Below are 54,278 nucleotides of genomic sequence, written 5' to 3'. Positions count from 1 at the left end.
TGTATGAAGTTTTAATTTTACTAAAACGCATGCACCAAAATGTGGGTCGTTTTACAATGTATTTTGTTTATCTTGGAAACTTCCTTTTAAATAAAATCAGAGAATATTAAAGTTACTTTGATTTTAAATTTTGGTGCTTATAATTCAAATATATGTATCTTTGAATGTATATTACATTTAAGTTTTCTGAAAATATAAAATGAATAAAATTTCGTTTATCAAGGAAAGATAGAAATAATCTCATTCAAATGTCGTCGGCCATTCGTCAATTTGATTTCCTATAGAAGCCAAAAACTGCCCAGAGCCAATATACTAAAGAGAGAATTCACTTAGATCTGTTAAAAGTTTCACCACACCAGGCGGCGGTTAGACTTCATTTTTGACAAGGCGAATTTATTACAGGTGACAGCAAACACATATAAGTAAAACCCTACATGTATTTGTTGTTGCGTTTGGTGCAAGCATCGTGTCAAAATCAGCAAGCAAATGTAAACATACGAATGTAAACATACCAATACATACAAACAAATCATATCATTTTGACGCAAGCCATACCTACGGCGAAAAATTCAGCTGGGTGAATGCTGTCACCTTATTAAATACACCTTGATTTTTGACCATTCACATACATTAACGTTCTCTGCAATGTCGTGGTCTGGTGCTACCACATTTGTTTACAAACAAGCTACACAAGCAAGGCGAATTAAATATATTTTGTGATGTCAGGCTGTTTAACATTACAAAACAAACAAAAATAAGAGAACTTGCATGTTCGAACTTGCATATTCAGTGATTATATTGTGATTTGAAAATTTGTGACTTTATATGTGATTTTGTACTGATAGCGTTAAGATAAATAGCAAAGACGCGGATGATGGCTAATGGCGAAAAAATATGTACCTATATATACCACACTTTTCACTACATTCTTAAATTGGTAACGCCTGCAATTGTTAATGCGAGACAATTATTGCTAGAGGTTATCCGCAACGTCAAGATTCCTTGTCTCAGGACAAAGCTACGAAGACTTCAAATTCTTGACAAATATTTCACCCTAGCTTAATAGTAGTAGGAACATGTTCAGGAATTATTTATGCACTAAAGCCATTTAAACCTATCCCATTCTTGTTTTTTTTTTGTTCAACTTTTTCTTTATACTTTTCATTTTGTATTCTCCACAATTCTAGATCGTTTTTTTCGTAATTACCCTTTTTTGTTTGTACCTATATTTTCGGAGCCTGACGCCACAACGAATTCAGAAGGCGCAATCTCTTATACTATCATTCTTACTGCACAAGCGGATTGATCAAATTTCAACTAGCTGTCAGAAAATCCAAAAATTTTAATTTTACTTCAAACGAGCGTCACTCGATTAGTCAAACACGAAAATACCCCCATGTACTACTCCAATTTTGAGCAATTCTGTATTTGTCTGTTGTGGAAACGCGCTTGAGTAGTGTATCCCAGCTTAACATTTTTATCGACGATTTGTTTACAATTGTGTTTGTTTATTTTCTGCTGTCAAAACAAGGTAGTTTGCCTTAAGGAACCATTATTTATTCCAAATTTTCAATGAAATGCAATACAATGGCACTTGGAATTGAACATGAAAGAGTTGCATATGAGGATTTGAAAAGATGTGGCGAAATTACCACACTGATGTCGATTGGAAAGAAAGAGTTTTTCTTGAACTGCGAGTTTTGCGACTCCTCATTTTTAAAATTGTACGACTTCATACAACACATTTCCGAAGAGCATTTGAGCAAATTTATGGGACTAAATTTGAAGCAGAATTTAACATCGTGCTCACTTCAATCTGAAGAAGAAATAGGAGACGTGGAAATATGCATGCAATCAGAAAGCTTTTCTGAGGTAAATTGAAATTTGTTGAAAACAACCGATTTTCAATTTAAACCTTACAGGAAAATGATGACACACAATATGATTTGAGAGCTTTTGAAAAAATTGAAATCGAATTAGACTCAAATGGAATTAATAATTCATTAGATTCCGAAAGTGCAGCTTTAGAAGAGATAACGGATACAGAAAGCCTAGTAAGAATGAACTTTTTTAATTTGAATTACCCAATACATTTTTTAATCAATTAATTTTTTACAGCAATCCTTAGTAGCAAACGACTTAGGTGAGTTCTCAGAAGAAATAAATGAAACTCATGGTAATGCAGATTTGATCCCTTATGATCTCTGTGTCGCACAACTTGATTTGACGGAACATTGCAAAAATAAAGATGAAAAGGACGATAAAAAAAAATTCATCATCGAATTCATTGAGGTATACCGCTCGTTGCAATCATTATGGAACACAAATTTAAAGGCCTATCAAAACCGAGTACTAAAAAATGAACAGTATGAAATTTTGCTTAAAAAATATAAAGAGGAATATCCAGAAGCTACGATGGAGGACGTTAAGCAAAAAATACAGCGCCTTCGCTCAAATTTTAGGCGGGAATTGAGACGAATCGCCCCATCTGGTATAACCACTCTCTACTATTTCGACGCAATGAATTTTCTACGAAACATTATACCACTTTCTGAATCACGTAAAAATATTCATGGATATGATGAGTCACAGGTAAATTCAGGTAAACTCATTTTGTTTTGAAAATTCGCATATTAAGGAATCGTGGGCTTGTATTCCAAAGTATGCAAATTATTCCTTAATGCAATTAGCAACAATGAAACTTATTCTAAAGCGTAATGAGGTGTCTTGGGCAGACCTGTCTAGTACATTCCATACGTTTTATCAGAAAGCGTAAGTTTGATATGGCGATAAATTGAAAAAATGTTTGTAAAAGTTTTTGTAGGCAAAGCAAAATGTGTTACATTGGACACCCTTCTCATTTGGACACACACACTAAATATTTTGCTTCAAAATAAATTATTATAAAGTGGCCGTTAATCTCACAGTCGGTTATAAGTTACTGGAATGACCCTGACTTATATTCGACCAAGGGCTGTCACTTCGACAGCATGTCCCAAAAATGCAACAAATATAATTTTCAAAAGTCTACGGTTTTACAGTACAGAATAAAAAAAAATAGTAGGTGTGTCGCATTGACAGTTGACTCTGAAAAGGGTTGACTGAATAAGATAACCACCATCTAATAGATGTGCATCTATAACGATGATGTGGCCAATACCAAGTCTCGTGTAAGGAGCTTTGGTAGTAAACGATATTTGACTAAATGAGTAAAATATAGGCAAAAATGCGGCATATTTACACATTTTCCAATACCAATGAAATCATAACAAAAAAGATGCAAAAAATTTGGAATTTTTTTTAACCAGCACGGCAATGGCAAGCGTATTTTGTAAAAAAAATGTCATATTTTTTTTAATTTTATTCGTCTGGACTGGACGTTTTGGTGGCGTAATTATTTGTACAGTTGCATTTTAGAAATGATGTGTTTCTGAAATTTCGCTTCCTTCAATGCAGCTACAACAGCTGTCGTATTGGTCTGTGAGCTGTTGTTATATGTTATTTATGCAGAAAAGGTATAGAAACTTCTGCTGATATCTGCACATCTTTTAAAATTTTTCACAATTTGTATAGTCGTAAGGTCGAAATTGTTTTACACGTCATTAGCTAATCGCTCTAATTCGGAATTTAAAGCAAAGTCATGTAAAAATATGTACACTAGACAGGGCTAGTTTACTGGGGCGGCAGCCCTTGGTCGGGAAAAACCCGAGTCATTCCGGTAACGTAGAACCGGCTGCCATGGGAATGTTCCAGCAAGCAGTTCCTGCTGCCTCCCAGGCACGTCAGGAGACACCTCTCAAACTACGCTGACGAAATCCAGGATAAAACTGACCGAAATCTACTGGACCTGGCAGTGTTTAGACAGTCAATAAACGACATTCACCGGGAGACCGTCACCACCTTCTTAAGCTCCCGTCCTGTGAATGCCGTAATCGGAGTCCAACCACCACCTATAGCAGATGAAGAGCTCCAGGTTAAGCTCCTACTTATCCAGAATCGACCCCGACATACCAAACATATGTCCTGCATGTGAAGGCACCCCGCACGCTGCTAACCTCCTTTTCACATGCCCCAACAAACCTACTCACCTAACTCCCCTTTCCCTCTGAACCCATCCCGTCGAAACAGCACGTTTCCTAGGCCTAGCTCTAGATGAGCTAGATACTATTACTGTTAACAAACAAACAGATATGTACACGGTGGCCGCCGTAGCCGAATAGGTTGGTGCGTGACTACCATTTGGAATTCGGAGTACGTAGGTTCATATCTCCGTGAAGCACCAAAATAAAGGAAATTTTTCTTTTCTAATAGCGATTGCAAACCTCCGAGTGTATTTTTGTCATGAAAAGCTCCTCATAAAAAATATCTGCCGTTCGGAGTCTGCTTAAGACTGTAGGTCTCTCCATTTATGGAACATCATCAAGGCGCAAGCTACAAATAGAAGGAAGAGCTCGGCTAAACACCCAAAAAGGTTGTAAGCGGCAATTATATATTGTATATATATGCTTGTGGTAAATCCGAAAATTCCGAGATAGACTGCAAACGACTGCGGAAAATCGTGACAGTCGTTTTTCGTAACAAAACATAATATTAATTAATTAATTCCACCGTAATACATATTTTTTTTCTTATTTACTTCCACTTTAAGAATATAGATGATACGTGATGCTTATTTAAAAAAATCTTATGTATTTTACAGGATGCTTTGGAACCAATTCTCAAAAAATTTACTGTATCGGAGAGCCTTTTAGACGATGCACAATTCATTCAATTAGCTAAAATATACAAGAAGTATCCTTGCCTCTGGGATGAAAAGGACATTGCGTATAGATTCGCTAATAGGCGTCGTGAAGCGTTGAATAACGTACTTAAAGAGTTGAATGAAAAATGTAAGCTGAACCTAATGAAAAATGATTTGGAAAAAGAAACTGCGCGACTACGGAAAATATGTTCGAACGAGAAGAAACAAAAAATAGCATGTAAACGTAATAACTTAATGTTTAAACCAAGATGCCCTTATTATGACCACATTTCATTCCTTGAAGTCGATGTAACCCCTTATGAGTGTTTAATATGTGGTCTAGTAGTTTCTGGTCCATGTCAGTTCAAAATCCATTTATCGACTCACGATGGTTCACTTCCATTCAAATGTCATGTTTGTGGGCATGGCTTTAGGTTGGTCACAAATTTAACAGTTCATTTACGGAGACATGTACATGACTACATGTATAATTGTGAGGTATGCAACAAGCCTTGTGCAACGACCACAGAATTAAAAACGCATTTACGTTTGCATACCGGTGAGAGACCGTATGTTTGCGATATTTGTGGCAAATCAATGCGATCATGGGCTGAATTCAGTAGGCATATGGAACGTCACGCAAAACTACCGCGACATAAGTGTGAAATTTGCTCCAAGTCATTCTATGAAAAACGAAAATTAAAGGAACACATGAATGTTCACTTAAAAGTCCGGAACGATATATGTGATGTGTGTAACAAAGGATTTACAAGTACTAAACTCTTACGACAGCATAAACTAATTCATGACATAGAAAAAAAATTTTTATGTAAGCTTTGTGGAAAACGATTCGCGCAATGTGCGGGTCTTAATTCACATATGAAATCTCATGGTACAAAGTTATCTGCGGTGCCATTGAGAAACTTTAATTTAGAGCAAGAATAATTGTATAAATATACAAATGTAAGTTACATAAGCAATTCAATACGTTTGAATGAAATAAAGTGCTGGCCGAATTCGGCAAAATAATCTTCTTCTTGTGTACCAGTTATTTCTTTCTCCATAAGGTACCGCATCAAAAACTTTCAAGGCTGAGGGGTTTGCTCCATCGGATCTTTATTCGCTGTACTATGTCTATATCGTTCGTCGTCTGTGAAATTCGGCATGCAAAATTCCATAAACACTCCTTAGAAACTCTCCCGATTTCTTTAAGGGTTGCTTTATTAAATGGTGGTCGCCCTTCAATAAGACCGGTAAGACTGTAGGAGACATAAGGTATGATGTTTATTTACCCAGAAAAGGAATTTTTCCTTTCAAAATGCTAGCTGCAGCAACCAAAGTGTGCATCACTTCTTCTATTCTTTTTTTTTTTCAGTCCAAGCAACAGTAAAGTTCCAAAGTAGTGCTTGGGCCGTACTACTTTCGTACCAAAGTCAAAGCAAGAACAAAGGCATAGCTCCCGAAAATATACTAGTAATTTTAACTCCTGAAAAAAAAAACTTTGGATATTGTAAAAAAAAAAGGATTTCCTGTCGGCCTCTTCAAAACGGAAAAGTATATGTATATATGTACATAAATATATGTGTATATATAAAAAGAAAAATATATATATATAAGAAATATATAATATATATATATATGTATACATATATTTTTTTTAATTGGCGCGCACACCCTTTTTGGGTGTTTGGCCGATCTCCTCCTCCTAATTGTGGCGTGCGTCTTGATGTTGGTCCATAAATAGAGTGGCCTACAGTTTTAAGCCGACTCCGACCATCAGACATTTTTTATGAGGAGAGGTTTATTATTGCCTGCCAAGGGGCAACCGCTATTAGAAAAGACTTTTTCTTCATTTCACCGAGATTCGAACCTACGCTCTCTCTAGATTCCGAATGGTAGTCATGCAACAACCCATTCGGCTAGTTTAAATGAAATACCCGCCTGAATAACAGACCTGTCACAATGGGATCGTTCCGTCCGATGCGGCAACGCATTTGACTAACGTGACGTCGTTTCCACGACAGTCAATTCTACGTTACCGAAACGACCCGGATTTATATCCGGCCAAGGACTGTCACTCCAGCAGCATTCACCGTAGATAAGTATGGGGAATGTTTACGCTGCTACAATAACAACAACAACTAACTAACTGCCACATGAAAGTATTGCCGCATATATACACAGAAAAAAAAGGTTGTGTATAAAGAGGTTGTAGTTGGTTGTGAAATATATCATAAAATTAATATTTATTGAAGCAAAAGAGGGTTTTAATAGAATTTATGCTTGTTATAGACGGTGGGTGCGACCATAGCTTCGACCACAATGTACATTAATTTTTGGGGACAACTTAGTTAAGCTTAGCCCCTCTCTATTTTTTCTTTCTTTTAGAAGGGTCAGTTCCAATGACTCAATTAATTTAAATTCCATGTATTTACTGCATTTAATTTGATATAATAAAAAACATAGATCCCAATTTGAGCGATACAAAATTGTTCTTCTTTAAACAGTTTTCATTTTCGCCGCACTTCCCGTACTGGAAAAGTAGAAAGTTGCAAGTTTTTGTACGTTCCGGCAAGTATTTGGCGCCTTCGTCTCCAATCAAGAATGATAGAATACAGATTACGCCTTTCGAATTCGCCGTGTCGTAAGACCCCATGAATAAACAAGCAAAAGGAAAGGGAATTACTTGTTTGTGAATGAGAAGAATAGAAACAAATTACGCCTGCCGAATTCGCCGTGTCGTAAGACCCCATCAATAATCAAGCAAAAGGAAGGGGAATTACTTGTTTGAGAAGAATAAGAGTAGGCGAAAGCAATGGAAAAAACAAACCCTAGAAATTATACGCACACACATATACTTTCTTTTCGCAGTGTCTTCCGCCTAAAAAGGCAAAAAATGCATTTGAAGGCCTTATATTCATTTGTGCTTTAACAATTAAACACGCGGCAATTTGTTTGCATTACTTTGTATAGTTTTAATTTCACAAAGCACAATACTACCAAGCCAATCACGGAATTTTCACAAACATCTGAATTCTCCTACTTTTGTTTGTTTTGTATTGCGAAGGGAACTGACGTCAGACTTGTCAAAGTCGTGAAAAATAAGGTAGCTGCTCTTCAATGGCGTCACCTTAGATACTCAATTCGCATTGAACTCCAATTAAATAACCTGTTTTACTGCCAGTCAAATTCGTTACAGCAATGGAGGAAACCGACCCATTGAGACGGGCCAATAAGAAGCCGGCCGATTAAAGCCAAACTATAAGACAGTTTATTAGCAATTGATTTCAGATTAAATTTGGATTACCAACAAGGCGAATTGATTATCTTAGGTGACGCCATTAAACATCAGCTCCCTTAGAAATACAAAACAAACAAAAGTAGAAGAAATTACATGTTTGTGTAAATTCAGTGAATGGCTTGGTGATATTGGGTTTTGTGAGATTAAAACTAAATACGCTAATGCAAACGAAATGCCGTGTGTTAAATTGTTAAAGCACAAATGAATATATGCAAATGCACTTTTTTTGCGTTTTTATACGGAAGCCAACGTGGCTAGAATGTATGTGTGCGGCGAATTCAGAAGGTGCAATTTCTTTCTCTATCATTCTTGGGTGTATCGTTAAATCAGTTGTTTTTTTTTTCTTTCCCCTGCCCATGCGACTGTCAGCACAGATTCCTTCACATTATTTTCTATTTTGCTGTGACAATCAAACGTGCAAAACATTGTTTTTGGTTTAATACCACCACATTTACTGAACGCGCCTGGATTATGCCACACCAGAAGAAATATTAACTGGGTATTTCTGTAAATAAAAATTGAACATTTTGCAGTTTCAACACCATTGGCGTATGCAAGCGGCGCGTTACAGATGTATATATTCAGTGCTATAATGAGATATTGCATATACATATTATGTAATTTCGTTTAGCTCCGGTTGGAGCAAGGCGAATCTATTAAATGTGGTATCTGTAAATCAGCTGATTTATTTTTTTCTTTCGCCGTGTCCATGTGGCTGTCAGCCTAGAACGAAACAAGGCAAATTCATACTTTGTTTTTTACTTTGCCAATACTTTATTTTGACAATCAAACGTACAAAGCATTGTTGTTGGTCTATTGCCACCACCTTTATTGAATGCGCCTGGAGCTTACAATCAACTTGACTTTGAAAAACAAATTTGTAAATTCAGTGACAAAATACGTCGATGTATTTATGTGGCATATTTATAACAATAAGTGAGTATATTTATAACAATAAGAAGCTCATTTTCTGTTTTATTATATATCGCAAGAGCAGCCACCACAAACTAAATACGCACGTGAAATTGTATAGTGTCGGAAAAGAAAGTTGAATTTTTCCAACTTCTCCAATGGATTTCTTCAAATTAGGTGTTTCACATAATTGTTCGCAACTCCTTTCTTCAATATTATGAGGTTAATGGATTAACTTTGTATAGCACAAGTTTCTCTTGGTTTCCCCAAAAGTCATAATTTTCTATTGCAAAATCTTAACTTTTGAAAATCAATTACACGCAATAGCTACAAGCAAAATAAACGAAAAACTGATGATGAATCAAGGCGAATTTATTACAGGTGACAGCAAACACATATAAGTAAAACCCTACATGTATTTGTTGTTGCGTTTGGTGCAAGCATCATGTCAAAATCAGCAAGCAAATGTAAACATACGAATGTAAACATACCAATACATACAAACAAAGCATATCATTTTGACGTAAGCCATACCTACGGCGAAAAATTCAGCTGGGTGAATGCTGTCACCTTATTAAATCCACCTTGTGATGAATGAATGCATTATGACTGATAGTTACAGCGTTGCCATATGCAAATATTGCAAAAAAGTATCGACACTAAGTACCACACTCGAAATGGCTCGAGTAAAAGCAAACATGCTTCAGGAAAAAAGTATCGAGTATTTATTTTCAAGTACAAGTATTGAGGAATCACTAAGTAGTAATTAAGCGGCTTAAAAAGAAATTCAATTTCATATTTCACTATTCTAAGCTTAAAATGGCTTTAGGATTCGATAAGCAAGTTTTGGAATGCAGTTCTTTAAAAAAATGTGGCGAAATTACCACAATTTTGTCAGTGGGAAAGAAAGAATTTTACCTGAACTGCGAATTTTGCGACTATTCATTTTTAGATTTAGATAATTTTATGCAACACATGTACACGGACCATTTTTCCGAAATAAGTGAGCCTAATTTGGAGGAAGAAGACACAAAGGAAGGTCTTCGAGATTTAGTCAACAATGAAATAGAAGACCGGGAGTCTAACCTGCATTCAGAAAGAGCAGTGGAGGTAAGATGAAAATTGTTTGGAGATTGCGATAAAAAAAACCTTTACAGGGAATCGATGGCTCCGAATATGTTTTAAGAGGCTTTGAAAGAGTTGAAATTGAATTGGATGCAAACGAAATGGATAGCTCCCCAAATAAAAAAGAATATATGAGTGAAGACAGCGATGCAAGTGTAAATTTTAATTAAATTTTTATTTGTCTGTCAGACTTAATAGTTTTTATATGTAGGAAACTTTAGCACCCCCAGAAGAGCCCCAGGTAACAGAAGAAGTTTTTATAAGCGATAGCGAATCGGACTTGGAAGAGGACGCACTAGACGTGGAAGATGAAACAGAAAATAAAAAAGAGATTAGAAAAAATAGTGCCAAACGGAAATTTGTCATCGAACTTATCGAAACCTATGGTTCATTAACGGCACTGTGGGACCCAAAATGTCCCGATTATACTGATAGGTTGACAAGAGACCAACAGTATGAAACTTTACTTGCCAAGTATAGAGAAAAGTATCCAAGTGCCACAAAAGATGACGTGAGGCAAAAAATATATAGACTACGAACTACTTTTCGAAGAGAATCAAAACGAATATCGGCATTTGAAAAATCGACTCTGTACTATTTTGATGCAATGAGTTTCTTATTGGATAATGAAAAGCGAAAGGAAATACGTAGCGCAAAGCGACACTTAAAGCAAATACCGGTAAGCTAGTTGAAATTATATATTTCCTGGTTATCAAAATTTAGTTGTGGATGTTAAAAAATGTATTCATGAGCTCACACAAGCCCTTGAAAAAATTTCATAAACATTTTCTGTATTTCTATTTCCGATATGTTTAAAAAAAGACGTTCCGATCAATTGTAGACGGAGAGCTGGCTACATAGATAGTGCCCGCATCAGGTACATGGCTAATTTATATTGAAAATAATAGTATTAGTGTAGGTGAATATAAAAATGAATGTCTGCCATTGCAAAACTGGGGCACAAAGGGGGGATACGCAGTGAAAGGCGTGAATTTTGGGTGGGAAAAAATGTATAAGGTACAGGGATTCTATGTACGGGAAAAGTTTGGTTATATATTTGAGAAAGTATAAAAAAATTGGCAGACATTTTGCGAGGGGCTAACTCGCCGACAGACTGCGCTGAAGATTGCAAAAATGAATTTAAAAAAATCATAAGGTACATGAATTCCAATTATTGTACTTTAAAGTTAAACATTCCAAAAGCCATTTACAAAATGACAGACAAAAAAGTGAGGGCTAAGGCCGCGGCAGACGACGTTAAAAAGTGCGCTACACATCAACATTTTTAGTCACATTCGCAATGGCAGACATTCATTTTTATATTCGTCTACACTAATACTATTATTTTAAAAATAAATTAGCCATGTACCTGATGCGGGCACTTTCATGTGGCCAGCTCTTGGACTATTGCTCAAGGCAATTTTGGGACTCTAAATCATAATTGTGGATTAATGTTTTCATAAATCTGTCGCAATTTCAGATATAGTTCTTGTTATCTCTTAATAGAATTATCTTGTTCATTATGACAAACATTTGTGTTCAAAGCATTGTGCACATTGATTGATCAATACTATATATTTATATTTTATTTAGACCATTCGGAAAGGAAAGTAATAGTTGGGGTGTTTTCTCTTTTTCTACAGGAAGATTCCAGATTTATTTATAAGAAGACGCCACCGCCCGAAGCCCTTTTAAATGATGAGCAGTTTATCATTCTTGCCAATATATACCAGAGATATCCCAGCCTTTGGGATGAAACAGATATTGCCTATCGGTTCAGTAATAGGCGTCGGGAGGCATTAAAATCTGTATGTGAAGAATTTAACAACGAATCTGGATTAAATTTAGAGCAACAGGATTTGGAAAGAGAAATTTTACGGTTGCGAAAATCGTGCTCTATTGAAAAGAAAGAAAAAATTATGTGTAAGCAAAAAAAAATCGCGTATAAGCCAACTTGCCCTTATTACAAACACATAACATTCCTCGAAGTCGATGTTAACCCGTTTGAATGTACGGTATGTAGAAAAGTAATAACTGGTTCAGGACTCTACAAAATTCATTTAGCATCTCATGATGGTTCGCTGCCATTTAAATGTCATATATGTGGGCATGGCTTTAAGTTAGCGACTAATTTAACAGTGCATTTACGAAGACATGTACATGATTATACGTACAGTTGTAAGGTGTGTAATAAGCCCTGCGCAACGACAACCGAATTAAAAGTCCATATGCGTTATCATACAGGAGAAAGACCATACGTTTGTGATATATGTGGTAACAAATTTCAAACTGCGTCTAAATTCAATACCCATATGCGACGTCATGAAAATCGGCCGCGACATAAATGCGAAGTGTGCGCTAAAGGTTTCTATACTAAAGGATTATATAGAGAACACATGAGTGTTCACCGAATTATCAGAGACCAGATATGCGAAATATGCAATAAAGGATTCAAAAGTCCAATGCAATTAAGGCAGCACAAACGTATCCATGACGTAGAAAAAAAATACTTGTGTAAGATTTGTGGGAAACGCTTTGCACAATATGCGGGTCTTAGCGGACATATGAAGTCACATGGCACAAAATTAACTGCAAAGAAAACTTCCTCTGAGGCGGACAGCTTGGCTGAAATTTTCTTAAGCGATAACTCAGCGATTGATAAAGGGCGAAAAAAACTATGATGCAGTATTTATTGTACAAAATCAGAAGCTTTCAGTTCTTAGAAGGTCTGTTAACTGAGTAACTACAATCGAAACTCAAATCTGATCTTAAGTTCTGCATTCGAAAGCTTTATATTAATATAATAATATTACAAGTTCAAATAAAAAAAGGCTTTTTACATTTATTTACAAAATTCTCACTAAACTAGTAAATTGTTTTGGATATGTTAACTTCTTTTCGACTATTTTCAGCAAAAGTTGACTACAACATGCGTGCATTATGTAAATTATGTAACTATTTTCAAAATTTGGAAAGCTTCTGCTACAAAAATAAACCTATATTTTGAATAAGTTTAAAAATTAATAAATTATTTTTACAACTTCGGGTAAGTACAAATATATTTAAAAATAAGAGGAACATTTTTTTAATTTATTGGTTCATTTATTTGTTGGAAAGACTTCTACTTCTTAATTGGCGCGATAACCGGTTACGCTATTTCTTCAGTCGTTTCTTTCTCGTGCTAACCGGCGCCAATTGGACACACCAAGTGAGCCCAAGTCCTTCTCCACCTGATCTTTTCAACGCAGTGGAGACCTTCTCAGTGGCGGGTCCCAAACCCAGCGCACAACCAGCTATCCTGGAATGTTTCGCCTTCTCACGTTAGCTCACTCCCGAACGGGTGTTCGGAAGCTACCCAGAGGATACTTGGACTAATCCCGGGAGGTGTGGGCTGCTTGAACCATATGCAGAAGAATCGTCCTGGCCACTCCCAAGTGAATGGCGATCAGTAACTTTCCACACTCGCATGGACTTCTACATATGGACTACACCTTGATTGTGCAATAGAAATAAAATGTTTGATTATATGATATATCAACGATATATTGATATCTCAAATCAGAGATACGCTAATATCAAACCCTGAAAAAATAAAGTTGTTTTGGATCCCTAGCCATGTTGAAATACGTGAAAACACCTTAGCAGACGCAGCAGCAAAACTTGCCATTAAGTCGCCGTTACACACAATATAAAGTTTTAACAAAAAATAAATAAATAATTGGCGCGTACACTTCTGTTAGGTGTTTGGCCGAGCTCCTCCTCCTATTTGTGGTGTGCGTCTTGATGTTGTTCCACAAATGGAGGGACCTACAGTTTCAAGCCGACTCCGAACGGCAGATATTTTTATGAGGAGCTTTTTCATGGCAGAAATACACTCGGAGGTTTGCCTTTGCCTGCCGAGGGGCGACCGCTATTAGAAAAATGTTTTTCATTAATTTTGCTTTCACCGAGATTCGAACCAACGACCTCTCTGTGAATTCCGAATGGTAATCACGCACCAACCCATTCGGCTACGGCGGGTAAACAAGGTCTACCTAAAAAACGCAACTAACAAAGCAAATCGATAACAAATGTTACAACGATGGCAAAACATAAACCATTATTATAAATGCGTTAATCCAAGCTTCAATCCTCCAATCTTCCCAGCAACAACCACAAGGCGAAACACGATTATTTATACCCGTTTTCAGCTTGGACATACACGCCTGTCCCACAGCAACCTCTTTCAAAACAACAACCCACAAAACCACGTTTGTCAATTCTGCACCGAAGAGACACTTTCTGTCCAACACATCGTTACAAATTGTGAAGCATTACATTCAATAAGACAATCAATATCAAGCCACACAATAGAAGAACTTCTGTCCGAAGTAAACGCAGAAAACATTAAAAGTTTTATACACTTTATTTACAAAATTAATTTGTATTTTGAAATCTAAATTATACACGAATGTTATTATATAAATACTTATGTTAGGTAAAGCTGATGGCCTAACCGCTAATGCTTTTTAATTCATTGTGATTGTAATTCATTACTTTTCCAATTTTTTTTTAAATATATGAAAGAAATATATTTTTCGCTGCTTCAGCCGAAAAGTTATCGTTTTTGTTTTTTTTGTTTGTTTTTTAATTAAAAAGGGTTTAGTTTAGTTTTGAAATCAAAATTATTTTATTATTAATCAATACATTTTAAATTCATTAAATTTTGTATTTTGATTTAGTCGCAAAAATTGTTCTTGCCTGTATATGTACAAAATCAAAACAACTATTAAACTTATTTTTCAACGCAATAAATTTGCATTCATTTGTCAAATCACGAAATTCGTCCATAAACAAGTGCTATCTATGCTCTAGACAGGGCTAGTTTACTGGGGAGACATCCAGGATAAAACGAACTGACAACTACTGGACCAATCAGGGCTTAGACATACGCTCAATGGCATTCATCGAGAGACACTCATCATCTTCCTCTTCCAATTACCATTCACAGCAGCTGAAGAGCACCAGCCACCACGGGATACCCGCGTAACTTTGGCACAATTACGTTCATACCAAAAAAACATTTGTCCAGTATGTGAAGCACCCCGCACTAACTACATTTTCACCTGTTCACCTAACATCCCTCTCCAGTTTCCTGGGCCTGCCGTTAGATCAACTAGACGAAGACGACCGGAAACTACATTGCTCTTGCAGGATTTTGCAAGCTGCTACAACAACAAAAACAACTAGCTATGATCGGAGAAAGTCAAGGTTTTATGTAGTACGTTTATAAGCAATTTATTTCTTACGACTTAATAAGAAAAGTGCCTTATCGACACTTTGCCTAATATGAATAAGCTATGATAAACTTATTAAATTTATTTATTGTACACATAAATTGAGTTGAGCATTCAAAAATACTTCAGAGTGTATGCAACCCTTATCTTCAGTAGGAATTTTACTTTTACTTGTGCTTTAGGTGCTTTACGTAGACTACTTGGGACCGTGTGATCTCATGTGTCCGCAAAGGCCGGCGGATTGCGCAAAACGTTTTCCACATATTTTGCATACATATTTTTTGTCTGCATCATGGATAAGTTTGTGTTGTCCCAGTTGCTTTTTACTTTTAAATCCTTTGCCGCAAACATTGCAGATATTGTCTCGCAATTTGTTGTGTACCAAAAGGTGTTCTTTTAATGTGCCTGTTTCATAGAACGTTTTCGAACAAAATTTACACTTATGACGGGTTCGTTTTTCATGTCGCATTGTGTGTAATAACAAATGAGATGATGTCAAAAGCTTTTTACCACACATATAACAAACAAAAGGTTTTTCGCCTGTGTGTGAACGCATATGGATTTTTCTCTCAGTTGATGTAGCGCAAGGTTTATTACACACTTCGCAATTATACATGTAGTCTTGAGCGTGCCTTCGTAGATGAACTGTTAAATTGGACCCTATCTGGAATCCATGTCCACAGATAGGGCACTTAAATGGTAGCGAACCATCGTGAGAAGCTAAATGCACTTTAAGTTGACCTAAACCAGGTAACAATTTTTCACATATTGAGCACTCAAAAGGCGGAACGTCGACCTCGAGGAATGCAATGTCATCGTAATAAGTACAAGCTGTATTATAAACTAATTTATTCAGTTTGCACGCGATTTTCATTTTCTTCTCATTTGAACAGATTTTTCGCAAACGAAAAACTTCCTTCTCCAAATCAAGATGTGCCAGGTTTAATCCAGTTTTGGCATTGAATTCCGTGTAAACAGCTTCTAATGCTTCGTTGCGTCTATTTCCGAACCTATAAGCGATGTCATTTTCATTCCAAAGGCAAGGATGCGACTTATAAATTTCAGCCAAAATTATGCATTGCCTATCATCCAACAGACTGTCCGTTGTTGTGACTTTCTTGTTTTCCGGTTTGGATTTGCCCTGCGAGAAAAAAATAATAATTTGTTATTCAATTGCCTATCTTAGATTAGGTCCGTTAACTTAAGGGGTTACAAGGGTTTCGTCGGGTAAAAAAAGGCCTTTTTTCAATATTTTTTTTTCTATGTAAAAAATTATTTATTTAATTCAAACTTTTTTCTGTCTTATAGATATGTACATATTGAAAGAATACTTTCTGAAATTTTCAAAAAAAAAAAAAATTAAAACTCCTCCATTGTGACGTCATTTCCGGTGACCCCTCGAAAAAAAGGTGCGTCCGCGTTGTCAGCATAACTCCTGACAGGCTCATCAAAAATGGAAAAACAAAAATAAGTGTTTTAGTTAAGACCATAAACTCGTGCTTGAGCGAAGGAAAGAAAAAAGACAAAAATTGGAATTTTGGCAGACATTTTTCCAAAAAACAGAAAATTGCGGTCAAATTTGCTTGACATTTTGTTTTTTTTAAATAGTTGTAATTGAAAAAAAATCCTTCGTTCAAGCCCGAGTAAATTGTATTTCGAACACCTGTGTAAAATTTCATCAAGATCGGTTGAGTAGTTTCCGAGAACATTTGACAACCGACTTTGAAAACACAGTTCCGAGAAAAACGCGTTTAAAGTTTTGAGTAACAATAAAAGTGGCTTGGAGCGCACACATTCCAAAGGCTGTAACTCCGAATTTATTGTGCGGATCAACTTGAAAATTTAGGATAATATTCCTGAGATGTAGAAATTAATAAGCAAAAAAAAAAAAAAAAATCGATGTTTTGAACCAACGAAACCCATGTAACCCCTTAATTTCTGCGAATTCTCTCTCAAAAAGGAAAATATCAAAAAAAAAGTACATGAACTCAAAATCAGTAACAACTTGCGAACAGCTTATTAAATTGTTGGCACGAAAAATCACAAAAATTAAAATTTATTCACTTGTATTAAAATTATTAAATCGTATTAAATTGAAAACAAAAATTAAGCCAATAAAAGCAAAATAACGAGCTTCGGTATCATATGATTTCATCATCATAGCTGTCAGATGAAGAACATTCCATTAGGAATTGCAATTCGCGAATTTTAATTCGTGTTGGTTTTTACTTTGCGAACAGCAGTTTTTCCCACTTGCGAATTCTTGCAAGTAAAAGTTTATACAGTAAAAACTGGCAAATTTCCCTCAAAATGAAATTTCATTTTGCTCTCTCCCTTTCTCCTACTTGGCAAGTTTTTTGGGTACATAAACATCAAAATGTGATAATTTGTAACAATTGTTACTAACTACTTTTCAATGTTAGCCTTTACTGAATTTTTAATGATTTTTTAGCATTATATTGATACAAAAAAAAAGCTTACTTGAGTCTTATTACGAGCAGCAAATTCGGGGGCACTTTCGGTTTCAAGAACTTCTTTTCTCACATCATCGGCATTAGGTCCCTCAAAATTGTTGGTCTGCTGTCAACACAAAAATACAACAATTTATTTGAAATTAAGACTATGAAACTAATAAAATGAGTACTAAGCATACATTAAATTGTTATTATATCCAAACTTACTTGCTTCTCATTGAACTCATTTGAATTCCTATGAGGTGGATGTGGCACAATGCGACCGATTCCTGAGATCATTTCTGTCTCACCAGCTTCTTTTAGACCCTTACGATTACTGTTAGTGCGCTGTCAATAAAAAGATAATACTATAGAACTTAAGCCATTTTGTATGATGTAACGCTTGTAAAAAAAACTGTGGCACGTTCATAAATTCTACTAAACTCTACAATTATGGATTAACGTTTTTAATAAGCTATATAATATGGGCCAAGTATCTGAATGTTTCGAAACAAGTCTGATATATCCGCTCTTTAAAAAAGGCGATAGGAAATCTCCCTCCAATTATAGAGGTATCTCATTCATGAATTGTGTTGCAAAGATAATGATGGGCATTTTAAATGAGCGACTCACAAGCTGGGTAGAAAATACAAATATTATAACAGAATTTCAAGCAGGTTTCAGAAAGCGACATTCAACCGTAGATAACATATATAACCTAGCAGCAATAGTCCATATTAAGTTTAGGGAGAAGAAAAAAGTGTACGCGTTTTTTGTGGACTTTAAAGCCGCTTTTGATACTGTCCCTAGACAACTATTGCTATACAAGCTTCATGAAATAGGAATCTCCACCAAAATGGCAAACTTTATTGTAAGTTATTACAGAAATACATGTTCGATAGTTCACCTTTGCTCTTTGCTCTTTACTTGAATGACCTGCACGACTGCTTGGAGGGAGGACTCTTTGTAGATGAGTTAAATATCCGTTTGCTATTATATGCTGACGATATCGTCATATTGGCAGATGAGGTTAGTGCTCTTCAAAAAATGATAAGCAACTTAGAAAAATACTGCGATAAGTGGAATATGCAAGTAAACTTATCTAAGTCAGCTATAATGATTTTTCGGAGAGGCGGTAGAATAGTAGAAAAAGAAAAGTGGTTTTTTCACGGCGAAGTAATACCAATAACGAAAGAATATACTTACTTGGGTGTAAAGCTAACATCAAAACTCAGTTTCAAGCAACATATAGAAAATAGAAATGTTCTAGCAAAAAATAGCATAAATGCAACTTGGCGCACATTTCTTAGTAAAAATAAAATTAAGTTGTCGGCAAAATGGAAACTGTTTTTAGCGGTGATTAGAGCAATCCAGAGTTATGCTGCACAGGTATGGGGAAACTCATTGTTTGAAGAAGTAGACAAAATTCAACTTTATTTTTTAAAAAGGGTACTTCATCTCCCGAGTAATACGCCATCTTATTGCATTCTCTTGGAGACAAATGTTCCAAGTTTTCATTTGTATACACTGTAGCTTCATTTAAAATATATATTCAAAACGTTATTTAAATATGATGATAATAGATTGCCTCATGTACTATCAAAAAAGATTTTAGAAAAATAGATATTTTGGGTTGAAGAAATTAGTAATCTGGCACAAATAAAAGAGAGTGGGATAGAAATATAATTTCAATACCAGAAAATCTTCATGATTCGAATATTCGAACTTTATGGGAAAGGGCACACCAAAGCACCCGATTATATAAGGAATTAGACCATAACAACGCCAGAAGCTATTTAAACGATAATACTGGAAACTATAAAATTATGTGTATTATGAAAGCCAGATGTGATTTAATATACTTGGGAAGTCAAAGGGATTTAAATGGCACTTTATGTAACTTAAATGAATTAAAAGACATCACACATTTCTTAGGAAAATGCCCGATACTTCAAAGAATTCGTCAAATTTTTTTTGGAAAATATAGTTTAAACCGAGATGAAATCATAGAAATTTTAAATGGTATTGGCCCTTCTGGATATAATAACTTATTTAAGTTCATCACTGGTGCTATAGAATATAGAAAATTAATTTTAAACGAATTCAATACATAGTACCATAGTAACATATGTAAAATGTAAGATTTTTTTTTTTTTGTTTCTTTTTTCTTCCGACAAACGACCTAGTGTCACTGTCGTACGTTCTAATGTTAATGATTAAAAATGAAATGTAATGTTTATTTTAAGAAAGTCGAACAATACATAATAAATAATAAATAAATAATAATAATAAAATTATGGATTAAATTGAACAATGTAATGTCATCTGATTATGAAGATTGGCACACATGATTGGATTACTACCTTGAAGCAAGATTGGTGCATATTCTGCTGATCGGGGAATGCATCAAGTTCAATAAGTGACAAGAATGCTATTGCATCATTCGAATTGCCCAGCGGTTAGGTACAATCATTTCAGCTTTAGCGAATTGTGCTTATTATTTCCTATAGCTGCAAGCATACAAGTCTCAGTCTCTTGACGATTATCACATGTCGGCGCAGCTTAACGTACATATATTGAATTGCACAGCATAACGTTTTCCCTCTAAAGACCTGATTTTTATAGTATGATTTTTGCATGACTATCCTTTATTTAAAAATTTCGTTGTGCTTATGAAACGAAAAGTGACTTGGTGTGTTGACCACGCCTTAAGGGTTCTCCTTAGAGCTCTGTGAGTGTCAAAAACTTTCTAATGTACTGTTATTTCATGAGTGTCCCCTTGCGGATGATATCACAGTCCTACATAGCGTTCGTTCCGATATTAGTCGGTCAAGTATTTAATGTACTGCTATTTTCACTTTCGCAGTATTATGCAAAAATTGTAGTCAAATGTTTTATCCGCTCACAACTACAGCAGTGGTAATCTATACAGAGTTCAGAAATGCCTCCAAAATAACAACTGAGAAAATGTCTTCGTTCATTAAGTCTCTCGAAAGATATATACAATAGTACGTAGGGAACTATCCTTTTCGCTCGTAAACTCTTTTAAATCACCATAGACTTCGACGTCCTGTAAATATTTACAAATCTACAGGATGCATACGCTATTTGAGCACATGCATATATGTATGTGGCAATAACTTTCAGAATCCATTATTTTTGAAATAAAACATGGAGGACCACAATTTAATTCCCGAAATGAAGAGACATGCAGTTATCGTCGCTATATGTACAAATCAAACCGAATTAGAAATCTCTAATTTTCTTAAGTGCGCCCTTTCACTCGTTCATAAGGTTCGCCGTGAATTGAAATCATCGGGAGCGTTCTAACACTGTCCGATTCGCGGAATGTATTCAACAAGTGCAACCGATCATTGACGAGGATCCTGCAAAATAAATAAAGGCTCTTGTGAGGGAGCTTTATGTTTCTGAGAGTCTTAGCCGTCGAATTGTCCATGAAGATTTCCGGTATAAATTCTACGATATGCGTAGAAGACAGTTTATGGCGGAGCAAACACGAGAACAACTTGCTACCCGATCAAAACAGCTTCTAAGCAAAATTAAAAACCCTGAAGCGCCTGAGATGCTCTGACAAAAAAAATTTTGACCAAAACCAAAAGCCGACAAAACAGACATACTCAATGCCACTGGAAAGTATTCAACGACTCGCTGCTCTGTGCATAACAGGAGCGATGAAAACCACTCCAACGGCGGCGCTGGAAATGATACTCAGCATGCCACCTATTGACCTCATGGCGGAAAACCTGGCAGCGAAATCCGCGAGGAGGCTAATGGCTGCGGGGGTATTCACCTGCAGACCCTTCGGTCACAGCTCAATGAGAAAGTGGAGCTCAGGTGGCACGGACTACTTGACTCCGTACTTTAATTGGGAGAGAAGGTTTTGCACTACAATTGAAGAGGAGGGATGGCACAAAGGCATGAAGCCTGACCATAGAACTTTTCACATCTATACAGATGGCTCTAAAACTCTAGTGAGAGCGGGTATTTACTGCTCAAAATTAGGAATAAGGCAGCCTATCAAGCTGCCAGACCACAGCAGAATTTTCCAAGCGGAAGTTTTTGCCGTGGGGAAAGCCGCGGAGCTAGCCTACACTAGAACAAGAAAGAACTCAACAATTAATATATACATATGTACGTGGATAGTCAAGCAGCAATAAGAGCAATAAGCTCATATTGTATTAAGCCCAAAAATGTTCGACGGAGCAGGGAGGCCATAGAAAGGCTAGCCGGAAACAGTTGGCTGCATATTTTCTGGGTACCTGGTCACAAAGGCATTATGGGGAACGAAATAGTAGATGAGATAGCAAAAGTGCTGTTAGACTACCTTTTGAGCAAGAGAATGACATACCAAAACCGCTAAACACAATATACAACGAAATGGACGACCACATGAAAAGGCAAGTGGAAGCTAGGTGGACTGGCCTGACCACATGCAAAACAGCAAAAGTCATGTGTAGAACTAACGACAAAAAACTGACTCAATTCGTACTTACGCTCTCGCGAAAGGAATGCAGAACTATTATAGGCATGCTAACAGGTCATAATCTATTGGCTGCATATGCGTACAAGATAGGGATTGCTAACACGGACAATGCAGAGAGGATGTTGAGGAAACTTTAGAACCCCTTCTGTGCGTTTGTCCGGCATTATCAAAAACGCGACTAAGATGCCTGGGAGCCACACTGTTTGAGGGTCTGGAAGACGTCTCAAAAGCGGAACTCCCAGCCCTACTTAGATTCGCCAAAAGCGCTGACATCCTACATGATGTCTACTTTAGGTATTCTCCATCTGGTATCGCTAGGGACCAAAAGGTCTATGCTTGGCTTATTGCCAACCAGGCTAACCTAACCTAAAAGCCGAGCACAGAAATGTTAGATGGCTATGTTAAGTTTTTACATGCTAAGTTTTCACCCACTGTTATGGTTTTAGGTGCAGTGAGCAACAAAGGACATGCCACACCACACCTGCTTCACGCGAGGATTTCGAGTGAATTCTGCTATATACACATCGCGAGTTTCTAGAGACAGTAGTAAAAGCCTGTGTTAATAGTGTACGCGGTGACAGCCCATGCATCTTTCAGCAAGACTCTGCTCCTTCACATAAACTTATGGCGACACAAGTTTGGATGGCTGAAAATTTTTGGGGTATAGTGCAGCGCGAAACTAATGAATATCTCCATTCTCATTCTCTGAAGGCTGCAATTAATACCAAGATGGTCAATATGAATCAGGAGCATAAAATTGATATGTTAAACTACGAAATGACAATACGAAAGATATATTTTAACTTGTTGACCGGGATCGTTGAGGTTAATGTTGACGATTTGTCTTCGTTACATTTACAATCAAACTGTAAATATATTATTGAAAAAGTCTCAGATTATAAGCGAACGTGGTAAGATCAAGTTGTTTTACATTTTTGCAGTTAGGAGGCGATGTATAAATCGTTATTCTTAAATTTTTAGAAATGGTTCATTGCGAACTTTTTGAAGAAAAATTTTGTGAAGATAATTTGTCGGACTGTCGACGTCTATGCTAGTGATTCATAAAATGCTAGTTTTTCAGAACATAGTTCTGATTCAGATGATAGAAATATCAGACCAACAAAAGGACGGAAAACCGTAATTATTGAGAGTCACTCTGAAAATTAAGATAACGGTTATGATGTTGGAGAGAATTCCTCTATTTCTTCAGAAGAATGTGCCTGGTGTAACTGCTGAATGTAGTAACCCACAAAGCATTAGTGAAGTGACAAAGTTAAACTTCGGTAAGGACTTTTTCGATTTGCTTGCGGAAATATTATCTGAAAGTTGTGGTAAATGTTTAAAATGGACTGACATGAAACCGTTGCTGGAATTAATAATTATAATGGGACAAACACGAAAGTCACACTGGAGGGAATGTAGGTCAACCGATCCGTTACTAGAAGCCCCTATATTTTCAAAGATTATGTCAAGAAAGTACTTCGAAGAAATATTTACGTTTCTCCATTTTAAAGACAATTTGCAAAATCCAGTTTCTAGCAACAGAATTTCAAAACTGAAACCCCTTTTGGATTATTTTTTACCAAAATTTCAATCGATTTATACACCCAGACAGCAGTTGTCCCGTGATCAGGCAATGATTCCTTGGAGAAGATGTCTAAAATTCAGAACGTATAATTCTCAAAGACTTACAAAGTATGGAATTTCAGTCAGAATGGTTAGCTAAAGTGAAACTGACTTTATATGCTACCTTAAAATTTATTCCGGTGAGGAGAAAAAATTACACGTAACAATCCTGTCAATTTTGCAGCCTTGTGTACATACTTTGGTTCGTGGTACCACATTTATGAAGATAATTACTACAATAGTGTCTACGGCTGAAATATTGTTGAAAAATAAAATAAGAATCTGTGGAACAAAAAGGGAACAATTGGGGTTACGGAAGGAAGAGGTCAATCCTCTTATTTGGAAGGGCTGGCTTGTCTGAATGGTGTCAACTATTAAAGACGCCTCCATGGCAAAAATAAGGGGGAAAAAACAGGAAGACTAGTCATGATATAATTAAGCCAACTTGTGTATTAGTGTATAACAAATATATGAAAGGAGTTGACCTCTCAGATCAATATTTGCACTAACTCGATATATTGCGATTCAATATAAAACCCGAAAATGGTATAAGAAGTGGGTTTCTACCTGATTAACTGCCGATTAGAAATGTGTTTAAAATTGTACCTTCAATCCACAGAATAAAAAAAGATATGAAAAATGTTTGTTAGGAGTTGCTAGAGAATGACTAAAAGACTATTCTGCTGAATGTAGTCACTTAACTGATTCATCTTCTTCTGCTAGCCTCTCAGCATAATCTTCGTTGCCGACTAAGCAGTAAAATAAGTGAACATAACCTGGAGAAAATAATTGCGAAAGGAGCAAAAAAGAGCCTAAATGAGGCGCAAGCTTTGCTGCTCGAAAGGATTAAGCAGTGAAATCAGTGCCACGTTCCCCTCAACCCAGATGCTTGCTCCACAGCTTACCCTACTCTTAAAAAATATTAAAACATGTACTTTAATAACATATGCGCAAATTTCCTAGTTATGTAATATAAAAAAAAGTTTCTAATAAATAAACGCTAGATAGCCCTATAAAATCATCGTGTGGGGCTTATTTTTATTTTTAGTAGCTTGTTAGGGATTTCAATCCCGGAATCTCAGTCATTTAAAGTTCCAAAAACCTCGAAAACAACAGATCTTAATCATAGGATTGCTGGGAATATTTTTAAGCGTTTGCAACGTCTTTCTTTTATAAAACAGATGAGTTTGGCGGAAAATTTTGTTTTTCGGATGCGAAGAATAACAGCTAAAAATTCAGTAATTCAGTCACTCACAGCAGCCCTTCAAGCCAAGTACAAATTGCATAGGGCCTTAAATAGCAGCTCGAAAACTTCATTGAATAGAAATGCGTATCTGTCAGTGGTTTTAATTTTGAAATTGATATTTTTTCAATGGTGGTGATAAAAGGCGGTCGAAAAAAATCTCAATTTCTATCAACTATCCAGCCACAAAGTGTTAAAGTAGAACGGTAATTCTGCTAGCTTTGGTGCAATCAATTTGGTTCACGTTTAGGTCAATGCTTTATTTCATTTATGATCACATTTTAATCAAAACAGATAAAATTGAATCTCAAAAAGTAATTCGCTGATCTACATATTTTATATAACGGGTGGACCATATAGCGTTTGCTTTTTGAACCACCTTTTTTTTTTTTGAGAATAGTAACACAAATGACATGGCAAATGTGTTCATAATTTACTTAAAGGTTTGACATTTACGAAATGGGACGCTATACGCTTGAACAAAATTGGGTAATATTGAAAACCTATTTCCAAAGTGGTGAGTCTTCTTCTTCTTCCGCGGTTACAGTAAATGGCGAGCGTTACCGTGACATGCTCAACGAGTTTTTGTTTCCAAAAATTGAAGAGGATGACATGGACGACATTTGGTTTCAACAGGACGGGGCAACTTGTCACACTGCCAAAGTTACACTCGAACTTTTGGCTACCGTTTTTGAAAACCGAATAATCAGCCGAAATTCCGATATCAATTGACCGCCTCGGAGCTGTGATTAAAGCCCGTTGGACTATTTTTTGTGAAGAGCCGTTAAGGACAAATGCTATGCGAACCATCCAGAGACGATTGATGCCTTAAAACACGAAATCGAAGTTGCCATTCATGAAATTGGAGCCCAAAAAATCGAAAATGTGCTTAAAAATGGGGTTGATCGAATGGCCTACTATAAAGCCAGTCGTGGCAGTTATTTGAACGATATTATTTTTCATTCATAAATCGTCCCCTTAGTATAATAATATAATATATGTGCTCATAGGCTATTATTTTTTATTGAATTTTTGGATTCTCCATCGTCGATTTTATATGTGGTCAAAATTTTGTCAAATTCTAGTTCCACAAAGTGGGTCAAAACGTCAGTCAAAAAATAATAAATATTTACAGACATAACGAGATTTGAGAGCTACTTTCGACAAAAAGTTTGAAATTCATTTTCTCAAAACATCAAAAAATTTATAGTCTATTTTAATACTAAGGGGACGAAGTGACAATGTTCAATCTTCAAAATAAAAAGAAAAGTTTGAAAAAATATTCATTAGTTTTTTTTTTTTATAGCCGATTCAGAAGACAAATTTTACATGGCCCACCCTATATTATAAACTCCACACTTGGTTTAATTTCGGCCGGGAACATAAATGAGTCATACTTTTGATAAACTGTGATATATGATAACAATATTTAAATCATTCGGTTGAAACCTCTGATTTTCCATCCACGCGTTCACTTCCTTTTATTAAAATTTATTAATATCAACCAAAAACACCGATTTGAAATAATTTTATACAGAGAGTTGCTCAAAAACCTATTAATTTCAGGACATGCCCGGGATCTGGGGACTTGGCCAACATAAGATCCCGAAAACCAGGAATCTATTAAGGGGGAAGCCTGGTTTATGAGGTCTAAAAATGGCATCTCTTTGCGATTTTTTTTTTAAGGAAAAAATTAATTTAGCACTGCGAAGTTTTTTCTATCTTTTAATGAACATTTAAAAAGTATAAAAAATTTTTGAACTGGTTAAAATAAGTTGAAAAAAAATGTTTAACATAGAAATTAGTAGAGCGCTGCAACGCTGGAGTTCCCAACTGGCGTACAAGATACAGCTCGTAATTATTATCTAAAGCAAAAAATTCAAATGGATTTCTAATTATCATGATTTTTTATTCTAGATGAACTAAGAAAACTGAGAGAAATTCCAAAATTTCAACTTTTTGGAGGTTTGAAAGAAAAAAATGCCTTTCTATAAAAAAAAATTCACTTCAACTTGGTATAAAAATCTTGAAAAATTTTTTTTTATCTATTTTGTTAGTTCAAATAGAAGAGAATTTAATACTGAAGGGTACAAACTATGATTTCAAAAGGTTCATTAGTTTCTTTTTATTCATGTACGCCAATTCAAAGAAATCATAAAAATGAAAAGTCGAGAAAAGAAGATAAAGTTTGTACTATAGCTGTCCGGTCACAGCGTAACTACCTAACGCTCGCCTTCCTTTGGCTTTGTATCTACGGAAATATTGAGAATTAGGTTCTGTAACTTTGTGTGAATATTCTGAAATAAATTAGGAATCACTTAAAACGAAAAAAAAAATTGATTTTTTTGACCTTATAAACAAAGATCCAAAAAAATTACATCCCTAGTTCTTATGCTTATGTTTTTGTGTAGTTCTGAAACTGAATGTTTTTACAGTTTTATTTCGACTCCCGGGGAAAATATGGTTTTTATGAGATGATTTCGGTGTACTCGGAGGCTTAAAATTCCTGTGCAGGGCAGTAAAACCAAAAGGCTTCTGTCAAACTCAAACAAACATAAGCACAAAAATTCTACGACAAAACAAAAATAACGAAACTGATTTTTTCAATGTTCTTTCTTTTATTTTCAAATTCATTAAAATGATAATTATCAAGACAATTCATTTTTACTTACAAGGATATAAAAATAAAGTAATACTTATTTTTATTGGAAACGAAGTAGTGCTCTTTATTCTGAATTCGTATTTGCGGAGGCGTTCGCAGACAACTTTGTACCGTGCGACTTCATGTGCCCACTAAGGCCGGCGAATTGCGCAAACCGCTTTCCGCAAAGTTTGCATACATATTTCTTTTCGGCGCTATGGATAAGTTGATGTTGGCGCAATTGCTTATTACTTGTAAAACCTTTGTTGCATACATCGCATATTTTGTCTCGCACATTCCTGTGAACGCTCATGTGTTCGTTCAACGTTCCTGTTTCATAGAACATTTTCGAACAAAGCTTACACTTGTGTCGAGGTCTTTTCTGGTGACGCAATGTGTGTACCAAAAGGTGAGATGATGTTCGAGATTTCTGGCCACAAATGGAACAAACAAATGGCTTTTCGCCTGTGTGCGAACGCATATGGATTTTTATTTCTGTAGTTGTTGCGCAGGGCTTATTGCACACCTCACATCTGTAGGTGTAGTCATGTACGTGCCTTCGCAAATGTACTGTTAAATTGGATGCCAACTGAAAGCCATGGCCGCAAACATGACATTTAAATGGCAGCGAACCATCATGAGATGCTAAATGCACTTTGTACTGACCTAAACCAGGTAACAATTTTTCACATACTGAACACTCAAAGGGGGGAACATCTACCTCGAGAAATGCAATGTAATCGTAATATGAACAGTTTGGCCGATGTCGTATTTTGTTTCTTTTGCATGTTATTTTTTCTTTCTTTTCGATAGAACACGATTTTCGCAGTCGTAAAATTACACTTTCCAATTCAAGTCGTGACAAGTGTAATGCAGATTTGTTATTAAATTCCTCCTGTAAAGATTTTAAAGCTTCTTCACGTCTATTCCTAAACCTATACGCGATGTCCTTTTCATCCCAAAGACAAGTGTACGTCTTATAAAGTTCAGCCAAAACTATGCATTCCGAGTCAGTTAAAAATATATTTGGTGTGGTTGTCTCTTTCTGAATTGTTGACTTTAATTTAGTCTGAAAAAATATAAAAACACAATATGTACTATATTTCATTCAGTATCGAGAATGTTATCAAAAATGAAATAAAAAAACGCATGTAGTTGCAATCTCTAAAGAAACAAAAGCTTTGGATCTTGTGACCTCTTAAAGAGAATACTTCACTCCAGTATTTAATACGGCGGAGTAACTGTAATACCACCCGGGCTGAGTCTGGTAAACATGGGTATTAAAATTATGGTTGAGTCACAAGCTAATCTCGATATCTCAATTTTTTGTGCTAAAAAAGTTAATATCTGTATCCTTGAGCAAAGTTGGCAACGCGAATGCTGCGTTGTGCAAATTGTGCGTTTATTAAAAAGAAGCGCAGACCTATCTACTGTACCTAACTTTGAGCAAAAAGTTCGTGAGATTGGCCTAATAGTGAATAACTCGCGACAACAACAATGTGGCTACTGCGTCCAAGTGTACAACTGAGTCAAGGAATATAAACTCGCTAGCCTACGCAACAAATCAAGATTTAATACATCAAACACGTTTAGAAGCCATTATAGACGCAGTAATTAAAGACAATCGATCGTTTGCTATTGCAATGGTGGAATAATTTAATTTCTCGTCCAAATGGGTTTTATCAAGGGCAATCATAAAACCTAACCTAACCCCTTTGTTAACGCTCCTCAGTGTGAATTTTAAAAAACTGGCACGTGATTGTTGAGAAAATGTAGCTGAATACGCAATTTTTGATTAACGGTGGAGGACACTGATCCATTTAGAATGATGCGCTTTCATCTCATTTGCCCTTCTGATGTTTCCTGTTCGATATCCATTAATGCGGTACCATCTGAATGGTAGTCTCGCACAAACAATTCGGTCGTCAACTTATTTCACATAAAATAAAAAAATAAATAAAAAGTTTGTTTTAATGAAACATATCTAATAAAGAAGTCCGCTTGGCTTTTCCATTCATCTGCACATTCAAACGATAATTACAAAGTAGTTGTTATTATAAAGCTCCAAATGGGACAAAAAGTGCGCCATTTTCCATATAACGGTAATTTTTTAAAAGGAAACGAAAATTAATCGAGGGTATAGGAAGAAGGCGACCGCCCCAGCCGAGTGGATTGGTGCACGACTACCATTCGAAATTCGGAATATGTAGGTTCGAATCTCTGTGAAACACCAAAATGAAAAAAATAGTGGCCGCCCCTCGGCAGGCAATGGCAAACCTCCGAGAGTATTGAATGAAATATGAAATATCTGCCGTTCGGAGGGGGGAAAAAACACTATCGTGCATTTTAAAGTCGTCAATTTTTTGTTAATATTACCGCTTTTTTAATATTTTAAGTAACGATTTACAAAAAAAAAAAAACTTACGTAGGTACATACATTATAAAACTTATTTTAATTAGAGTCAATCTTAAATTAATTTTAAATATAGTGATTTTTATTCTGAATTAACTATTTTGGAGATATTCGCGGATAACTTTGTACCGTGCGTCTTCATATGCCCACTAAGGCCTGCAGCTTGGGCGAAACGTTTTCCACAAATTTTACACGAATATTTCTTTTCTGCGTTATGAATAAGTTTATGCTGGTGTAGATGTTTTGTACTCTTAAATCCTTTGCCGCATACATTACAAATTTTGTCTCGCACCTTTGAGTGAACTTTCATGTGTACGTTCAATGTTCCCCTTTCAAAGAAGCTTTTCGAACAAATTTTACACTTGTAACGACGTTGATTGTCGTGGCGCATAGTGTGCACTAAAAGTGACGATGACGTTCGTGTCTTCTTACCACAAATATAACAAACAAACGGTTTTTCGCCTGTGTGTGAACGCATATGGACTTTCCTTTCAGTTGTCGTAGCGCATGGCTTATTACACACTTCGCAATTATAGGTGTAGTCTTGAACATGTCTTCGTAAATGGACGGTTAAATTAGCCGCCACTTGAAAGCCATGACCGCAGACGTGACACTTAAATGGCAACGAACCATCATGAGATGCTAAATGCACTTTGTACTGACCTATCTGGTTTAGTAATTTTTGGCATACGGAGCATTCAAAAGGAGGAACGTCGATCTCGAGGTATGCAATGTACGGGTAATATGAGCAGGTTGGTTGATATGGCAAATTGTTTCGTTTACATGTTATTTTTTGTTTCTTTGCGAATGAACAAATTTTTCGAAGTCGTATGATTTCACTTTCCAAATCCAGTTGTGTCAAGCTGCATCCAGATTTGGCATTAAATTCCTCCAGCATGGATTTTAGCGCTTCTTCACGCCTATTCTTGAACCTATACGCAATATCCTCTTCATTCCAAAGGCAAGGGTACGTCTTGTATATTTTAGCCAACATTTTACATTGTGCATCATCTAAAATGATATCTGGTGTTGTTGTCACTTCTTTAGTCTTCAAATTTGATTTTGCCTGAAAAAAACCATTTCAATTGTTACTAAAATTTGCACGCCGCCCGCGAATGAATAATATAATAAAAAAATAGTTTTCAATTGTGAACGTGACTGGAGTAAATTTTACCCATCATTCATCAGTCATGAAGTTTAGATTGGAATACTTCGTATAATTTAATACAGCTTCGATTTCAAATGTACGCCTAATATCGGCCGTTAAAAAAACGAACACTTCTTGGGTTAGATGATCATTTTTTGAAATGGCGGCCGCTACAGTCGAACGGTTTTGAGCGTAATTACCATTCGGTGGATCTCGTTTCGCCGCTTACTTGAAACCTCAAATTATATAAATGGTTTATTTGTAATATCGGGCCCGCTTGGCAGGCAATAGCAAACCGCCGAATGCATATTTCTGCTATGGAAAAGCTTCTCATAAAAACCATCTACTGTTCGAAGAAAGCAAAAAACCGCCCAAAAAATTTAAACAGAACATTTTGATAATTTTTCGTTATAAAAAAACATATAAAAATTCTGTGAAAAAAATATCGGGAATTGTTCATTTAAAAAGCGCGCATTACACATATGTTTAAATTTTTTTATGGAATGTTGGTACAACTGTCCTCTGTAGTGTCGCAGAGTTTGAGCGTGATCTGTTAGCTTGTTTTTGGCATTTAATCATATCAGGCAAACGCAGGTGTGCTCTGCGATTTTCGCTATGGATAAAAATATCGAACAAAGAATTTGTCGTCTTAAATTTTGTGTTTTGAACGTGATTTAGTGTGCCGAATCATTGAAAATGTTGCATAAAGCCTATGGCGAGTGTGCTTTATCAAAAACACGGGTCTACGGGTGGTATAAGACTTTTGCAGAGGTTCGAAAAGTTGTGGACGATTTTCCCCGATCTGTTCGAACTGTTAGACGAATGGTTGTGCGTGACTACTGTTCAGGAAAGCGTATGTTCGAATCTCCGTGCATAAAACACCAAAATAGAAACAGTTTTTTCTAAAAGTGCTCGCCCTTCGGCAGGAATAGCAAACCTCCGAGTGTATTTCTGCCGTTCGGAGTCGGCTTAAAGCGGTAGGTTCCTCCATTTGTGGCACAACAAGAAGTCGCACGCCACAAAAGAGGAGGAGGATGCCGGCCAAACATCTGAAAGAAGTGCACACGCCAATTATATATTTTTTTATTTTTAAGAGGATTAATTCGCCTTCAAACTGGTTTCGAAGGTTCTTCTAAGCCCATATGAAAAAATTTAAAACTTGTTTACTGATCTCATAAAATTGCTATTTTTGGTATGCAAATTTTATTCTTGAATTGAATTCCAAATGATGCCGCCAGACCAAAAAACCGCACCAAACAGTGACTCGTTGTGGATGCATTTGCTTCTCTGCAGTAACGTGTGGATTTTCTGAGCCCCAGACGTAGCCACCGATGTGAAAATGAGCTTCATCAGAAAAGAAGAAGAAGACTCACCACTTTGGAAATAGGTTTTCAATATTTCCCAATTTTGTTTAAGCGTATAGCGTCCCATTTCGTAAATCTCAAACCTTTAAGAAAATTATTAACACATTTGACATGACATTTGTGTTACCATTCTCAAAAAAATAGGTGGTTCAAAAAGCAAACGCTATATGGTCCACCCTGTAGCTGAAACTTGATGTGTGTTCCTCCAAGAAATGCTACTAACTAAACAACACTGTATGCGCCAATAGTCGCCAATAGTCGCATACAGTGTACGACAAAACTAAAGCACAAAACCTCCCATACCACCACAACCAGAAAATAAACCTTCCAACAAATAATAATGGCAAATCTTTTTATTGGATTTAGAAGAGGGCACATTGGTTGTTGTGTAAAAAAAAAATTATACAATAAAGTTCATTCTAAACTTAAATATTAATTCAAACATAAAAGTAGTATTAAATATTCCGCGACAAAACTAAAGCACATTGGTATATAAAGCGTTTTTCAGTAAGAGCGCTTAAACTTTTTTTTTTGAATAAAACACAAACGGTTTGACTTTTTTAACTAATTTTTTTTTTATTATCGAGTTTGAACATATACATTTAAGTATGAAATTCGATACTTTTGCATGACCACCGCGTGCACGTTTTACGAAGTCCAATCGTTGAACCCAATTTTCGACCACTCTTTTGCATAAATCGGCCGAAATTCCAGCAATTTCGCGTTCAATATTGGCTCTGAGCTCACAAATCGTCGCCGGCTTGTTACTGTAGACCAATGACTTCACATAACCCCAAAACGGGACGGCTTGTTAAGGGGGGCATCTACTGTAAAACTTAAAAAAAATCGATTTTTTACTTTTTGTTGAAACATACTCAGAAACAACTCCAGAATGTTCCATGAAAATCTTAAAAAGAAATCTTGAATAGTTTTGAAGTTATAAAAGTTTTAGCAAAGCAGGTATAAACTGAGCGCTCGAGCGGTTTACGGTCATATGCTGTAAGTATGAAAAATTGTTTAAGCGTGTTTTTCTCGAAACCACGTTTTCAAAATTGCCCACATCACAGCTCCGTGAAAAATTAACATATCAAGCTCAAACTTTGATAGTATATTTTTAACAATATTTACTAGTTTTTAAAGCTATGGTGGGAAAAAATTTATTATTTATAACCCCTTTTTTAATAACAAAATGACAACAAAAAAATGTCGATTTTTTAAAAAACTTCAAAAATTTTACAAAAAAATTTTTTTTTGCAAGTAATAGGCTTAACAACTAAAAATAATGATATATAATAAAAAAAATTTGGTTTTTTTCATTTCAGATTTTTTTTAAATGCGCGACAGTGTGGGCAGATTTCAAAAGGTGTTTCGGGGGAGCGGCTGTACAGCTGCCATTTTGAAATGAAAATAAATTTAAAAAATTTTTTTGTACACTCAAGACCTGTGTTTATGTAACCCTAAACTTTTTTTTACTAATTAAATTAATACAAGTATGAAAACAAAATCCATGAAAATTTGATTTTTACAGTAGAATCCCCCCTTAAATGGACCGTAAAATGGCCGTAATTCTCTTAAAGTAGCAGCAACAGAACGATTATTTTCATAAAAAATTTGCACGATTTGCAATCATTGCTCAAGTGTGTAGCGTTCCATGATGAAATGTATACTAATGAAGTTTACAAATGACAAGCGAAAAATAAAAAATATTGCGTCGTTCGCCCTCCCTATCGAAAAAAAGTTGAAGCGCACCTATTGAAAAACGCTATACTTGTAAAGAAAAGTTGGTTCTTCTAATGTTTCGTAGCGAAGCCCTTGCTTTTCAATACCGCTGCTCATTTTCGTGGCATAGACTCAATCAAATTATTTAAAACATCTATGGAAATGCTTTCCCAAGCTCGTTCTACCTGAACAAACAGGGAGTCCTTGTGTTTGCAGTTTTCGCGTTCTATTTTCCGATCTACAATCTCTCATAGATTCTCTATGGGGTTGAGAGCGGGTGATTGTGCAGGCCACTGCAATACTCAATTTTATTGGCAACAAACCATTCTTTCGCACATTAAGCAGTATGCTTCGGATCATTGTCCTGCTGGCATATCCAACTTAGCGTTGGGAAGCCGCCTTCGACAGTTCTTCGCTGAATGGTTCTAAGGCTAACGGGCAATGATAATTCACTTCTCAGGGATCTCGCCGATATAAAGGGGTCTTTCTGGACCTTTCGGATAATTAGTTTATTCTCACGAGTAGTTGTTTTTCGGAGCCTCCCACCTGAATGTTTGGTTTCAAAGGAGCCGGATGACCGAAAACGACTTATTGTGCGGGAAATTACGCTGTGATGAATCTTGAATTTTCGAGAAATATTGATAACCGATTCACCGCCATTAAATTCTTCTATAATTTTTTCACGTAATACCGTATTATACTTGTTTCGGGCCATTTTTAACGTTTTTTTTATTTCTTTAGCTCGAAAATGTAGTAAATGCCGGTAAAACCACGCTATAACACTGATAATGCTTTGTTGATGCTTGACGTATAATATTTTATATCCTAACGGTTCTGATTAATAACTCACTGCCACCTATGGATAGAAAGAGGGAGTTGTGCTTTAGTTTTGTCGCAGCAAGTTTTTGCACATAATAGTACTATTTTTCCGATAAGAAACTGCAAGATTGTATTTTTTTATCATATATATTTGTTATTATCAGATTAAGAAATAACAATTGAAGGATATAACCATTTGTTGTCTTTTTTAACTTAACGAGTTTAAGAGGGACTTTGCGCTTTAGTTTTGTCGTACACTGTATCTCTGAATTTACACAGACTTCTCCAAAAATCATCGGCTTAGGCCGAATTTCATTCTGCAGACTTAGACTATGTATAGGGTGATCGAAATAGTAATATATTACTTTAAATTAAATTAAATTAATTAAAAAAGAAGGCAGTAAAAAATAAAAAATCTAAGCCGTTATCTTCCTCCGCGATCGTAAACCAATTTATATATGAAAATCATATTTTATAAACACTTTTTGTCAATTTTCAATGAATTTCTTTTACATATTTTCCGATTATTAATCGCACTCAATAACAGCACTTTTCTTGTTTTCATTCTTTGTAACATTTCACAACAACAAACTTGGTGTCAAAAGCGCGACTGTTTTCTTTCTAATCTGAATACGTGATCTTATTCAATTGGTTTATATCTGAAAACCACTGGCAGAATTGAAAACTTAAACTACCAAATAAGAGCAAATTATCAAATTGTAAATAAATAAACCACAAGAACAGACGTTTGAAGAGTTTGAAAATTTGTTGAATAGGCAGTTGTGTGTGGCTGTCTTAAGTCTTTCGATAGTTTGCAGTTTTATATTAACGGATGTAGAAGTCAGGTTCACTTAACCGGCAATGAAAGAGTGTTCACAATAAATATTTTTCTCTGAAGTACAATAATAAATCCTCGACCACCTTCAGTGAAAACCATAAAGTAATCTTAATTTGGGCCCCGGACACTGGTACATAGAAGGTAACGAAAAAGCCGATGAACTGGCAAGAGGGAGATCTGCCATGAATAGCGTTCTTGCAGTACCGGTATTCGCACCTTAGGTGCGGTCAAGAATGCAATTTCCATAAAATACCTCCGAATCGCAGATTGTAGATGAAGAGACCAGACGAAATGGAAAATCAGCAGGACGTTATGGCCCACCTACAACCTCAAGCAAACGAAGGCATTGATAAACATGAAACGACATACTGTCATAGTTGTGAACAACCGGAGAAAAAGGAAACAATCTTCAAATTCCTCTGTGAATGCCCTGCCCTATGGAAGGACAGAATGTTAACCCTGGGCAAACCGCTGTCCAAGTGCCTCGAAAAACTGTCTGGCATAGATGTCAACAACCTACGAAGGTTCCTAAACCGCACAGACTGGATATAGTCTTGCTTAAATAACTGTTACAACAAGTTGGTAACGAGGATGTGGCAACAAAATGGTGCAGAAGCGCTAGTTGGATTCTGGATGAATCACCACTCTAACCAACCAACAATAATAAATGCAAGGCGCTAAATGTATGCAACTTAGGTCCATAATTTCTAAATGCAGTTCGAATTTTTGATTTACCAATGTACGGTGCTTGATCAATGCACATCCTAACTGGGTCCGAGCGATACTTTTTCCATTCATATACCCTCAATGGAAGAGTCAGCGGGGAGCAGTATTTGGAGACAGGGCATAGCAAACATGTTTACGAATGGCTCGAATTTGAACGGAAGAGTTGGTGGAGTAGTAATGCGAGAGGAGCTTTCCATCAAGCTACCACAATGTTTTCCAAGTGGAGGTAGCTACAATCAAAGAAGCAATGGATTGGTTGCTTACTTCTGTAACTACTGTAAAGTAGGTAAATATTTACTCCGACAACCAAGTGGCAATTACGGACATAGGCTTGTTGTTCGTGCGTTTGAAATTATTCGAAGAATACTTGACTTTTCTGTAATCGAGCATAGGAATGCTTCGATATTGTACTTTAATCGATAAAATTTTATAAATGAAATTATGGTAATGATAAATTCCTTCTTTATTTGCCAAAATTTTGTTCCGCAAAATAATTTCAAAATTTATGTTTTGATTATTTTACTGTAATTAACAAAATTACATCTTATATGAAAATTATTTCATCTTATAGGAACATTGAATAGAGTAAATTTGCGTGTATGAGACTTGTAGTATCTACGCATGTGTAAAGACTATACAAAGTGAGAATGCAACTACCCTGAAAACGTTTTAGCCTTCTATTCGTACTGCAGAGCCGCGTGCCCGAGCAAGTTCGAATACGAAAGAGTAAGTCGTAGACTCCCGAAATCAGTAAGAGTAACTCGAAGAGTGCAGGCATGCGCAGACCGCGCGTTAGCTCTGTCTTTCTTACTCTTCTACAGAAGATCTACTACTGTGGGCAAAAAGTAAGGTGAATTTATTTGTCAAAGTTCGCGGGATTAAAATTTCGCTCTAGTTATTTTTTTCATGAGTTGGCAGCACTGTTAATAACATCTGGGCCAACTTTCATGTGAATGTTATTATCAGTAATATATTTACGCTTGTGTTTACCAAACGACCAAGAGTGCATTTTTCGATTTTGACAATGTCTGATTTGATTGAGCAGAGAAGTGCCATCAAATTTTGTTTGCGGAATGAAATTTCGGCTGCGGAAACGTTTAGCATGTTGCAGAAGGCATTTGGTGATTCGACCATGTCGCAGAAAAATGTTTATAAGTGGTACAAAGACTTCAAAGAGGGTCGAGAACGTGATGATGACTCCGGACGACCGTCGACGTCAACAGATGACCAACACGTCAATAAAGTGAAGGAGTTAGTGCTCAAAAATCGTCGGTTGGCTGTTAAAGACCTTACTGATATGATCGGAATATCAGAAGGATCTGTGAAAACCATTTTGAAAGACCATTTGGGCCTACGAAAAGTCAAATCTCGTTTGGTACTGAAAACTCTCAATTTCTTGGAAAAAAGTCGTCGCGTTGATGTGTGTGAAACAATGCTTTCAGACTATCAGGACAAGCTCAAATGCATCATTACGGGAGATGAGACTTGGATATATGCTTACGCCCCGGAAAAAAACGACCAATAAAGCGAATATCGTGCTAAAGGCGAGGCCAGACCGAAAAGAGCACGTCAAAGTCGTTCAAAAATAAAGGTCATGATGACAGTTTTTTTTCGATTTTCGTGGTGTGGTGCACTGTGAACTCCTTCCACCTGGCCAGGAATATTATTTGAGCGTTATGCGTCGTTTACGTGAAGCAATTCGTCTAAAAAGACCAGAATTATGGGCCAACAACTCTTGGTTTTTGCATCACAATAATACACCGTCTCACACTGCACTCGTTCTTCGTGACCATTTCGCCAAAAATTCCACGCATATCGTTCCGCAACCAACGTATTCGCCTGATTTGGCTCCGTGTGACTTCTGGCTATTCCCAAAACTCAAGAGACCACTCCGGGGAACGCGCTTCGAGTCGATTGCGGAGATAAAAGCTGAATCGAAGAAGGTGCTGATGGCTATACCGGAAATGGACTATTTGGCATGTTTCGGGGATTGGAAAAATCCTTGGCATAAGGGTATTTCATCGAAAGGGGATTATTTTGAAGGGGATGAAATTGATTTACAAGAATAAATAAAGATTTTTCATTTTACAACCAAATTCACCTTCCTTTTTGCCCACAGTAAAAAAAAAGAAAATAATTAATCCTGGCAATACTAATAAGGATAATGGAAAACTTTTATCAAATTATTGCATTGTCATCGGTCCTTGATAGGTGTGCAAAATTCCAAGTCGATCAGATTTTTAGAAGCCAATGAAAATTAAGCTCAAAGATTCCGTTACATACATACATACAACCCGAGCTAATATAATATATAAAAGTGTGTTGATAAAACTAATTTCTCTCGACCGATTGTTTTAGATGAATCTCCAAGGACTTGTGATGATCACCGCACGGGACTTCTGGAGAATCGGGATCCACGCAAATAGCGATAACTTTTACAATTATTAATTTTTTTTTTTTTTGAAATTTTGCTAAAGTCAAGGCGAAACATGATGTATTAAGGCAGTAGTCTGCTTTACAGGCTTCAAAAAATCGATTTTTTTGTTTTGTTTTAAATCTCTTCCAAAACTATCCAAGAATATGTCTTTAAAATTCCAGAGGCCAATTCGACATATTTTCGAAGCTAGAGCAGTTTTGGTGGCCGAGCGTCGAGCAGGTGCGAATGCTCAGGCAGACTTTAAAGCGCGTTTTCTCGAGTTTTCATTTTCACAAGTGTTAGAAAACGGTGCCGGCGATAGCAAAAAGAATATATGTCCGATCGAAAAAAACCAAAGTGATCTAGCTTCAGTATTAAATTATCTTCTATTTGAACTAAAAAAGTTGGACAAAAGTATTATTTAAACTACTTGTTTTGCAACTTAAAGTCAATTTTTTTTCTTAAAAAAGTGAATTTTTTTTTCAAACTTCGAAAAAATTTGGAATTTTATAACTTCTTCGGTATTTTTTTAGTTCATAAAGAAAAGAAACTTATAAAAATTAAAAAAAAATTTGGTTCGACTGTTTCAGATGCATCGCACGACCTCCATCACCGGCACCGATTTACAAGTGCAGACTCCAGGCGCTCCAGAAAAATACTTACAACTTTAAAAAATTTCAATATTTTTTAAAAATAAATATTGTTTTTTAAACCTTAAATATAGTACACTATCGTCTTAAAATTCCGTTTACCGCAATCATTTCCTTCCCTTTCAAAAAAAATTGCTAAAAAAAACGCTTTTTTTCGGCTTCTAAAGCAGACTTCTGCCTTAATGCAATGTTTTCATTTTTGTAAAATAAAGCAATTGACTAGCAAAAAAAAATATTGAAAATCATTACTTTTTCGCGCTTCTGACTAAACCTAACCCCTTAATATTTTACAATATATCTCTCCAATCATTGATCGTGTTAAGTTGGGCTTTATAATCGTGTACAGTTGTCGTAGCCATGCATTCTCGTGTGTGGGTTGAACTTCTGATTTTGAAACATGAAATTACTCGGGACAGCCGACTACTTTTAAAATAATACTTTTTTAAGCCCTTTAATGGCCTTGGAGTTTATCGTAAAAGCGGTTAGAAATATGACCAATTTATTATATAACACATATTCGTAAACTCACCTGTGAATCTATTTTTGAGACACCATCAATCTCATCATCTTTTTGCATATAAGCCTCATCAGAATCCTCATAATTATTGGTGTCCTGTAAATATACGTAAGCATACATGTATGAGCTGAAAGTGTTTTATTTTTATTAATTAACATATGTATGTAGTATTAATAAATCCCTCAAACGTGTAAATCTTTAGGATCGAGAAATGAATAGTAAATAAATTTTTTTTAACAAGGTGAAAAGTGAATATCACACTTTTGTCGAATACAATCTGTTTGAGAAGTCTTACATAATTTGTATTTTTTTTTTTGCCGCGATCTTTACTCAATTCGTAAAAGAAAATATCGTTTATAAGCAGTGTTTGCCATATATTTCGAAGACTTTGAGAAAATAGAGAAAATGGGAGCAAATATCCATAACTGAGCCCTAAGGCATCCTTCACTTTCTCATTCATAGCACTATAAAGTGGATTTATTCACAACCATTAAATATGCTAACAGATGTTGTAATATCGTACCTTCTCCACAAAAATTGTTTCAAATCATTAATTTTTGTATTGGCCAATGTGTTTCGGCAAAAAAAAAAAAAACTCGCCACTCACCTCGCGCGACTGTCGATAAAAGCAAAACAGAGCTTTTGTGACTATTCAAAACTTCTCAGCACTCAGTCTGCCAAATTACTAATGGCTGGTTGGTTGGTTGGTTAAAGCGGTGATTCATCCAGAATCCAACTAGCGCTTTGGCACCATTTTCTAGTCACATCCCACCAACTTGTTAATGGCTATTTACAGCATTCGGTTGTTTACGTCTAAGCCAGACAGTTGTTCGAGACTCGAATAGTGGTTTATCAGGTGTTGGCATGCCTTCCTTCATAAGGTAGGGCATTCATAGAGAAAATGGAAAATCTTTTCCTTCTCTGGTTGTTTACAACTGTAACATTGCGTTTTGTGAGGGATGCCCATTTTGCCTGCTTGTTCTCCGATAAACCAAAAGCCAGTTATGACTGCCGTTAGTCTACAGGCGTCCCGTCATTTCATGTTTATCAATGTCGACGACTGCTTGAGGTTGTAGGTGGGCCATAAACGCACGGTTTAGGTAACAGGTGTGCAATGCGCGCTGCGTAACCGCGAACTTCACGGTGCGCGCTTCCACTAAAATCGCAATATCTCGAGAACTATTATAGACACCATAAAATTTTTTTTTTCAAAATAAAGGTTAAATCATAAGGAATCGTTACGTGTATAACAGAAAATCTAAAAACTGGCCAAATCAACTAAAAATTGATTCAAACAATTTTTTTGACTTTTTTTTGGTCAAAATTTCGAAAAATTTTTTTTAACATAATACTAATTTAAACTACTTATTTGTTTCTATATTGTCTGTAAATTGCATTGAAATCCATCCAACGGTTCAAGAAATATTGATTTTTGAAAAAAACACGGTCCCAATTTTCAACATGGCGTAGATGACTCAATTTTGAAAATTTTTCAAAATCCTTTTAGGCTCGAATGTATCTTACCTAGAACTAATATTTCCCAAAGTTTCAAAGAAATCGAAAGACCACTTGCAAATCTCATATTTTCTGACGGAGTCTTACCCATATATTTTTTTCTTCGTCGATAAGCTATTTTCGAACATTTACTATTTACGTAGCCGAATGGGTTGGAGCGTGGCTACTATTCGGTAGTGCCCAGGTTCGAAACCACGGGCATGATGGAAAACTGGCACCTCGGCAGGCAATGGCGAACCTTCGAGTGTATTTCTGTCATAAAAAACCATCTGACGATCGGAGGTGGCATAAAACGTGGAGCAACTTTTTTGCGATAAAACCCTTTAGTTTGAGTAAAAGTTATGCAAAAGTAGCACAGTTCACTGCAGTGCTCCATACGTGGTAGCCAAATTGTTGGTACAGAGTACTTTATTGTTGACCTTCCATCAGTAAACTTGCATAAATTTCTATAGCAATAGTCGCACACGACTTCCGAAGTATACCACAAGTAAGGAGCATAAGCAGTCTCGAATATTTTCTGAAACGAATTAACCACTGTTTTCGTAATATTTTTAAAATTTTTACTTGGTGCGAATAAGCCACAAACGTAACAAAAGTTATTTCGAGTCGGGCACTGCATTTTTCGTAAGATGAAATCTACAGAAAGACGTTTTCGCGCAACAGAACTTAAAACAATTGTCAAAGTATACGTCTCCTAGTAGCGCAACTGTCAGATGATCGGAACTTCCGGAACTGTAACAAACACACAAACGGCACAGAGTGTGTGGTATGAAACAATAAATTAAAGGTTAATAAGTTGTTTAAAAATTTGGAGTCCCTTCAAGTTATGCCGAAAATTTAAAAAACAATTTTTTTTTTCAGAAAAAAAAAAAATTTAAGAAAATCTGAGAATTGATAAAATTTTTTTTTAGAAAAGAAAAATTCAAGAAAATCTGAGAATTGATAAAATTTTTTTTTTTTTATTTTACATAATAAAAACATTTCCACGAGTCTGCCTGCAGAAATTCAGCGCGATTTCACGGAAAAAGGGTTAAAAATTTATTCAAATTTTTCACGCAGGCGGACTATGAGCTCTATATTTTATACATAAAAAAAAAAATTCTGACATGTACATGAAAATCGCCGATACATGTGTATTTATATTTTTTCTCCCCTTTCCGAAAAAGTATATTTGGTTCATAGGACAGAAAAAAAGTTCGTTTTTGTAACGCAGTGTTATGAGTGCAACTCCCGTTCCCTTCGCGAATTTCGTAGAATACGTAATATAATTTCCTAAATAATATTCATGGCTAAATTATAAAATCGCAACTGAATTTAAGTTGCTTAAAATAAAATTGTGTGTAATTCTTGAAGGTTTTTCATGCCAAATGAATTAAAATACCAGGTTCAATATAAGGTACACATTCTAACCCAAAAAAACCGTCAACAAAAACGTTTTTTTTATTTTCACCATAGGCTTAATTTATAGCTCTGCAATTGGTGCTAAAGTTCATTTTAGACAATTTTTCGTTTTCGAGATAATTGCAAAACACCAAGGCATTCGCACGGGACAAACCAGAAGTGGTCTTCGGAGCAATATCAGCGAACCTGAGGCAATATTTCAATGTGACTATTCTGGACTATTCTTATGCATTGATGTGATGATTATACCCAAAAATTATTTATGCTCGTTTTTTAATCAAGTTTTAATCACTGTCACACGTGGTATTTTTTCCATCTTGATATTCATGTTGTTTCTGTTGCTTCTTTTAATTATATGCTTAGTAGAAACGTATTTGAATCAACAGGAATATACACTATATTTATTTTCACATACTTATTAGCAAACAACAAACTTAACAAAAATATGTAGTATGAATAAAGTATTGCGTAGTACTAAATATAATAAAAATAAATTTAAAAAAAAAATAGTATCAGGAATATCATTACTGTTTTGTTATACAGGGTGGGCCATATAGCGTTTTCTTTTTGAACCACCTATTTTTTTGAGAATGGTAACTCAAATGACATGTCAAATGTGTTCATAATTTACTTAAAGGTTTAACATTTACGAAATGGGACGCTATACGCTTGAACAAAATTGGGAAATACTGAAAACCTATTTCCAAAGTGGTGAGTCTTCTTCTTCTTCCGCGGTTACAGTAAATGGCGAGCGTTCCCGTGACATGCTCAACGAGTTTTTGTTTCCAAAAATTGAAGAGGATGACATGGACGACATTTGGTTTCAACAGGACGGTGCAACTTGTCACACTGCCAAAGTTACACTCGAACTTTTGGCTACCGTTTTTGAAAACCGAATAATCAGCCGAAATTCCGATATCAATTGACCGCCTCGGAACTGTGATTAAAGCCCGTTGGACTATTTTTTGTGAAGAGCCGTTAAGGACAAATGCTATGCGAACCATCCAGAGACGATTGATGCTTTAAAACACGAAATAGAAGTTGCCAGTCATGAAATTGGAGCCCAAACAATCGAAAATGTGCTTAAAAATTGGGTTGATCGAATGGCCTACTGTAAAGCCAGTCGTGGCAGTCATTTGAACGATACTATTTTTTATTCATAAATGACAATGTTCAATCTTCAAAATAAAAAAAAAAGTTTGAAAAGATATTGATTATTTTTTTTATAGCCGATTCAAAAAGCAAATTTTACATGGCCCACCCTATATTACTGTTAACAAACAAACAAACCACTCCTGCTGATGACATCCAACCACAATCCATAATGTGATCTCCACCGCGCTTTACAGTGACTCACAGGGTCTTAACTAAGTTGGCGTCAGATAAACGTTTTTCCATCGGAGCCGGAAACGATTAAATTTGCCTTGCTCAGCAAAAATAATGTTCCAAAATGTTTCATATTACCACGACTTTTAGAAACTGTGCTTTGGACTTTATATATCGCACTCTAGCAAATCATTTGTTTCGAGCTGTCCTTCCATGAAAATCGGCATTACGAAGAACTATTCTAATAGTTTCCCGATTACAAGACTTTCCGAGTATCAGGTGAACTACTTTTGTCAACGCTGGTGCACTTATGGTTGAGTCTTTTTTGATTTTCCTTAATAATATATACGTACTGAACAGTGCAGGTGCTGAAATTCATATTTTCAGCAATATTTCAACAAGTCGCAATATTGGCGCGAATAGCGTTAGAAGCTCTCACACGAAACAAGCTATGAAGTCGTTTTGCGCTGTATTTTTGTAAATATCCTTCTTTGAATTTATATGTTGGTGTTTATATTCAACTATGTATATGTATCTTTGATCGTACATGAAGTTTTTTTTTATTTTGAAAATGTTCCTTAATTAAAAAATAAAACATTTCCCTTCCAATAATGGATCACACGAAATAAGTTGTGACCCACTGTATTTGGTGGGTGCATTCTTTGCTAGGTTTTTGGCCAAGCTCTTCCTATTCGTAGTATGATTCGATTTTGTTGCACAAATGGAGACAAACATTTTCTGCTGCCCCCGACGGCGATAGAATTTTGTATGAGGAGCTTTTTCATGGCATGCATTCTGTCAGAAAAATATCGGGATAATTGTTCATTTAAAAAGCGCGCGTTACACATATGCCTGAATTTTTTTTTTTTTTTTTTTTTTTTTTGTTGGAATGTTGGTCCTCTATAGTCGCGTTTGAGCGCGATCCGTTAATTAGCTTGTTTTTGACATTTAATTATATCAGTCAACCGCAGGTGTGCTCTGCGATTTTCACTATGGATAAAATATCAAACAAAGAATTTGTTGTTGTTGTTGTAGCAGCATAAACATTCCCCATACTTACATACGGGGAATGCTGCTGGAGTGACAGTGCTTTGCCGGATATAAATCCGGTTCATTTCGGTAACGTAGAACCGACTGTCGTGGAAACGAACAAATAATTTGTCTCACATTTTGTGTTTTGAACGTGATTTCGTGTGCCAAATCGTTGAAAATGTTGCATAAAGCCTATGGCGAGTGTGCTTTATCAAAAACACGGGTCTACGAGTGGTATAAGACTTTTGCAGAGGCCCGAGAAGTCGGGGAAGATTTGCCCCAATCTGGTCGCCCATCAACGTCTTCGACGGATCAAAACGTCGACAAAGCCAAGGAAATGGTGCTAGAAACCCATCATTTAAGTTTCGTGACCTTTGCGTGTCTCACGAATCAATTTGCAACATTTTCCACCATCAATTGGGCATGAGACGCGTGGCTGCTCGACTAGTTCCAAGAGAGTTGGATTTCTTTCAAAAAATTCATCAGAAGACATGGTTGAGGAAGTGAATTCGGACCCAACATTTATCCAGCGCATCATAATAGTAAACTCATGGTTCTTGCACCAAAACTTAAATTGCCACTCCGCGGACGCAGCTTTAATTCGATAGAGACCATTAAGGATAATTCGCTGAAGGAGCTGAAGAAGATCTCCTCAAACGCGTTTAAAAGGCGCTTTGATGACTAGAGTAATTGTTGGCATATTTGTATTGTTTCGAATGGAGCTTATTTTGAAGGCGCCAAAATAAATTTTGATGATTAAACAATTATTTCGCGTTTTATTGAACCATTTTCGGTACTTTTTTGACAGAATGTATATACGCTCAGAAGTTCGCCATTGTTTGCCAAGGAGCTATTAGAAAAACAAAACCCCTTTTCTTTCACTGTGTGTATCGTGCCAACAGTGGGTTTTAATCCCATGCACTGCTGAAAGGTAATCAAGCAGCATCCCATTGTTGTTGTTGTTGTTTTAACAGCATAGGTAGCCCTGTCTGTGAAGGCATATCATCGGTCGTCTTCGTCAAGCTCATCTAGGGGTAAGCCCAGGAAACATGCTGTTTCGACAGGTTGGGTCCAGAGGGAGAGGGGGGTTAGATGAGTCGGTTGAGGGGGCATATGAAGAGGTGGTTAGTGTCGTGCGGGGTACCTTCACATGCCGGACATGTGTTTGGTATGTCGGGGTCGATTCTGGATATGTAGGAGTTTAACCTGCTACAGTATCCAGAACGTAATTGTGCCAGTGTTACACGAGTCTCACGGGGAAGCTGGAGCTCTTCATCTGCAATAGGTGGTGGTTGGACTCCGATTACGGCATTCACAGGAGGGGAGTTCATGAAGGTGGTAACGGTCTCCCAGTGAATGTCGTTTATTGACTGTCTAAATACTGTCCGGTCCAGTAGGTTGCGGTCAGTTTTGTCCTGGATTTTGTCAGCGCAGTCTAAGAGGTGTCTCCTGACGTGCCTGGGAGGCGGCTCAGGCTCAAGCAGGTGTCTGCAGGAGTGAAACCTGCGGTAACATCCCAGCAGGAACTGCTTACTGAGCAGTTTGTTGTGCTCCGCTACTGGGAGCATTTGTGCCTTGTTGTGTAGGTGTTGAACCGGGGGCATCAGGGGGCAACCGGTCGCTGTCCGAATGACAGTACTTTGGCATGTCTGAAGCTTTGTCCACTGCGTGTCACTAGTTCCAGGCGACCAGACAGGCGCTGCATAGTTTAGAACCGACCGACCAATTGCCTTAAATGTCGATAGCAACAGTTCTTTGTCTTTGCCCCAAGTGCTGCCGGCAAGCGATTTGAGGACCTTGTTGCGGTTTTGGACTTTAGTGGCAATTGCGGTTGTGTGCGCTGAGAAGGAGGGCAAATGGGTTTTAATCCCATGCACTGCTGAAAGGTAATCAAGCAACATCCCATTCGGCTACGGCGGTGGCCACACTTAAGTAAAAATGTCAAAAGCAGTTGTCCTTGTAAACGAACCAGAATACTTAACTTTTTATTTCATAGCCCTGGATGTTGATTCAATAAATATATCAAACTTTCTTGGCAAAAAAAAAAAACAAACCAAGCGTGGTATTGCGTTATTAATATTATAAAAAAGTTACCTGAGTCTCATCTAGATTATAACTGCTTCGGTGTGCGCGCTGTCTATCGTAAACAGTTTCTGAAATCCTTTTTGTCTCTCCAATTTCAATAAGAAGATCAGAGTCACCGGGACCATCTCTATTGTCGAATTTCTGTTAGTACACAAAATAATATCGAAAGCAAAGTTAAGATAATAAATTTTAAAACTGATAAAACTAAAAATACGGATGAGCACAGTATGAAATATTTATTAAAACATTTATTGTTATTTTCATTAACTAAATTAACTTACCTTTTCCTCTTTTATTTCACATTTCTTTCTATGTCGCAAATTCGTTTCACTCACTTTTTTCGAAGCATCTACTTTATCGGATTGCTGAAAATAGCAAACAAAGATTCTTTGGATGCCTCAGATGTACTTTAAAATAGTTATACACAAAAATTTAATTGCAATATGTTAACTAATCAATTTGTAGCAGAAATTATCAATTATACTTAAAAGGCGAAGTACAATCAGTAGTTTTCCCCCACAGGAACTATAATATTTAAAGAAAATGTCCATTAACACGTTCACGCCGGCGCGTTCCACCGGTGGCCCGCACAAGTCTGCTTCATGGGGCGACGTGTACCATCGATGGCCCGCACAAGTCTGCTTCATGGGGCGACGTGTACCACCAATGGTACTTTATTAGACGGTACCTATGAGATGAGATGCCATAAACGACTACCCTTATGAACAAATTTCATTTTATGACCTGCAATCGCTCCCGTCCGATAGAGCGAAAATATGTAAACATTGCCGTCTGTGGGCGAAGACCATGAATAACAGCGCCGGCGTGAACGTGTTAAAGGTTTCCAAAGCTTTCTATCAGGCCAGGTTAAGTATAATGCGGCATGGGCAATTTTAGGCAAAGTATGATTTATTTCATGAAACTTGGTGTAGCTGTTACGGAGTGGTTGAGGAACAACATTTATAACCCCAATATTCCAGAAATAATAATTTTACAATTATTTGCCTTCAAAGTGCCTTCGGGAGCTTCACTATATTTTGGCACATTATAATATATTTTTTTCTAAATTTCACTTCAATTCATAAAATATACAGTCACAAGCGTGATTTTACTTGTTATTATACTTGTATTCGAAATATTTAAATGAAAATTAAATGGAAATGCATTTATCAATATGAACAATACATCAAATAACAATCTATTGGAATTAACAAGAGTATTGTGTTGAACAATATGAACAAAAATGAAGTTTGCTTGTTAACAGTAAATGAAGTATTTCAGTGCAGTGTTGATGATGGGGATGGGGGTTATTGTGTCTACACACACGCATATAACGTCTGACAATTTTTGGTGTCATGGTTTTAACGCGGAAAGGAGTTCTACACAAAAATGCTGTGGATGGCATAGCCGGAGATGGACTGATGAGAGCCCTTTTTTTGAAGCGCGGCCGAACGACGCACACGCGGAAAAGAGTTCTACACAAAAAAAAAAAACGAACACGAGGACTCCTTTGCAAAACTTATTGAAGCAATACAATACACTTATAAAAGTGCTTTCTATGATTCCCTATATATCATTTTTTCAAATTTCGAAGATTTCTATAGGTGTATAACATAATCCAGACAATGCGCGGTTTTTATTCCAACTTTCCTCCTGCGACGATTTTTCGATAAAAGTCAATATTCATATTTTTAAAAATGTTTCTCAATTTTAAACTAAAGCAAAAAACACTGCGGATTTATAAACATCCTTCCAGTGAACGTCTCTGAATACGAACTTCGTTTTTATTTGATGTATCTGGCAATACCAACTTTTCGCTAAATTACAAAACTTTAGCAATAAATTACTGAAAATTATATGCCTCTGGAGGGTGCCGTTTTCCTTTTTATGATGGGTATGCACCATCTATACCACCTTACATCCTTTTTTCAAAGCGTATTGCATTATACTAAATATTTCCCATTCTATGTTACGAACTTGAAAGAAAGATCCTAGAAGTACCCAGAAACAGTGTGACATTTATTACCTATACGAACATTAGAGAGTATTGAGTGTTTGGAGAAGCTAGCGCCCTATCCTTACTCGTCTACCCCGTTTTCAAACACTGCGGCATTGTATCAAACATTTCCCATATCAGAAAATAATATTACCCCACTTACTTGGTTTTCTTGGTCGAAAAACTCCTCTGATATATCTTCTTTAATATCTAGCGAAGTGTCTATTTCGGCTGTATCTAATTCGATTTCAACTCTTTCAAAGTCTTTTAACACGAATTCATCTTCGTAATTTTCCTGTAAATATAGATTTTTTATAAAGGAACAATTTGAGGCACGGTTCGACTAACCTGAGCAGCATCCTCTTCGTCCACATAGTCTTTCACTTCGCATGGTTCCTGCTTTAGTTCAGGTGGAGAAAACTCACAAATGTGGTCCTCGTACATATGTTGGATGAAGTTTTCCATTTGAAGAAATGTATATTCGCAAAAACCGCAGTTTAGGAAAAATTCTGATTTCTCCGGTGACAACAATATAGCAATTTCCCCGCATGTTTTTAAATCACTAGACTCAATTTTAACGTTTTTAATATGCAGCTCCATTATACCGTCCTGTACCATACACTTTAGCAAACACAAATCTTGAATTTAAGAATAGTAAAAAGGCAAACAATTTATAAACAAATCGCTTAATGAAGCATTTATAACTATTCTCCAATAAATCAAGAAATGGTAGCTGTAAAAAATATTCGATAACAAACTCGTGGTATTCACGAATTCATGTAGCAGTCGCCGAATTTCGCCCAGTAAAGATACGTTCACATATGCAGTAATTAGCAATACAACCGAAAAAATTAATCTACCCGTTCACATATGGCAGTTTAGCTGCAAAATTGACAATCAGCGGCCAAGACTGTTTTGAAAGGTTTTTCTTCATAGAAATTGGTTTGGTCGAATATTTTAGTGTAATTATTATTAACGATATAAAGAAAATACAAGGTGACGGAATAGTTAACTTAATTGCGCTATTGGCTGCTAGTAATAGGCAGCTGGATGAAATGTAAACATTCTTTCCTTGTAATATGAACACATAATTAATAGAATCTAACAAACATTTTTTAGAACTATTTCCACAAACCTCTTTTCTTTGCCGGCGTCCACTGTATTTAGTTTTTACTTTGACGTTTCCCCTTACATTAGTAATAAAAGTTATCCATAACACAGAAAATACATAGTTGTATAGGGAAAAGTATGGCTATAATCAAAGATTTTTTGTAATCTCTAATTTGGGCAGAGAATTGTGTATGAATAATCTCGCTTTTTATTTTCGGATTGGGAATTAAGCACGAAAAAGTATATATCCGGTTAATATGTGAAAATATTATAAAACAGAACCAAATTTTTCGATGAATTCAATTAATCAAAGTGTTAAATATCAGGTTTATAATATAGCAAGTCATATCTGCAAGTGAGACATATAGTATTCACGAGCATGTGAACGTTCGTTTTTAATTTGGATTTATGTTTTTACATTTATTTCTTCTTTTTAAGCGCTTCCAAATAGTTGTCAACTACGTTTTGAATGCGTCCAAATAGGATACAACTTAATATTCGAAAAATACGAAGTTCGAATTCATAACAGGCATTTAAAGCAATGGACATCATTGATATAATTTTTGTGGATACGAACACGGGATGCCCATTGCATGGTCGAGAGTAGTTGCAAGACCGTTCACGTGGGTCTGCTATTTCTTAGGATGTGTTTCTCTACTATTTTTCATTTCCTCATCGACCATGGGTATTTGAAGATTTTTGGCTATGTTCGGGCGAAAATTTGTGGCTATGTTAACATGCACGCAGGCTGCGTTGATTTTTACGCATATCATTAACACAATTTCATTTTTTTTGGGAAAAGATCCATTTTCATGTTCCCGGTTGCGTCAGCAAATCAGCTGATTCCCTTAAAATCGATTTGTTTATATTTCTCATTTGCAAATGGCCATAATGCTAGCTCGTTTCTCAGGCATTTAATTAAATGCGGTATTCATTTTTGACTCAAGCTTATTTTTCCGCCCATATGCACACTTAAAGTGTGGAGAAAATAAAAATAAATCTTATTATTTTGTCACCGTAAAACTAACCGACGGCAACAAATCCGTCCAAGCCGCAATTCTGTGCAACTTCGTGCTACTTAATATGTTCTAATTTTGACAGTGGGTAATCAACCCGTTACCCAATGGCCGCTGCAATTCTGTTCAAAGGGTTATATGCATTAGTAGTGTGCCACCATTAAAGAAATGGTTCTACAAGGTCTATCTATAGAAGGTGGTGGGATTAGATTGGATAATTTATTCTTCTTCAACTTGCCTTAAATTTAGAAATGCAAAACTAATGTTATCTATTTGTAGTTCATTCATTCCATTCGTTGATCTCTTTACGTTGACAGTTCTGGTTTAAAAAATGTTGTTATTGCTCGAATGCCACCACCTTGAATAGATTCGCCTTGGTTTTTTAGTACATGGTTGCGCTTTCCGAATTCGCTGTGTCGTAAGAGCCCATGCATAAACAAATAAAAGGGAGGGGAATTGTGATGAGGAAGAGTATGAGAGCAATGCGCACACACACACTTTCTTGTCACATAAAAACGCAAACGAACTGCATTTCGAGGCATTATATTAATTTGTGCCTTCACAATTCACCTCAAGATACTTCGTTTTCATTAGTTTGTGTAAGTTAAGGGCCTCCGTACACGGGTCGTATTGTCAGCAGAACTCCATTATTTTTTAATGTAGCGACAATGACGATACGCCTGCTTGTCCACACACAAAATAGCTAGCTATCGTACAAGTACTAGTTGTCAATATGTCGAGCGATGAAGAAGAATTCATTTCACTGTATTATCTTCTCCATCGGAGGAGAAATAAAAGAAAATGGAGGTACTGGGTTCATCCGTACATTAGGAATAATTCAAACAGCAGATTATTCATTGCCACAATGGAGTTAGGTACAAGAGGATAATTACAAATTTCAGACTTTTGCTTACACGTATGATTACAATGATTATCAATTTCAGACATTTTACAGAATGACTAAAAATACTTTTAGAAAGCTTATGAAAATTTCGAACCTGGCTATTCAGAAACAAAATAAAACAATTTACTAGTGCACAGGATATTTGACGGCTCTGCTGTACGATAGGCGTCATGCTGCATGCTTGCTGTGACGAGTACGAGCAGCTGACAACCCGTGCGCGGTTCGCCATTTGAACACAAGTGTGCGACCTCACGCTTCGATGAGGATACGACCCGTGTGCGGAGTCCCTACATCTCACAAACCATAATATTACCAAGCCATTTACTAAATTTTCACAAACCTGTATGTTCTCCTGCTTTTGTTTGTTTTGTGTTGGCAAGGGACGTCAGACTTATCAAAATCGCGAAGAATAAAGTAACTGTTTTGGGAAGTACTTAATTCGCCGTGTTAAATATAATGGATTTTTTAACCAATCCAAGAATGTTAGAGAAGAAATTGCGCTATTAGAATTCGGCGTGTCGTTAGAGTGGATGAATTAACAAGCAAAAGGAAGGGGAATTACTTGTTTTTGAAGAGCAAGAGTAGGCGAAAGCAATGAAAATAGTGTGCGGTTGCCCAATAGTATTATATATTACTCGTAAACACCTATGTACATATACTAAAAATAAGCAAAATCCGTATGAAATATGTACATAAATAAGCAAAAAATTTAAAAATTTATATGTAAATGAAATTATTTAAAATTGAAATACAAAAGTAATTTAATAATAATTAAGTAATGAACGCGAAAACCATAAGTTATAATTAAAAACATGACATATTGCGATTTTTTAATATAACACAGAAAGTGAGTAACAAAAAAAAAAAAAAATCTCAAACAACGAACAGAATAAGTTAAAGCAGATTACCTTTAATTTTTGTAAAATATCTCAAACTAAAATTCAATTCCCTTACCTACTCTTTTCAACCATAGAATATGTACGTATACCAACACACAGTTTTCAATAAAATTGCATTATGCACATGAGACTAATTAAAAGTAGAAGTCGAAAGGGACATAACGAGCTTTGGACTCTACAAACTCACTTCAATTATTACATTTCAATTGAATTAATTTTAAGACAAATAATTATAAACATTTCAACGCGTCATTTCTCCATTAAGCAAAAAGGAACTGTTTTCGTCAATTATTTTTGGCGCGTTTCTTCTGGCAGCCAGCCATTTCGCCTATCGCAAAATCCCATAATGTGTGAGTGCTGCCAAGTTTTTAAACGTCCTCATGGGCGCGCTCTCTCTCAAAATGAAGAAGTTTCACATCTTAAGCTAAATACACACCAGGCAACCGTTGGGGCAACGGTTGCAGCAACGTGTTGCCTTTGTTTAAGAAACACGTTGCGACCGTTGCTTCAATCTCAGTATTGTGTATAACTGTGGTGCAGAAAAGGTACAAGCGGAAGATACG

The 54,278-nt window shown here is 36.1% G+C and overlaps 2 protein-coding genes across 5 annotated transcripts; one reads left to right on the top strand and one right to left on the bottom strand.

The window, feature by feature from the left end:
• Positions 1–1,500: 1,500 nt before the first annotated feature.
• Positions 1,501–13,090, top strand: LOC128857651 (zinc finger protein 208-like). The gene is made up of 8 exons (XM_054093398.1): positions 1,501–1,872; positions 1,923–2,054; positions 2,119–2,592; positions 4,700–5,684; positions 9,715–10,064; positions 10,112–10,234; positions 10,291–10,758; positions 11,723–13,090. The coding sequence occupies exons 1-8, from the start codon at positions 1,573–1,575 to the stop codon at positions 12,758–12,760; spliced, it is 3,870 nt and encodes a 1,289-aa protein (XP_053949373.1). The 5' UTR covers positions 1,501–1,572; the 3' UTR covers positions 12,761–13,090.
• Positions 13,091–14,793: 1,703 nt separating this feature from the next.
• On the bottom strand, positions 14,794–50,541 carry LOC128858735 (zinc finger protein 37 homolog). Of its 4 annotated transcripts, none has more exons than XM_054095219.1 (8): positions 50,135–50,538; positions 49,950–50,081; positions 48,072–48,155; positions 47,800–47,931; positions 40,444–40,527; positions 18,037–18,156; positions 17,837–17,932; positions 14,794–16,496 (listed from the first exon to the last, which is right to left on the bottom strand). In XM_054095219.1, the coding sequence occupies exons 1-8, from the start codon at positions 50,402–50,404 to the stop codon at positions 15,552–15,554; spliced, it is 1,863 nt and encodes a 620-aa protein (XP_053951194.1). In that variant the 5' UTR covers positions 50,405–50,538; the 3' UTR covers positions 14,794–15,551. The 4 variants fall into 4 exon arrangements, with proteins under 4 accessions (XP_053951194.1, XP_053951192.1, XP_053951195.1 ...); XM_054095217.1 differs by having other exon boundaries at positions 14,795–16,496; positions 17,837–17,935; positions 50,135–50,537; XM_054095220.1 differs by lacking the exons at positions 14,794–16,496; positions 17,837–17,932; positions 18,037–18,156 and adding an exon at positions 27,777–28,891 and having other exon boundaries at positions 50,135–50,534.
• Positions 50,542–54,278: the final 3,737 nt, after the last annotated feature.

Source organism: Anastrepha ludens, chromosome 3 (genome assembly GCF_028408465.1).
Source record: "Anastrepha ludens isolate Willacy chromosome 3, idAnaLude1.1, whole genome shotgun sequence".
NCBI lineage: Eukaryota > Metazoa > Arthropoda > Insecta > Diptera > Tephritidae > Anastrepha > Anastrepha ludens.
The sequence above is the reverse complement of the archived record's forward strand: the minus strand, read 5'-3'. Positions and strand labels throughout refer to the sequence as shown.

Coding starts and splice junctions, on each gene's coding strand:
- LOC128857651 (XM_054093398.1), top strand. CDS start 1,573: ATGAAATGCAATACAATGGCACTTGGAATTGAACATGAAAGAGTTGCA. Junction 1,873..1,922: donor AATCAGAAAGCTTTTCTGAG/GTAAATTGAAAT, acceptor TAAACCTTACAG/GAAAATGATGACACACAATA. Junction 10,759..11,722: donor GACACTTAAAGCAAATACCG/GTAAGCTAGTTG, acceptor CTTTTTCTACAG/GAAGATTCCAGATTTATTTA.
- LOC128858735 (XM_054095217.1), bottom strand. CDS start 50,404: ATGGTACAGGACGGTATAATGGAGCTGCATATTAAAAACGTTAAAATT. Junction 47,932..48,071: donor GTGAAATAAAAGAGGAAAAG/GTAAGTTAATTT, acceptor GTGTACTAACAG/AAATTCGACAATAGAGATGG. Junction 16,497..17,836: donor CTGCTCGTAATAAGACTCAA/GTAAGCTTTTTT, acceptor TTTTTCTCGCAG/GGCAAATCCAAACCGGAAAA.